General features: G+C 39.6%; 1 protein-coding gene across 1 annotated transcript; it reads right to left on the minus strand.

The window, feature by feature from the left end:
- Nucleotides 1–4,942: 4,942 nt before the first annotated feature.
- LOC127659091 (INO80 complex subunit D-like) lies at nt 4,943–27,971 on the minus strand. Its single transcript, XM_052148733.1, has 10 exons — nt 27,777–27,971; nt 26,019–26,265; nt 24,526–25,340; nt 19,033–19,135; nt 15,931–16,155; nt 15,704–15,813; nt 15,351–15,484; nt 14,624–14,844; nt 14,005–14,162; nt 4,943–13,870 (listed from the first exon to the last, which is right to left on the minus strand). Exons 2-10 carry the CDS (start codon nt 26,234–26,236, stop codon nt 12,939–12,941), a joined length of 2,916 nt encoding a protein of 971 aa, XP_052004693.1. The 5' UTR covers nt 26,237–26,265; nt 27,777–27,971; the 3' UTR covers nt 4,943–12,938.
- Between the last annotated feature and the right edge of the window lie 43,883 nt (nt 27,972–71,854).

The raw sequence follows: 71,854 nt of genomic DNA on the forward strand, positions 1-71,854 counted from the left end.
AAACACAGGAAGAGACAGTGCAGCGCCGACCAGTACACATTTGTAATGAATAGTGGAAAAAGATGACACTTTCTAAAAATGTCAAATGTAAACATAACATACTATGAATGTACAAATTATGTTCTATGGACATATCAGTTATTGAGGTAGCAGCCAGGTAAAGTGACAATGAATTAAAGTGCATCTTCGGACATTTGCAAAAGTTGGATGGTGTACAGGTGTGTGTTTGTCAGTGAGTCTGATGGCTTGGGAGAAGAAGCTGTTACACAGTCTACCAAGCACCTCAAACCGAGTGTAGAAGTCATTCAGCACATCTGGAAGGGAGGCACCTTTGTCACAGGCAACTGATGTTGTCCTGTAGTTGGTGATGGCCTGGATTCCCTGCCACATGCCCCGAGTGTCGCAGCTGTCCTGGAAGTGACTGTGAATTCTCTTGGTGTGTGCGTGCTTTGCCTCTCTGATGGCCCGGGACAGTTTAGACCTCACTGTTCTTAGGGCCGCCTTGTCACCTGCTCTGAAGGCGGAGTCTCGGTCCTCAGCAGCACATGCACCTCCACAGTTATCCACTGCTTCTGGTTAGGGCTTGTGGTGATGGTCTTGGAGAAAGTGACATCATCAATGCACTTGCTGATGTACCAGGTCACTGATGCTGTGTATTCCGCCAAGTTGGTAGAGTCACCATATGTTGCAGCCTCCCTGAACATGTGCCAGTCAGTACACTCAAAACAGTCCTGAAGAGCAGAGATGGCTCCTGCTAGCCAGGTTTTCACCTGCTTCTGAAGTGGTTTTATGTTTGGATTAACATAACAGAGATGTGGTCTGAGTAGCCGGGGTGGGGGCAGAGCCTGGGTTGTTTGTGTAAACAAGATCAAGCGTGTTCGACCCCTCTCGTTGCAAAGTCCACATACTGATGGAATTTAGGGAGCACTGTCTTGAGATTCGCATGGTTGAAATCTCCAGCGACAATTCCCACAGTAAATAAAAAGGTCTGCATCTAACAGTCACAAGCTCCTCCAGCGATGAGCAGTAGCTAGAGACTAGCATAGAGTTCTTGCACCATTCCGTGTTGATGTAAACACACAAGCCAACACCGCGAGTCTTACTGCACAGAGCTGCATTTCTGTCGGGACAAAACGAGGTGAGCCCGTCTAGCTGAATGGCGGCATCCGGAACACTGTCGCTGAGCCACGTCTCCATGAAAACAAAGACGCAGCAGTCTCTAAACTCACGCTGCGTATTCTGCTGGAGTCGGATGTAGTCCAGTTTATTGTCCAGGGAGTGAACATTTGAGAGCAGGATAGACAGGAGAGCTGGCCATCTAGGGTTTGTTTTTAGCCTAGCATGGACCCCCACCCTCTTGCGGCGCTTCCGCTTCCTCGCACACTGGCCACTGGCATCAATTGACGCCGAGGACTGGAGGCCTGGTCTCCGCAGCAAGCCGATGTCACATAGCTTCTCCTGCAGATTATCATGCAGCTTGGTTGTTGCATGAGTCTTATATTTTAGCAGTGTCTGGTGATGGTAAACACGAACACCGGTTGCTCCGATGTCCATGTGCCGTAAAAGTCAGGCTAAGTAACAAAAATAGCACCATTTTGGATCCGGAGTGGCGGCTGCGTGCTACCGCGCCGCCATCTTGGATATATGTGTTTGCTCAATTAGAGGAAATATATTCTTTTTGCAGGAATATACATACTGTCAAAGTGCCCAGGGACGCGATTGCTGCAGAAGGTGAGAAAGCCACTGAAATGCGTAGCAATTCGCATCTTTTGAGGTGAATGGACCGGCAGAGAAGTACAGCTTTCTGCTGAATCAACCGCTCGGCTCCAAAGAAAAAATCTGAATGAGTGGTTGCAAGCCAGCTCCTTTTATACCCATATGTCCGGGGGAGTGGCATGCAAATTCCACTCACCAATTCTCATTGGCCTTTTCTCAAAGAACTGAGGTGTTTGGGGCTCCCAAGTGCGACCACTAGTGTCACTACATCTACACAATGTAGTGTGATTGACAGATATGGAATGTCATATAGTCAAACAACTCTGTTCTTAAATGATATGGGTGTCAAGAAGTCTGTGTTTTATTAATAGACCAGTAAGAGAATGGTTAATCGGTAAGGCACAGTAGGCTTTTATCCTCAAGATGTGGTTAGAAGTGGCACTGTTTCGAGCTGTGGTCCCTCTGAGTTTCATAGAAAGCTCTTTCTCTCCTTGTCTGTAGAGAGCAGCGTGAACTGAATTTCATTTTAAAATTATACTGTAGTTGTCAGTGGGTGATTATATACTCTTGCAACCCTCTGTCAGTTACCATAGTGTGTGATATGATCTTCAGTGGTTTGTCTTCACAGTATACACTGCCTGTCTGTCAATATTTAGGTTCCAGACACTCTAAAGAGACCTCTCTCCCAGAGCATGTCCTCTATTATATCCCCAATGTTTGTAGAGGTAAGACTTCAATTTTGATTAACCAAATTATTTTCCAACTTTGTTTTCATGATGGAAAAGTTAAATCCTGAAGGGCACTTTTTCAATTAGATCACAAGGTGAACTTCTTTTTCTTCTGTCAGCTGAAGCAGAAGGTTGGTGTTTATAAGTCTGCGGTGTTAGAGGACCTAAAGGAGGCCATGCATCTGGCAGAAGAGTCATGTCCAGGCATCACTGACTTTATGGTGACGGGGGTGGTGCAGAGATTAAAGACACCAAACTTTACTAGCCATCAGGGATAGACTGGGACAAAACACAGCCCAGGACCTATACTGGACTAATACAAATCATTACCTGCTTTATTATCTAGTAGTTAATATATTGATTTTCATTTTGTTATGTTTAAAATGTCTGTTTTAATATGGCGAGCCAAACTGACTGTGAAGGATTTCAATTATAGATATCATCAATTCAGTATTCACTATTTCAAATGCAATTTTTTTCATAACAGCAATGGAATTTCAACTAGTGAAAGTGCTAATTAATAACCTTTATTTTACCAGGAAAGAAGACTCACTGAGATTAAAATCTCTTTTTCGGGAGTGTCCTGGCCAAGATAAGCAGCTTAGTTTACATTTTACATCAAAGTTACAACACACAAACATAATCAGATCTCATTACGCAAAAAAAATAAAAATAAAATAATAAAAAAAAAATACATCTGGTTAAAAACATTTACACACACTTAATTTACTCAGATGATTATCTAATAAATAGTTAAATTGACTACAAGATACTACATCTTTTAACTTCATCTCAGTCTGGAGAAGATTCCAATCCGATGCTACGGCATATTTAAAAGAGGTTTTACCCATCTTAGTTCTGGCAAAAGGCACACACAAATTGTAGGTCGACTTAGAACGTAATGGGTAATTACCAGGTGACTTCTGTTTAATAAGACAACAAAGATAAGGGGGTAAATAACCCAATATAGCTTTGTAAATCAATTGGTACCAGTGCTTTTTCCTTCTAATACTCAGCGACGACCAGCCAACCATTTTATATAGGTCACAATGGTGTGTCGAAAATCTGCAGTCAGTTATAAATCTCAAAGCACCATGGTACAGAGCATCCAGAGAAACAAGAAGGTAAGAGGGGGCGTGCTGATATACTACATCCCCATAATCAAAAACTGTTAAGAAGGTAGCAGACACTAGCTTCTTTCTCACGTTAAATGAGAAACATGATTTGTTTCTAAAATAGAATCCTAATTTTTTCTTAAGTTTTTGCCTCAGATATTTAATATGTGACCCAAAACATAGTGTGTTATCGATAATGATACCAAGGTATTTGTACTCCAATACTGATGTAATCAGATTACCCTGAAAAGTCAAAAAAGAGATTGAATTCTCAGTAGAGATTTTGGAATTCGAAAATAACATAATTTAGTTTTTTTTCTCATTTAAGACCAGCTTTAATGCACATCGATAATTCTTGACATCGATAATTACATCTAGTAAAAATGTTCATTCTTGATATTAAAATGACATCATCACTCACAGCAACACATTTTTTATAAAATGTATATATTTCTGTAAGTAAATTTCCACCAATAGAATTTCACAATATTCTGTCTTTCTATCACAAGCCATTTCGACATTTAATCATGTACTGAAGTTATAGATATCAACAATTCAATTTTCACTGGTTAAAATGCTAATTCTTGATATCAGGAATGAAATCTGTAATTCAATCCTGTACATAATTCAAAGTCAATTGAGTTTACCATTTTTGTTGACAGCTGGCCCAAAGAGAAAGTCCCTGTGCTCTCAAGGGCCAGTCCATCCCTGCTGTCTGAAACATGCACGTTTGTGTGTGTCTGATGTGTTTGCTCTTTCTCCTTGTCAGGTTTTCCTCCAGTCACTGAGTGGTTGCTCCAGGTCCACTCAGCTTCCATGAAGACTCTCTCTCTGTGTGTGAATCACAGCGCACTACATCCAGAACACACGGAGAACAGACACACACATACACAAAGTTGTGTGATGATTGAAAAGGATTTGTGCACAGTATTTGTGTGAATCTGAATTTTTTTGTGTGATGGGTTATAGATTACATCATTGTTTTACAGATTGAAGGACTTGCTTTTAGATGATGCTAGTTTGTGGACTGAATTACAAAGACAACAGCAAATGGCTTGACAGACTCAATTTTGTTGTTTTGACATATTTCCTATTGAAATGGGAATTCGGGTAGGACATTTCAAAGTGCATGTCTCTTTTTATAACAGCCAATTTTCACTCTAGAGAGCATTTAATTGCACACAAATTTGGGTACAATATAAATTTTGAATCTGCAAGACTTTAAATTGGGTGTATATATACTGAAAGGTAAGAGTACATTATCATATAAGATGGCTTCAAAGCTTCCAGACCTCCAATTTTAATTTCATGGGATCTTCAACGTGTAAATGAGATCTTTTTTACAGAGCAGTGATCAGGTGCAATAATGGAATCCATCCATCTATCCTCAAGCGCTTGTCCTATGCAGGGCCACGGGTAGTGCTGGAGCATATCTCAATTGTCTTGGGCCAATGGCAGGGAAACACCCTGGACAGTCCATCACAGGGCAATAACCGAACAAATGTAAAAAATGTCCTCTGCTCTTTTTGCCACTTTAAAAAGACCACAGTTTAACAACATTTTGAGTGTTTCCTTTTATTTGTTACGGTGTATTTATTCTTTTAAAATTTCATTTCATTCGTGTTTTTTTTAAGTGACATATGGACTCCCAAACCTAGTGAGATGCTTTGCTAAACATCATTTTTAGGGCATCATAGGTGGACTCCTGACTTGAAGGGTATTGTAGGCAGCATCTCATGTATTTTGAGATCAGGCTAACAGAATGCATTGCATGAGCTCAGGTATTCATTTGTTTTAGATAAAGGTATAAAAAAATATTCCATATAACAAGGACCCTTTCATCCTATATTTGTGTGTGAAATGCATTTCGTCTCTATCGAACATTGCTTCAATATCTTTGCAACACGCTAACACAGAACTCTAATTCAATCAACTTTGTCAATTCTCTCATGCGCTTCACGTGAGTGACCATCAAGAGGGATGTTGCCTATACTTAAAATCAGTTAAGTTCTATTTTGGTCAGGATGCTACCAAAACAGTTTGACAAGATTACAATCGAAGAACATTTAAAAAATCAGCAGTAAAATCTGACAACAGTGGTACCATAAATTGTGCTTCTTTAGCTCAAATCATGATAAAAATCACAATCTCCTTGTCTGGTTCAGCTTATGCACATGTGTGTTCTCGAGGTGACTGACTAAAACATGATTGGCTCTTGTTAGGCAGGACTTTCCTTTTCAACATTCGCCATATTGGGCATTAAAATCTCTCCCATTCTTTTTAATACCAGTGGTCTGTCTCGAGCTAAACAGTCACTGGCTATAATCATGGTGTCTACTCATTGATTTCCTTAGTTGGTTTAGCGCCCGTTTCACTAAAGGAATTATGCACTCCGGTGCAAAAACAGCCTCAAAGTCTGTGCTGAATGCAATTTGCATGGTGCAATGCCGATCTCACGGCCAATTCTGAGTACTATTTAGCGGAGGATGCAGCAGACATCACGATCTGCGGGGAATGTACAAGCAGCATAACTCCACTCTGAATCATCTCTTAAAAATGCCAACGGTGTGCTTGACTACACCGCAATATGTGGATATATGCCAGGTTATAATGCTCTTATCCATTATTTGATGAATAACTGCCAATATGATCAATAAAATATTTACACAATCTCAAAAAAAAAGAAAAGATTTTTACTGTCTGCTTTTCTCACAATGTACATTTTTGTGAGCCTAACATACACAGAAATATGTATTTGTGCGGAAAGGAACAATGATTTAAATACTAAAGAAGCAGCGCTATTTAATTTCTTATTGCGCATGTTTAAAATACTTTGTGATTGGTTAGTGAATAAGATCACACACAAAAGTGGCACAACGGTTTGCACTTTTCTGGAAACTCTTATTACTTATTGTCTTATTACTGCATATTAAGCTGTGATAGAAGAATTTTAAAAGAAAATTTCAAATTTTCAATCGGTTTCTCAACCCCATACTGTTAGAACACATGGCATCTTTGTTTGTCCTTTATAGACTGCTTTGGTCTGTATCTCTAATGACACTGAGACTTACAGCACCTTTGATAGCACCTGGAAGAGGTTATGTAACGGAGGCAGCACTGGGATTATAGGACCATAAACCTGTGCTGAAGTCCACATCCCACAATGTATCTGAACCCACAAGTGCTTCTATATTGCATTTTTTCAAATGTAACACAAATTCTTTCATTACAAATGATATAAATCACAGCATTGAGTGAAAAGTGGAATTCCAGATTTCCAATGTGATCTCAGACTTTTGGACTGCATGATAACGAATAACTGCATGCAAATTCACACAATTTTAATTCTTACATCCAAAAACAATTTTTCACTCTATATACAGATATTACATACAATGTTTATACACACATTACATATTTTTTTATACAGGAAAAATATACATAAAAATGTAAACTTCTGCATACAAAAAATACCTTCGACAAATAAAAGACCAATAACAAAAGGTGACTCGATTATCCTATTGGTTTTTAAAAACATTTCTACAGTACATTCAGTGAGTACAGGAATCAGTCAGCCATTTTAAATCAGAGTGCAAGCGATGTGCCATCTGGGATTTTCTCTGTGTAGTGGACCTGCTTTTGTACACACAGTAGTAACACAGTTTTAACATGGACTGTGGACACAATACAGCTTGTTAGATTAATGAAACACCTGTTTGCCACAACTGTTGAATATTGGCAGGGAGAGTAACCAAAGATGACTTGTTCACATGTATCAGGCTTTTGCAAAAGTGACTGAAAAAGTCATTTAGACCTGTGATAATGCATGACCAAGAACATTAACCATGTCTTTTCACTACAGTACTCTTTGAAATTCACTTCATTTGTGGACAGCTAGTTGAAGTTATAGAGGATGCCTCACTTTATTTGTGCAAAAACGAATGGCTCCCGCATGCCCATGATCAATATGGCACTTTCAGAGGGTGTCATTCATAAGTGAGACCAGCAGAGTGAAAGGGCCCATTAAATTGAATGCAACATTTTACATAAGAATGTTCAATTCAATGCAACGATTTGTGTAAGAATGATTTTACTAATTAGTTCATTCAATACGACGAATTATGCAATTCATTAAATAGTTTGAAAAAACAATTCTTATGTCAAATTTTCTCTGAATAGTTCATGCAACCATTCTTACAAGTGTCATTGCACTGAACTGAAAAGAATAAAAACAATGCAACATCTCACATAAGAATTGTTTTACAAACTATTCAATATAACAATTTATGTAAGAATGAATTGAATATTTCATAAAACCATTCTTAAGAGAATTGTTGCACAGTATTGAATAGTTCATAAAACAATGACCGCCTTGTGTACAACTTGTGTAAGAATATCAAAAGCTAGTGAGATCATTTCAGAAAACAAGGGCCATGATTGTGGTTTTCAAACTACCATCAGTCTTTGAGCATCCACTGACAGTCACACATGATCACACATGATTATTCCTCCAAATAAATTATTTTGATGGCTATTAAAACTACCAAACATTACGCCACAGAATGTTTCAGTTCCACCAGGTGTTGCAAATGACTAGTTTATTGTTAAATCTCATATTTAGCTTTTGGCCAATCAATTCAAACAATAAAACTCAACCTAGAGGTTTGTACTCTATAAATATATTTAACACTTAATAACAAATATGTGAACCATTCTTTCAGTGTATAAAATCGGACTGTCAAACCTTAAACAACAATTAAATCCAAAGGGAATTTTGGTCCCATGTGTCGTAAGGCGGACTGATGGTGGATAAAAACCTGCGTTGAAACCTGACACGTGCATGGAAGTCTGGAGAAAAAACCAGCAGGTTGCACAAATCATTCTCCATTTAAGATTGCACCAAAGGTCCCCACACCAAACACAGGGTTGTTTCAGCTGATGTCAACTCTCCCTTCACCCAATCTGCCATGTCTACGGCACTCTGAAACCACAGAGGGCTCTTGTATTATAATAACCAAGTGAGGCCACTTCATGCCAAACATGTTAAGCACCATGAAGAAAAACAAACATTTGAACCCATATATTTGGGCTGAATGAGGTCCATGTCAGTGTTTTTACAAGTTAACAAAGGACTGGGTTGACAACTTTCCAGTTAACTAAACAGTTAAAACACATTAAACTGTTTCAAAAGAAAGAGATTCAGCTGTTGGTAGCCCCAGAATGAGAGCCGAGGCTGCTGAGCCACACCTGAAGACCAGGGGGGAAGGCTCTGCTGATGAGATTATTGCTTTAATTAACCAAGTTGACCCACTGATGTGAGCAGCCCAGGTCAGGTCCACTGATCGAAGAACCCATGAAAGAATCAAACTGTTCAGTGCTATAAAAAATGTCCTGATTACATGCCGTAAAGTGGATTCTCTTGAGACCCAAGAACAAATTGACCTCAGAGGTGTTCAAGACCAGCCCTGTTGTTTGAGAGACAAATGAGTGAATGATGGGTGAAGCTGTGGAGAGCTTGGCTATATATAGCTATATAGAGACCATAAAGTATTGGCCTCTACTAGTCCGTAGAGCTGGTGAGGTCAGCTACAGTGCAGAGACAGAGCCTGGCATCGAAATATGTGAATGACTTAAGACACTGTGATTTACAAGCACCGCACCTCACACAAGCTGTCAGTCTCCAGAGAACAGCATCACTGTATTAACTAGTGGTTCAGGGTTCGTTAGCCAACTATGGTCGCAAGTTCCATCATTACCAACATAGTTACGATCAGGGGTTTCCCGAAACCAAGTTGCAACTAACATTCGCAAACAGCATCACAAAGTTGTGTGGCTGAATCGACAGCTCACCTCATGTGGTTAGAAGCATAGTTTCTGGTTACTTGCTGCATTTATTTTTTGATTGGTATCTGCGCAGAAGATTTTCTCGTCAGCATTCGTGACAGTATTTTTAAACTTTGAGAATTGCGGTCAACTCCTCCAACAAATGCAGAACAATAAATCAAAAATCGCCCTCAACGCCTTCTTTAAAATTATTTTTAATCAACACAACTTTGATCTATTCTTCTTTCCTTACATTCATTACAGAGTCAAGACTTTGACATCCATTCGATATCCGCATGAAATATTACTTCACAACCTATGTAACTTTATTACAACATTAACAACACTGTTGAACACATTACTGAATGTGGTTCAAACGGCAAACGTGCTGATTTTGCAGTTACTAGTGTTTCGGGAAACAGTCATGACTAGCTAGATAGTTTCTCTAACAATGCATCTCCAACAAACGTGCCCCAGTTGTTTTCTGTACAAACTACGTTGATTTATTGAAAATCTGGTTGTCACTACCTGAATTTTTCCAAGAGTGAATTTGGTTGTACAATGCAGTTGTCATTCCCATAAATAAATGAAAATTGTGTCCTGAAAATGTAAGCGAGTCTGATCAGCCATAGAATGCGATTGTCACCCTTGTTTATAACTGAACTCTGTGTTAACTGTATGAACATGATGTTATTTAGAACTCTAAATCTGGGCTGACAACTGTATTCTGCTTCTGTGTGAACTAGGGGTGTAACAGTTCAAATTCTCAAAGTTTGGTTTGTATCACAGTTTTAGTGTGGTTTGGTACTTGCCATGTTCAGGAATAAAAAATATATACTACTGCCAAATCCAAACTAAGAACACTTCATTTGGTTACAAAAACTACTAAATGTTTGCGCACTACAATTTTACTACAGTAACAAACTATTTTTAATAAAATGATTGTTACCGCAAATTAAACTATGCTTCATACATTCATGGTTCCTACAATATTACTATTGTAAATTATGTTAACTATATGGATACTACAGCATTTCTGCCAATAAACCATACTTCAGTCACTGTAACTACAATAGTACTATAGTAAAACCATGGTTAATTTCTAATTACTAAATTAACATTTTAACTGAATACCTGCAATATTATGCTACATGCATCAACAAAGTGCATTTACAAACTCAACTCAACATGTTCAACATTCAAAAGCTGAACCTCAATATGGAAGGAACACTCTTGCTATTAAAATGGATACGAGATGGGATGTTGCAATGTGACTTGCGTGATTTAAAGGTGTCATGAATTGGATTTTTATCCTTGAGGTGAACTTATAATATTTGTGTGATTTTTTTCATTAGAAGTAGTCATAATTTTGGAACAACTGGTCATGGTTTTTGTGCCTCTGATTCAAATGCTCCAATTTTGGAGACTTCAGAGTAAACACCCACTGCTGTGATTGGGTAACATCTTTGCATGTGGATAAGTGTAAACGCCCCCGCCATAACACATGTGAGGGGTTGTGCACAATGATAACCAGAAGAATTCATCCAAGCATGTTTGAGCCAGAGTCTGATCCCGAATTTGAAGAAAAGTAACCCCCTTCACAGACACCATGGATGCTATATGTAATCACTGTAATTGACTTGTCTATTTGTGTAATAGGTATTACTTTTATTTTTGTTTAAACCAAGACACTACGGTGTGCATCTTGTTATATAGTTGGGCCATTTTCCAATGGTGAAACATTTCCGTGTTTTACAAATGCTTTGTAACGCATGACAGTACCAAATAAAGAGTAAATACATGGTGCTAACTTTGAAAGGATACACTTACTGTGCAACATGTAAACATATACAGGATACATTCACCGGGGTTTGTCGCAATGTTGTTGGTCATATATTCAGTGTAGTGACAAACTCACATGATGTTCATTACAATGAGTCATGATTTCATTAAAAAGCAAAGCAATTGTCTAAATATATTGATATCAATACTCTATAGGTGCATCTGTCGCAATTGTGCCATCATGCCAACAGAACAAAAAATATATGCTGCTTAGAGATCCCTGTGCATTAAAACTAATAAACGAGCATCTAAAATCACTAGGATCAAATCAAATATTCAGTACATATCCAACAGTCTGTAACATATGATGCAAAACAATTAACGTGGATACTCACACTTGTTTGTTGCAACATCACTGTCAGGTCCAATATAGTTGGCACTGCATCATCTTTTAATTAAGTCTCTCTGAAAAGCCTGCTTCAAACTGTGTCTTGTTTGTGAAAGAATCATTGGTAAAATGAAGCGAGCAAACAAACACGTTCTTACCGACACAATCCGGGACTTCGTTAAATATAAACGTCTGCCACTCTTTCTTAATGTTTGGATCCTTGCATAACAAATGCAAGAAATCTAGTTTTGCACAACCTGGCACTGCAAAGTCTTGACATCTTCATGGCCATCGTGACACCTCCTGTTGCTCCAAAAATAATCTCACTGCTCTACTCTAACCGCAAGACCGGTGGGTGGGCCTAAGCAATATCGAAAATAAAGTAGGCTTTGATCTGTTTATGCTGATGTAAAACCTCACTATGACGTATTAGAGTGGAGGAAGTTGAGAACAAGCCATTTTGGCACCTTGGTTTCAATAAAGCCTTTTTTTGGACTAGCGAAGACGTTTTTCGGTTCTGAAATTTACAGTATGTTTTTATAGTGCTATGAACTCATGTCAAGATATCATGGTAAGTTTGATTTTCTAATTCATGACCCCTTTAATCATTTGCTGAAATTCAGAATCTTCATGAATGTAGTAGAGCAACATATCTTAGAGAATGAACACCTTAAGTGTTTTAGTTATTGTTTTATATCAGTTTGAAATGGCACTTAGTGCCTGCTTAAAACAAAAGGGAGTGTGTACTGTTTCGGGCTCACCTGCATTTCTCTGCGAGTGTTACTGCATGTGCTATTTATAGCAGAGTGATGCCGTAAATGGATATGATATTCAATGTATAACCATGAGTTTACGCCACTTGTTTTGAGCAATATCTGCAAACAGTGACTGCAGGTAACCTCAGGTCATACTTGTGATGACATGTAGTAAGTTTCGTGTCAATACGCTAATATGTTGCTTAGTTATAGCGTCAAAAAGTTGACCCATATGAGACACAGGCAGAGCGTATCCATCTACAGAGCCAAACAGGTGCATTAGCGAATTTTGAAAATAATCCACTATATTTTACGCTGTGTTTTCTTACCATACCAAACCATATGCTCTAGATGAGTTGTTTGACTTGAGATGAACTGCGTTGCACATGCTTACCAAACTATGGGTGGCGAACTGTTTGGTTCGTGTTTTTCTTTTTTCTTCAGAGAATCGTTACACCCCTAGTGTGAGCGTAGACTATTTAGCTGCAGTGTGAAGGTAGCTGCAGAGAATCTGGATAACCATGTCCAGAAGGACTCTGCTACTAGTCTAGTCAAAAGGCTGTTTGTGATGGAACATAAATGATGCATGATGTGGGATGGTCTTTCATTTGCTGGGTCTCTTGATCTTGACTCAGTTGCTCTGAGGGAAGGGGGGCGTGGCAGCAGTGGCACTAGTGACGGTAAAGCCTGTAGGTGGCGCTGTTGAGCTATGGCTGGGCTGCAGGTCTTTGGGGATCCCGCTGTGGGAAGCCAGTTGGTGGCCGAAGGCCGCGCTAAACTGCGGGAGCTGTAGTTTAGTTTGGGTGGAGGTGAGGAGGTCACGACAAGAGGGCGAGGATGAAGGTGACGTGAGGCCGGTCAGGCCTGGCTGGGGAAGAGCAGAGAGAGCAGAGGTCGGCTGCAGGATCGTGGAGTGCGAGTTGGACAGTGGGGTGGAGAGAGAGGTGGAGAGGAGGTGACTTTCAGCACTGAGGAGGTTCCCGAACTGTGGCGGGTCTGTGAGCGACAGGGGGAGGTTATTCCAAGAGGTGCGTGGAGGCCCTGGAGCACCTCTCCAAGGCATCTCCAGCAAAAGAGGTGGGTCAGTTTGATAAGAGGCACCATGTCGGGGAGATATGTGATCCCTGTAGGGCGATGGCAAGTGCTCACTGCTGTAATGACTAACTGGTGTGGAGGAGTCAGACTTGGGAGCCCGTGAAAATGTTTGTTCTGTTAATCCACTAGTGGGACAAGTAGGCCCTGTCGTGTTGCTCTGAGCGGGCTGAGAGGAAGGGGAGGTGGAAAAATTATGGTCTGGTGGGGCGTGGAGAAGGTTACCCTCCAGTTCTAAACTGGGAAAGGTCTCAGAAGCCATGCGGCCATTAAGAAGGTCTCCGATGCCTGTCGCCGTGACCTCCGATCCAGAAAATACGGCCATGGTGCGGTGGTCGACTCCGTCCGCAGGGGTCAGTTCACCTATTGAGGACAAACACACCAGGGAGTCTGGATATGAGCCCATCGCCTGCAGTGCTCTGACCAGTTCTTCTGCCTCCTCAGTGGTGGGGAGCAACTCTCCGTTCTTGCCTAGATCCAAAAAGAAAAGTCAGACTACATGCAAAAATACCAACTAGATTTTGACATTTTTTCATCTGAGTAATGGTTAAAGTGTGCTAGCACCCACACAAACACTCACAGTACATAATCTAAAGTGACCGTACCCTCAAAGAGGTCAAAATCTTGAAGATCATCAGGTAGTCTGGGCAGCACGTCAGAGAAATCTTCCTGATTCAGCTCAAGATCATTAGGAATGTCAGGCATTTCATTTGTGATGTCATCAGGAAGCTCATTTGCACTGAGCTCTGGAGTAGACAGACTCCTACGAGACCGATAGAAAGACATCGGACGTGGAAGAAAAGACTTTAGGCCAAAAGATACTCTGCGCACATATGGAAACACGCTGACCAATGCACTACAAGCAGCACTGTACATACTGTATGGATTGTCTTGCTTTACTGTGGTGGTAACAAACATCTGCATTCAAGGGGCGATAGAGTTACCTTCAAATGTGTTATTTAGGTAGCTAGCTAAAAACATGTCAACAGTATTACTAACTTTTTCTAACTTGCTCAGCATGATTCTTTTCAACTGTTGCTCCTCCATTTCAGTAGCTGACCTGAAAGAGAAAACTGACTACAGAAGACTCGCTATAGTGCCTCTTGCAGCAATGCTGAGAACCTGGTGCATATTTGTGCTGCATTATTAATTGTGCTCTGCACATTTTTAATAATAAGAAATTTGAAAAAAAAAAAAAAAATAGAGTGTCTATGGGATGGGCACCTGATGTGGGCATGGTGAGCGGGCAGTGTAAGGGAGGAGGACATTGGCAGGTTGCCCTGTGGAACAGCAGGAGGAATGGGCTTCTGCGGTCTGTGCGGGCCTCTTCTCCTCTTCTTCTTCTTGTGTTTCTTGGTCAGTGCGGGCGGTTTGGTCTTCTTACGAGGGCGACGCTGTTGCTGCTGCTGACTGCGTCTGTTACCGTCTCCTCGCAGGAAATTATCCTGCCACACATGCAATCACATAAATCTTAGGGGCTGTTCACACAGGACACGTTTGTGCTTTACACTGCACTGTTTGTTAATGGTCTATATAAACCTGTACTAGATTTTATAGAGTAGATTTGATTTGTATTTTCTCACTATAATTTGTACAGTAGTGTATTGTATTTATTGATATTTTCTATTCTGTAATGTATGTATACTGCTGTAAAGTCTAATTTTCTCACAGGGGATTAATAAATTATGATGCTATCTTGTCATATTGTACCATAGACGGACGTCTTTGACCACTGTGGTATGTCTTACACCATGAATGCTTAAAAGTTGTTTGACATGTGGCTCCAGACCCAATTGTTCTATTCCATTCTGCTGTGCTGCATAAAGTTGTTTTTGACCTCAAGACCCCATCCTGTGTGAATGCTCCTTAACAATGCTGTGCTGTCCACATGTGTGGAGATGTCGAAACCTCCCTTTTGATGACATCAAGATAAGCGGTGTGGGGGTCTCACCATTTTCTTTGCATGTTCGTCACAGAGTGGTGTCTGGTGAGTGATGTCAAACACAGGAACAGAGCACTGCTGTCCATCAGCGAAGCGTGCCGTACAACTGGAGAACAGCTGCTGAGAGCGATTCAGTAGGATATCTGCGCAGAAACGCTGTCAAGACCCAAAACAAACAACCTGAACACACTTACTTGTTACTTTGCAATGTGAACACAAAGCCTTTGTTTTCATTAAGTATATCCTCCAAAGTATCTGTGGCACTGTATAGGCCTGGGATCTCATGCCATTGTTTTTGTAACCCTGATCTTCAAACATCAGGCCATTAAAAACACATTTATACATGTAGTTCGAAAGGATACGTTGAAAACAGTGGCGTGAAAATGGCAAAGCTATGTTGCTGCAGCTTTGATCCTTGGTTGTTCCTGTACACATTGTCCTTTCATATTTTTGTGGTACTGCAGATCTTGAACTGGAAAAAAAATATCTTCACTTTTACAAACACATCAAAACAAACACAAACATCCTGTTACAAACACACACATCTAAACATGCACATTATCCCTCTAAACACGTTGACTGAACCTACCAGGCTGAGGTCTGTGAGCTCTTGCTGAGCTTCTGAATGAGCTGTGCAGTACAGTCGGGGTCTTTGCTTGCAGCATGGAGCAAAGCTTTTCGGAAGGCGTATCGGTATCTGCTGTGGCGGGTGGCTGCCCTGTCCTGTCTGCATAGGTGTCTATACCTCTCCTGCAGGTATGTACACAGCTGTGCCAGGCGTGCCCGTCTGGACAACTGTTTTTCATCTGAGTAGCTGGCACACACACAAAAAAATAAAGAAAGAAATCAGTCTGGGCATTATGACATGCTTGAATTGTCTCTAAAACAGCGGTTCTCAAACTGGGGGCCGCGGCCCCCTGGGGGGCCACTAGATGGCGCTAGGGGGGCCGCAAAGAAATTCTAGAATATGAAATTATTTTTAAAAATTATTTTACCTGTATGTAAGTTAGGATTGTCCTATGTGAAGTGTGATGTATTTTTTTTTTAATTAAATATTTTAAAAATATTATCAATTATACATATCATATTACGCTAAAACGTCACCAAACCGTTGAGGTAGCCTAGTGAACACAACAACATGAACACGCTGATAAATGCCAAGACTATTTAAAATGGACAAGTTTTTAGATAGAGGATGCAGTGTCTCGGCTGAGAAGGTCACAACAGAAGAGCCCAGCGTGAAAAAAACGAAACTGCATAAACTCGTACATAAAATATGGCTTTATGGAATATAGTGACGGCAGACCACAGTGCACACTGTGCTTGAAGATTTTATCCGTTGAAGCACTGAAACCATATAAACTCAACCGACATCTCACAACAATTCATCCGGAGCATGCAAATAAAAGTAAGGATTTTTTCAGAGAAAGAAAGAAGAATACGTCAAGCAAAAGGTACGACTGACTAACATCACGACAATACCTGAGAAAGCACAGCATGCATCGTATCTTGCAGCCCTGCGAATAGCCAAATGTAAAAAACCTCACACAGTCGGAGAGGAATTAATACTTCCAGCAGCAGTGGATATGTGCCGAGTGATGATCGGGGAGGAGGCCGCGAATAAGATTAAATCCATACCGCTGTCCAACGATACAGTAAGCAGGCGGATCAAAGACATTTCTTTTGATGTAAAATCTCAACTGACCGAAAGATTACGATCGTGTGAACAGTTCAGCACTTCAGCTTGATGAATGCACTGACGTTAGTAGTGCTGCGCAGGTATTAGTGTACGTTCGATATTTATGGGAAAGTAAAATTATGGAAGACTTTTTATTTTCAAAAGAACTCGAGGGGAGAGCTACAGGTGAGGAAATTTTCAAAATGTTGGACACTTTTATGGTAGAAGAAAATCTGAGCTGGGAAAAATGCGTGTCTGTTTGCACTGATGGTGTGGCAGCAATGACTGGGCGCAAGAGTGGAGTTGTCACCCGAATTCAAGCCATAAATCCAAAGATCACAGCCACTCACTGTATGCTTCATCGTCAAGCACTTGCATCGAAGTTAATGGCACCTGGCCTGCATGATGTGTTGGAAGTAGTAGTAGCGGCTGTCAACTTCGTGAAGTCAAGACCGTTAAAGTCACGTCTCTTCGCAAAACTATGCACAGAGATGGGAGCAGCTCATGATCGGCTACTGTTCCATTCAGAGGTGCGGTGGCTCTCGCGTGGAAAAGTTTTACAGCGAGTGTTTGAACTCAGACGTGAGCTTCATGATTTTTGAAAGAACATAAACCTGATCTAGAACTGTTTTTTCTGACCAACAGTGGATGGCAAAACTAGCCTACCTTGCAGACATTTTCAGTAGTCTCAATGGACTGAATCTGTCCATTCAGGGATGTTATTCCACAATACTGGAGGCAAGTGACAAAATAAATGCTTTCAGGAGAAAAATTGACCTGTGGGTACACAAACTACAAAGAGGCATCACTGACATGTTTCCAAATCTATCAGAATTTTTGGATACAAACTGCATGGCAGTGGACTTCATGCTCAACACCATTACCAGTCACCTCACCTCACTGAATGAACATTTCAGTCGCTACTTCACAGACATTGACATGGAGAAATATGACTGGGTTCGAGATCCCTTTTCTTGTGATGTGATGGCCAGTGGCCTCAGTGGAAAGGCTGAAGATGAACTTTTGGAACTGTCCAGTGATCGTACTCTCAGGATGAGATTTAATCAGCAGGGCCCAGAAGAATTTTGGCCCACAGTTGAAAAGGAGTACAAGGAGGTTGCTCTTCAGGCCATGAGAATATTGCTGCCTTTCCCAACAACATACCTTTGTGAGGCATCTTTCTCAGCCATGATGGCAATAAAGACAAAATACAGGGCACGGCTTAATGTGGAAGATGACTTGAGAGTTTGCCTGTCCCCAATAACACCCAGAATTGATAAGCTCTGCAAAGAAAGACAGTCTCACCCTTCCCACTGAGGTTGTGTGTACTTGAACAGTGGTTACTAAATTGATGTGTCTGCATGTGTCTTCTATATTGAAAAACTATTTCTTTAAGTAGAGCAGAATTTTTTTGTTTCTTGCAGAAAAAAAGATTGCTGAAAAAACAGATTGCTGTTCAAATTGCAAACCAAACTTGAGCCACTGTCATTTACTACATTAAAATTTAAGAAGTTTAATGCACTTTTTTACAATCAGTAAATTCATTTTTCAGTGTTCATCTTTTACTATGAACATCATAAATTACTGTTCAGTATTCAATACTTTTGTTGCACTTTTCAGACAATATTATTGTTAACTGTCAAAACTATTTTTTATAAAAAAAATTTATATTTTATGAAATGTAGAATTTAACTAATTTTGTATATTCAACATCAGAGACATAAAGCTACAAACAGAACTGTTGTTCCAGCATTGTACAAATTAATTTGTTTTTGGTAAAATCTAAAATTTGTAAGTAAAATTGTACGTTTGAGGATGTTTTCGTCATGAGTTTTCTTTTGGGGGGCCACAAAAGGATTCACCCTACACAAAGGGGCCTCCTCCTGAAAAAGTTTGAGAACCACTGCTCTAAAACCATTGAGTTGTCTACTCTAACAAACAAACTTAATTAAAAATGACATTTACACCTCAGATTACACTCAACTTCATAAGTAAATTGAATAAATTTCTTACCAGTAAAGAGGACTTCCTTCCTGTATTCTCCAGGCCTGAGGCAATAAAGGTACAATGTCCTCTGTATCTTCATCATCTGTACTGTCCTCAGACCAGTCTAGCCCTATCCAGACACATATCTATTTTCAGATATCCAAAAAAATGACTCCAGACAGTGTTGGGTAACACTGCATGCAACCTGCATTATGTACACAGATTATGTTTTTAAATGTGCACAATCAAATTCCAGTTAGTTTTAAAATACAGTTCTTTGATTCCATGTTTACAAATATTTATTAAAGGAGTGTAAATTGGCACTTAATCTAATACATTTAAAATCAGGACATACAATAAACAATTAAAAGCAATCAGATTAGATTACCTAAATGTGATAAGTATGTTACTGAACCCGGTTTTAAGATACATCTCCGATCACATGTGGTCAGACGAGACACAACTTTGTTTATAACTGGTCACTTAACTGCATCTTCTGTGACCACTTGGGTAGAGCGGAGGGGGGTGGGGCCGGGCTGGAATGACGAACACCAGGTCCCCAATCAGCCTGATGGGGCGTGCGAGGGATAAAGGCGGCCGGTGACAACAGTTCGAGACAGAGAGAGAATGACGAGCAGCTACCCTGTATGTGTTTGTCTTTTTATTTTATTAAATATTATTTATATTGTTAAGCTGGTTCTCGCCGCCTCCTTTCATTTAACCCCCTTACACTATGTTACTGTGTTACTGCATGACAATGAATTGCAAAAAAGTCATAAAAGACAAAGAATAAATGAATAAAACTGGCACACTGTTTCTCCCAGAAGCAGCAACATTTGAGCAGAACTATCCATTATTTTAGTGGATTACCTATATTAAAGGAGCTTCAGACGTTTGTTCTTCTCATCTGTTTTGATATAAGATACACTTTGCATCCAGGAAGTTTTCTTGCTTATGTATCCGCTTTTTTAATTTTCTAATCGGATGGTTATTTCCATTTTAAAGCCACAGTTTTCACTCTTGTTTTAGCTCAGCGGTTGATTGACAGGCGAGGTGTTGCGGTTCACTGCTTGCTGGGACACATTCAGGACGGATTAGCATTTTCACCTCAAATGAGATGTGGACACGTGTTTTTGACCTCCTGTATGATCCGATCACAAAACGTTTTAGACCACGTTTAGACCTGTATTTAGCGCTGACCACATGTGATCAGATCACCAAAAACGCATCTTAATACCAGGTGTAAACGGGGTCAATGATTACTCTTTTAGTCATGTAATCAGTACCAGATTACAATCTACCCTTCTAATGAGATCAGATTTAGGGTCTGTCCCAAAACTTAATGAACTTACTCTGAAGGCAGCATTTTAAGACATCATAGGTGCTCTCCTGACATGAAGGCTGTTCCTAAAGCTAGGTATCTTAATTTTGCTGCCTCATAAGATATCTCGTTTTGGCCAAATTCTAAGGTAGCATGGGATGTATCCTTCCCTGGGTAGGCAATCCCAGAAAGCACTGTGATGAGCTCATCCAAGATGGCGGAAGAAGTGAGATGAATTTAATTATAAATATACTTCTTATCCATTCAATAATGAAAAGTATCGATAAATAATAGTGTAATATGATTAAAAACTGACTTCTTTAATTTCCCAAAATGTGTATGTGCTGTGCGTATTTCTGCTCATTGGAGGATTGCATCAATTTCTTCATCTCACCTGTATTGAAATCAGTCGCGAGTCATGTGATCCGTGTGCTGTGCGTGAGGAGTGCTATTTGAATGATGCGCAGAGCCGCAACCTACCTAGAGCGTTACAAATTGCTCTCTTATGAGGCAGTAGACAGCACACTAAATTTTGGAACAAATTCGTAATCTACCCTACACTGACTCCAGAGTAGAGGACTATCAATGTGGGTTTTCTAATGGCCAATTCAAGTATAAAGTGTACAGAGGGAAATGGCAGATACAATGAAATGATTAATGCTAACAATTTAAATTTGCAATTTTCAATGATTATAATATTTTGAAAATAAAGTACAAATAACGAGAAGTCAAAGCATTATGAGATGAAGTGTGCATTAGTACAGGAGTTTTCAACATATGGGTGCCTGACAAGGGAGGCACAAGGAGCTAAAGGCTCACACTCAAGTGAAAAGAAAAATTATTGGAACTGCTGAGTCCATATCAAGATATTGTATGTGGTAACATCCTCTCAGTTACAGTACTGTATATAGAGGAGAACCCAATAAAAATGGCAAACGGTACTGCTCGAATCTGTCTGGTTCTTTCACCTGAATAAACAACATTTCCTACATAACCGCTGCAGTATCCGGATACTAATATCTCTGTGCTGATGTGCCAAAAGACCAAGGATTTCTTTATTGCAAAATCCTTTCCTAAAGTATGATTTAACTATATCCTCCACATTAGGGCCGGTCGATATGTAAAACGTATTTTAGCGATAATTGCCTTAAAAAATATTGCAATATCCGATTACCTTTGTCTACCCACCTGCTGAGTGTCAGGAAATGTTTTTGCTTTATTGATTATGTTTTAATAATTTTATTCATTTATTGAAACACATAAAACTTCAAAAGACATTTCTAAATTCAAATTGCACCTTAAACTAAACTAAAAAAAGCATTAAAATAATGATTTGATCAAAAAATCTTATTTAACCACCTCCTCAAATCCAAACATTTACCATCTCCAATTTCCAAAGGCCCCATTTGCCATCACGCAAGCATCCATCAATGACACCAGGTGGAAAATTATTAATAGCTGACAGATTAAGAACTAAAGACAATTACAGCCGTGGCAAAAGTATTGATAGTGACATACATTTAGTGTTTCACAAAGTTTTCTGCTTCAGTTGTTGTGGTGTTGATTCACATTGTTTCTAGATTATTGTGAAGAGTGATCAGATGCATAGTAAATAATTGCAAAAAGCTTCATTGGCCAAAAAGAAAATTAAACCCAAAAACCCAAATTTCATTGTTTTTTGGTCCTGGCACAAAATGACCAGCTAACATAATTTCACTAATCATACCAGCAGCACCTGGGAAAGTGTGAATGAGTACTAGTCAGGTGAAATCACTCTATCATTCTGATTGGATTATGAGAGCAGACTGTTTGCTATAAAAGGTGCTTCCAATCATTGTGTTCTTGTTAGCAATGGTTACCTTTAAAGAAAGACGTGCAGGCATCATCGCTTTGCATCAAAATGGCCTCACATGCAAAAAAATTCCTGCAAAGAATATTGCACCTAAAAGAACCATTTACCGGATCATCAAGAACTTCAAGGAGAGAGGTTCAACTGCAGTGAAGAAGGCTTCAGGACATCCCAGATTGTCCAGCAGGCACAGGACTGTCTCCTCCTGAGGAGTCAGCTACGGAATCATGTCACCACCAGTGCAGAGCTTGCTCAATATTGGCAGCAGGTTGGTGTGAGTGCATCTGCACACAGTGACTTTTGGACTTTGGCCTGGAGTCAAGAAGGGAAGGAAAAATTTCTCTCCAAGATAAACATCAAGAACAGACTGAAATTCTGCAGGAAGTACAAGGATTGGACTACAGAAGACTGGTGCAAAGTTATTTTCTCTGATGAAGCCCCCTTCCGACTGTTTGGAACATCTGGAAAATCGATAGTCCGGAGAAGAAAAGGTGAATGATAACATGAGTCCTGTGTCGTGCCAACAGTGAAACATCCTGAGACCATCCATGTGTGGGGTTGCTTTTCATCACAGGGAGTGGGCTCTCACAATCCTGCCCAAAAACACTGCCATGAATAAAGAATGGTATCAAAACGTCCTGCAAGAGCAACTTCTCCCAACGATCCAGGAGTAATTTGGTGATGATCCGTGCATTTTCCAGCATGATGGAGCACCATATCACAAGGCAAGAGTGAAAATGAAGAGACTCGGAGATCATTACATAAAATGTTTGGATCTGTGGCAAGGCAACTCCCCGGATCTTAATCCCATAGAGAACCTGTGGTCAATCCTCAAAAGGTGACTGGACAAGCAGAAGCCAACAAATTGTGATCAACTCCGAGCACTAATAAGTCAAGAATGGATCTCCATCAGTCAGGATTTGGCTCAGAAGCTGATATTCAGCATGCCAGAGTGAATTGCAGAGGTTATGAAGAACAAGGGTCAACACTGTAAATATTGACTCTTTGCATATATTGAGTGTTTTTGCCAATAAAAGCCTTTAAAACTTATGAAACGCTTATCATTGTTTTCCAGTATACCATAGAAACGTGAAAAAATTATCTACAAATACTGAAGCAGCAAACTTTGCAAAACACAACAGTTATGTCACTGTCAATACTTTTGGCCACAGCTGTACCAAATGTAAAAACAATGATGATCAATATGTTCTTATCGAATTTGTGTTTGTATTGAGTTTTGATAAAACAGTTAATGCTGCCAAAAGAAAAGAAAATAATACTCAACTTTAAGTTCAAAGTGAACGTGTCTTGTATTTAAGATTTATTCACTTTCGTCTTTGTTTCTTTAATACAAAGATATATATTACGGAACCTGCAGAGTTGGTTTACAATGCATGCCAACTGTGTGGAAATAAAGTTAACTAAAATCGCAGCACCTCCTGAGATAATCAGAGGTCATTTACAGCATTCACATAGACGACAATATTCTTGCAAACAGTTTTCTTGCAAACAGATGTATGAAAACAATATTCTTGCAAACAGATGTATGAAATAGAGGGAAAAAAAAGAATGAAAACTCTTTACATGCGCTTGTTCCACGAGACACAAGACCTGTTTCCATCCAAGTTGTGAATGTAATTTTTTCCAAAAATCTGAATATCGCAAAAACAATGTGCGGATAAAGCTGCGTTTCCATCCTTTGCATTCAAAAGAACAAAATCGCCACTTCCGGTAAAATTGTAGGAACTGTTTTATTAAATAATCACGGTTTAGGACGCGCAGACCAAACATTTTAACTCGCTTCATGACTGGAAATTACAGTGTGTCACACAGTTCTGGAAGCACTGTGTGTGAGTACCTCCATCATGACTTTGCGGTGTGGATCTAAGATATTCTTTAAAAGTATCAATAGTAAAAATGTATTCTCGGAATTCATTTACATTTGAAGTCAGAATTGAAGCCTGCCTTGTTGCTTTTGTACCCTGACGTAAGTAACATTAAGCCTTACTTCTTTATATCCTATCACAATAAACCTTCGGGGCTATTAACAAAAGATCCTGAGCTTCAGCCCTATCAGCCAGGGTCTAGATACACCACTGATTTACACAATGTTTAATTAAAATTAAAAATAAAATATCAGTGAAAAAAGAAAGAAAATGTGCATTATGTGCAGACAAGTTTTTTAAATAGATTAAAACAGAGTTACCACACTGTCTGATGAGTTACAGTAGTTTAAGTATGTTCAAAGCTACACTCCAATTCAAATATACTGTTTTTGCTATGTGATACTGTTCTGGGACTCATTTAACTTTCTAGAGCACTGTTCTGATTGAGTGTGGAGGTACCGTACCAAGATGTGGAAACAGGTCTCCATGCTCTCTCTGTCTTTGAGTGTAGAGCTGCACAAGGTGCTGAAGTCTGAGCAGGCAGACGGGGGGTGCTGTAAAGGCAGCGGGCCGCATGGCCACAGAGCAGCGCTGAGGGCAGTCCTTGGCATCAAGCGGACAAGGAGAGGCAGCAGAAAGAGGTCTCTGGATGAGTGCCTGGTTCTGAGCCCCCGCTGACGAGAGCAGCCCAGATAGCACTGAAGGGCTGCTCTGAGGAGGAGCTGGATTGCATAGCAGAGTCTGTACTGCACCATGCTGGGCATAGAGGGGGCCATCCGCATGTTGGAGGGGCTTGAAAAGCCTCGATGTGGGTTGAGGTGGAGGTAAAGGTGGCGGTGGAGGTGGTTGTGGCAGGTGTGGGGAGGTTGGAAGTGTGCAGGGTTCTGTGACGGCACTGAAGTGCTCGATGTCCGCCTGAAGGTGCTCAGGGTCCCGGGCAGTCACCCTCAGACCGATCACTGGCCTGCCGGGTGGCTTACTCGTACTGGAGCTCTTCTGCGACACGCTCTCCTCTCCATCAGTGTCCTCCTCATAGAAGGCAAAGGGGTCGAGGTGGTCAGAGATGCAAATGGGCAGGGGGGTGAGACGAGAGCAGGGCGGAGACGGGGGGAGTTCGTCTAGCCCGTTAGAGGCTCTAAGAGTCAGAGAGGGAACGGTGATGTTCAGAGCAACGGACTCTACGTGAGCACGGGCACGCACCTCATCGAGAGCGTCCTGCTTCTTCTTGCGCTCTTTCTTAGGTATGAAGCCCAGCACCTGAAGGTGGCTGTTACAGTATCTGCCAAATCAAAATGAACAATATTTTATTCAAATTGTGTATATCAACATATGGATGTATTTATATTGATGTATGGATATATTTCTATCCTACTTCACCTTTACCTGGAGCTTTTATTTTGACACTGAAAGTGTGAAATGAGTCTACTGATGCTCTTTTTGAAAGTTAATGACCAAATAAAAGGCACTTTCATCGCGATATTCATGATATTGCTTATTTTTATATCATCAGCAAAATCATTGCGATTGTATTGTGAATTTTCGATATCACTCAGCCCTAGTTGAGCATGAAATGATGGATGCAAAGGCAACCGCAGCCAACTGATTAACATTCTTAGCTGAGGTCACAGGATGTATATAAAATTCCAGAAATGGTTTTCCAGTACTTCGTTTCATTCATTCTCCTGTTCATGTAGAAAAGCACATGCTCTCCGAGTGATATCAGGCCAGGACTTACCGGACCACACATACACACTTGAGAGCTGCAACTATTAATTATTTTGATAGTCGACTAATCCGTGGGTTCAAACGACAATCCAGCAAAGAAAATATTTGTCGTCAACATTGTTGACTATTCGTTGTTACCCTAACCCACTCAACTAACAATTCACAAATAGTAGCACAAATGCAGTTTGCTCATCAGCTCATCCCCAGCTTCCTAGCAGTGTGCAGGTCTTACCTTCTCTCTTCTGCTTTGGGGATAGGGTTGGTGCATCGCTGACTGTTGTACTTGGCCACATATTCACACCGTTTAAATGGAGCAGTTTTGTCCTCCAGAACATGGCGAATGCAGAAAGCGTATCCATTCAATCTGCGCTGCTTGCAGAGCTTTGGGCTGTAGGAGCACAGCGGCTTATTATCCACCTCTGAGAAATGGATGTGTTTACCTTCATACATCACGTGATTCTGGTCCCTGAGAACATCAGCTGTTCAGAATGAGAAAAATCAGCATGGGTGAGTGTGAGTAACAAAATTACTCCACATAAATGACATGTAATATGAAATGCAGACACACTGAAACACTGTGGCCTAGACTGCTGCTGCCCCAAAAGGATCTGAACACTTGAACCACACACACAAATATGACATCTACAAAAAAATTATGTTTGGGAATTCTGAAAACTTTGCTTTTTGCATCACCAAGAACACTACACGTTTCACTAGTATCTGACAAGGTTACATCAACCTTGTGTCCTGGTTTAATATTTGAACTAAAATGGCAATTGTGAGACACAGCTAGTTGATGTGGTCATAGGTTAACTACAACATCTCAACACAAAGATTATACTGTGGAGACAAGAGGAACCAAAACAAACTGAGAGTTGAAAATCAAAGAAGTCATATCTATTGCATCCTCAGATTGCAAGCTAGAAAATAATTATCTTCTGTTCAATAGGATAATTATTACAAGACACTGTCAACAATAAAGAAATGTACATTATCAATTTAAATATCATAAACAAACACCAAGTTGGTACCACAGTACATTGTTGGCATCAGATTGTTATAACATGGTATTTAGATATATGCCATAGGACGGCATGATTAACAAATAATTAGCAAAACCTGGTATTTACATGGTACACAGGTTCTACCATGTAAAAACATGCGTCGTATTTACGTAACATTTAATTTAAATTATATACATATAATGATAATGGGAACATAATCTGTACCCACATCCTCTGTCTTTGACAACTTTTTTTAGCACCATATTTCAGATGCTAAGCACATCTTTTTTGATAAATGTTCACCAGTTGTGTTAAATCGCTATCAATCAAGAAAACATATGCTAAATAACTCCCAAAACACCGTATTTAGCAAGTAATTAATCTCCTTTGGCAATTGGATTGCACAAATACGTCGTTTATTAGTTGAAATTCGGCCGTTGTGCTTAACTTGAGTCTGCAGATATTAAAATGTCACATTATCTAGAGTTTTAACCCGTTAGCTGCGATGCTAAAAACAAACCCAGGAAACACAAACAGTAAGGTGCTGCTGCTCTCATTTTAACTGTAAAACGATCAAATACACAAGCATGAGGAAACAATAATAAGCTTGCGAAGATGCGGGTGTTGTGATTTGTTTTATAAAGACGTGAAGTTTGTGTTACTTAATCGCAGAAAATGTGGCTATAAACCATCAGGCCTGCGCACATAGCTGCAGCCGATTGTGAATGTATGTTCGTTTAAATTCCAAGCATTTGTAAATATCACTTGTAAATAATAATGGGAACTTCTAAAGCTATTGCAGAGCTTTTTTTTTTATTAAAGAATGGCGAAAGAAGATCAACAAGTATTCTCAATGCACATTTTAAACCAATGTAAACAATGGCCTAAAGAGACTGCTCAACATCGGCATTCGAGTGGTACGGCAGCGGGTTCAGTGCGCTCAGAACCCGCGGACGGCTCTAATAGAGCCCGTGGACTCCGCTTACCTGCATTGGGTTCAACCTCTACGGGGTTTCACTCCGGACAAACTGTAAACAGGTCCCAGATCTTCAACTGCACAGAATGTTCATCGGAATTGCTTAAGCTACGGAATTCTATTCCCTGCTGATGTCGTGAACCGTTCAATCGATCACTAATGTGTTTTTAATATTACGTTATCTTTTGCTCTCATTGAGCAGATCCGCGGGGCTTTCGAGTTCAGTGCCTGGCGGAGTCACAGCACCACCACCAGCACTGCGGGGACATGACAACCGTTCCACTACAAAACAACATATACAATACAACAATAAATAAGATATTGAAAAAATTAAGAAAAGTTTATTTTTTTGTGACAAAGAATAGACGATTTAAGGTTTTCTTAAAAAAAAACATGACATACAATATGTTAACACTTTTGATATTATTTGTCCATATAACAACAAAAATGCACAGATTCAATATCTTGTAAATGTATTTATTATTATTAATAATAACAATAATAGTTATTAATATGTGTAAATCAACTCCTATCATTCTATTTGATTGATTTGAATCTTATGTTACATCTTTAGCATTTACATTTTTTTATAACCTCTTGTAATTGTTTCACTCTGGCTGTTGTATTTATTTTCCTTTTTAAAGAAGGCAAAATCTGTAATTATGCAGTTTTTTCTTGACATTAATAACAAAACTCTATAACTCCAAAAATAATTGTTATAATAAGGGTTTTTTTTCCCAAACATTTATTCACATCTTTATGTTGTGAATAAAATTATGGACGAAAAAATACTGCACCAATACCAAGATGAACGACAACAAACCAAACAAAACAGGTCAACTACCAATTTACTGAAGTATCTACTGACAATGTACCATGCATGGTGAAGTTCTTCTTTACAGCTACAGTAGTGTAGGAATGTAGGAACTGTGAATCTGTTTGAAATACTGTAGTACACGTGTGGTGATGTGGTTTAACTGCAATTTAAGTGTAAGTGTGGTAACATAGTATTACTACAGTTTTGTCAGAGTTGCTGTTCAAGTGTGATAATATGGATTCATGTGTGGTAAAAACTGCACAGACCATCACTGGTACAACCCTCATATCATTGCATGATACCGTATATACCGGAAAATCTCCCACCCTCTGCAGATTCTCTTCACTGCACTCTGCACTGCACATAAATAAGTAATATTGTCATTATATTCATGATGTTAGTCAGAGGGGAACTGGCCCCCACAGTGAGTCTGGTTTCTCCCAAGGTTATTTTTCTCCATTAATCAACATCTTATGGAGTTTTGTGTTCCTTGCCATAGTCACCCTTCAGCTTGCTCACTGGGGTTCTAAATACAATTATTATTGAATCATTTATTTTTATACACAATTTACCTTCATATTTAATCAAACTAGACATTATAGACATTTGTCATGTTCACTGTTGTCTTTTGTTTTTGTGCTTTTATTAGTTTAGTTCCTGTTTGGTTTTTGTAGTCCTTTTGTAGTTTCATTTTATGATTGGTTTTCCCCTGATTAGTTCTCATTCCCTGATTGTTTCCCCAGGTGTTCCTCATTCCCTTGTTTGTTCCTTTGTGTATTTAAGCCCTTAGTTTTCTTGTTTGCTTTGTTAGTTCTTGCATGTTTTGGTATGCTCTGTGCCAGGTTTCCTGTGTTTTTCGTTTGTTCTAAGTTTTCTTTAGGTTTGTTAAATAAACAGCTGCACTTATATCCTCATTCTCTGCCTACTTCGTCACAGAAGAACTAACCACTTTATGGATATAGCAGCCGTCAGAATTCTCCTCAGGCAAGAGGACCCTCCAGTTGAGGATCACGTTCGTTATTTTTTTTAGAGCTGGCAAATTTAGTGGACTACCCAGAATTTTTCTTGGTGGTTTTCTTCAGAGCAGGTCTCAGTAGTTCACTAAAGGAGCTGTTGCCTCCGGCGGATTCTCACTGGACGCTCAGTTCGTGGAGGAGACTCTACGAGTTAGCGGCTTGCTGTTCACTGTGGGTGTAGAGGAGGAGGGCTTTACATCACCCACTGTGGTCACCCTCCCAGACTTCCATGGCTCGTCCTGCCACGGCCAACGAGCCCACACCTGCCATGGCAAACGAGACCACGGCCAACGAGCTGGAAGTCTCGTTCGTCCCAGAGCCAGCGTTACCTGCCTCGTCCATCCCAGAGCCAGCTTTGTCAGCGAGGAGGAGGAGGAGGAGGAGGAGGAGGAGGAGGAGGAGGAGGAGGAGGAGGAGGAGGAGGAGGGGCTTCTGCTCCCCAGTCTCTGCCTGCCACGGTCAGCGAGCCAGAGCCCACGCCTGTAGCCTCCAAGGGCTCCGCCTCCAGGGCCTCCCACGGCTCTGCCTTCCATGGCTCCGTCTCCCAGGACTTCCACCACTCCGCCCACACAGCCTTCCATGAATCTGCCTTCCACTGCTCCGCCTTCCATGGCTCCATCTCTCGGGCCTCCCAGGGTTCGCCTTCTACAGCACTGTCTTCCATGGCTCTCTTTCCCGGGCCTTCCACGGCTACGCCCCCAGAGCCTTCCACAGCTCCGCCTTCCATGGCTCTCTTTCCCGGGACTTCCACGGCTCCGCCCCCAGAGCCTTCCACAGCTCCGCCTTCCATGGCTCAGTCTCCCGGGCCTTACACGGCTCTGCCCCCTGAGCCTTCCACAGCTCCACCTTCCATGTCTCCGTCTCCCGGGCCTTCCACCACTCCGCCCACACAGCCTTCCATGAATCTGCCTTCCACGGCTCCGCCCCCTGAGCTTTCCACAGCTCTGCTTTCCACGGCTCCGCCCACAGAGCCTTCCATGGCTCCGTCTTCCGGGCCTCCCAGGGCTCCGCCTCCCACAGCTCCTGACCCAGTTCCCATCCTGTGGCCACCCTCCCAGGCCCCCCGACCCTGTCCTGTGGCCTCCTCCCAGGCCCCCCGACCCTGTCCTGTGGCCACCTCCCAGGCCCAGTCCCCGTCTTGTGGACTGCCCTGTCTGCTCCTTGTGCCCCTGTGGACCGCCTGTGTGCCCCCTTGGACTGCCTGTCTGCCCCTTGGACTAATATATATATATATATATATATATATATATATATATATATATATATATATATATATATATATATATGCTTTTTGGAGCATCTGGAATCCGCTCAAAGCGGGGGCTCTGTCATGTTCACTGTTGTCTTTTGTTTTTGTGCTTTTTATTAGTTTAGTTCCTGTTTGGTTTTTGTAGTCCTTTTGTAGTTTCATTTTATGATTGGTTTTCCCCTGATTAGTTCTCATTCCCTGATCGTTTCCCCAGGTGTTCCTCATTCCCTTGTTTGTTCCTTTTGTGTATTTAAGCCCTTAGTTTTCTTGTTTTGCTTTGTTAGTTCTTGCATGTTAAGGTATGCTCTGTGCCAGGTTTCTGGTGTTTTTTTTTTTGTTCTGAGTTTTATGTTTGTTAAATAAACAGCTGCACTTAGATCCTCATTCTCTGCCTGCTTCGTCACAACATTACAGTTTTATCTTCTGTTAATGCATGATTTTCTGTAAATCTGCTTTGAAACGATGTGTGCTGTGAAAGGTGCTATAAAAATTACTTGACATGATGAGACTTGAATTTTAATCTCGCAGCTCTTCAACTGTTGTACTTCATGCTTTCATTTTAAGGATGCACATGACTTCCTGATGTTTTGCCTGTGCCACCTGAAAAAAGAGGGTGAGATTGTGCAGAACCCCTGGCCCAAATACATCTGCCCTGTAGCCAACATGGTGTTCCAGCTTAACCACCTGCGTTAAGTAATGGCACACCTGCACACATTTTACACACACATGAAGAAATTGTACTATGATATGGAGTAGTTTCAAATGGATTTTGATTTGCATGATATTTGTATTATATATGTATTCAAAATGTAATATGTATACACACACACACACACCCCCACACACACACCAACTCATTCTTTTTAATACCATTTTCAATATTCTATTATACCGAAGCAATGGTGAAGTCATCAAAGCTATAACAATGGAACACAAGTATGGGAGTTAGTTTGCATTGAGCAAAAAATTTTAAACATAAAAATCTTGATGAAACAGATGAAAAGTTTTATTTGTGTGTGTGTAACCGTGTTCAATATTACTGTTAAATTCATGCTAAGATTGGGACATCTCACCATTGGTGGTGGTGCCAGCATAGTTTACATAACGGGGTGGTGCTACATGATCCACTGCAGAGCCTCAAATGTCTCACTATTGGTAAGTTTCTCTGATGATTGCTCTGTTATAAAATGAATTGTTCATCTGCAGACACAGTTTCGATTAATAAGTCACATAAGTGTTTCTGATTCATCTGTTATCATTCTGATCCTGTCAGTCAAAGTGTAATATTTGCAGAGATAAAACAGACTGAATGTGTGTAATTAACTTGCTTGGGAACTGAAAGTCTGTTTATTTCACTTTAAAATTGACTGAGCAACATTGAGCCACTGTTTTTTTTTTTACTAGCCTTTGGTTGTTTGTCTTAGGTATACGTTTTTATGAAGTTGTATACATGTTCTGTGTTAGAAATACTCAATTTAATCGAGATAGAGCTAACAAGCACATATGCTCACTGCTGTGCTACATGACTGCATCATCAGTCAAAGGGTTGTATTTTCCTCCTTTTCTATATTCCTTTTATATAAATATTACATATAAAATGAGGGTCATTCACTGTGTTTTGATAACTTGTATTAGAATGTTCGCTGTCCTTTTCTGCATAACGTGGTGCCGTTTTGCGATCCGTTCTTCATAACGCGCCATGATTGGCCCCAAAGTGCGTCGGCCCACCGGGAACATGCCAGATTGCCAGTCCAGCCCTGAGCAAGGGCCTCAGACCACAGCTCCTCAGAAAAACTGAGATCCAGTTCTTTCTCCCATGTTATCTTCAAACAGGAGAGAGATGATGTTCTAGATGAAAGCAACATACCATTAGTAGAAGACATAAAGCTATCGCCTATAGGGGCTGACAATAGATTCTCAAGCACAGATTTTTCTGGTAATTGGGGAAACTGGAGAAATTAGTTTTGGCTAAATTACGATACCTGCATAAACCCGTAGTATGTAAATTAGATTTGGAAATAAGATTGTTAATCATAGCAAAATATGGATGTAATTCACACCTGAGGAGACCCTCCCCTGGACCTATCAATGAGGAATGTGACAGATAGAGAATGAATGTGAGGAGACTTAATGATCAAAATCAAGTTTTTAGTTAAAAGAAGTAATCTGACAATACATTTTCTGCACATAAAGACTTTACTTAATTTTAGACCTACACCACCATTTAAAAGACGTCTCTTCTGCTCACCAAGACTGCATTTATTTGATCCAAAATACAGTAAAAACAGTGATATTGTGAACTCCTTTTACAATTTAAAAGAACAGTTTTCTATTTGAATATATTGTAAAATTCAATTTGTGATCAAAGCTGAATTTTCAGCATAATTACTGGAGTCTTCAGTGTCACATGATCCTTCAGAAATCATTATAATATGCTGATGTTCTAATCTGGGCATATTTAAAGAACATTTTACTAATTTAACCTGAACACATATTTGCAAGCACAAGCTTTGTTGATGATAATGAGGCAGCATAAACACTAGTTAAAACATAACTTAAACAACATATATATTTTTTTTATCATATTACATATCATATTTATATCATACAGCATACAATTTCAATGCCTGCTGTAGCCAAAACAACATTTAAATGTAACTAAAACATGTTTAAGGAGAAAAGTAGAGATACAAAAACTGATCCCTGTGGCACTCCATACTTAACTTTTGTTTAATTTGACAATTCCTTTTTAACACATACAAAGTGGTAGCGGTCTGTTAAATAGGATCTAAACCATGATAATGCTAGTCCACTAATGCAAACATAATTCTCCAGCCTTTTCAAGAGAATGTTGTGATCTGTCATGTCAAAGGCAGTACTAAGATCTAAAAGCACTAGCAGAGAAATGCAGCCACGATCAGATGATAAGAGCAAGTCATTTGTAACTTTTATAAGTGCAGTCTCTGTACGGTCAGTCCAGACTGAAATTCTTCATATATTCCATTTCTCTGTAGAAATGAACAGTTGGGAGGACACTACCTTTTTTAGTAATTAGTCTGTAACTAGCCAATTCTCTAGGATCAAGCTGAGGCTTCTTAATAATTGGTTTGATAACTGCCATTTTAAAGTTTCTTGGTACATGTCCTAAGGATAGCAAGTAGTTAAAAATATTAAGAAGAGGTTCTGAGATGACTGGGAATACCTCTTTTAAGAGCTTAGTTGGTATTAGATCTAACATAAATGTTGTGGCTTTTCAGTTTTTTATAAGTTTTGTTAGCTCTTCAGCGAAGGATTGAAGTTGCTTGTGAGGAAAATTATGAGACACTGTTTTCTGAGGTGCTGTGACAGTTCTTTGCACAGTTCCAATTTTATTTTTGAGTATTTTAATTGTATCTGTAAATAGATAGAATTTCACCAAGATGGCCTAGAGAACTGGAAATTTCTCAGAGCCATAAAAATAAGAGCTGAAAAAATGTCTCACTAATGTCTGGCCTGGCCCAGCTAAACGAGGTGAGCCACATCTGGCCAATAAAACAAACAAAAGAAACTTGTCCAGATAACACATACTTGAAAACACTCATGTTAATAAATTGTTCACATGACTGGAGGAGTGATCTTCTAGATAGTTCACCCACTGCGTCAACGGCAGAAGTGATGGGCAATAAAAGGCAGAGAACACGCTCCCTGGAAAACCCAGGAAAAGACACTCTCCTTTTGACCGTCAATATAAACCAATTAGCTACACTCAAACTAGACTCATAAGATCAAGAGACATCATGATCATTATTCTGCAAACAGCAGCTAGAAAGGATCTATGAACCTTGACACAATTCTAATACCAAGACCTCTTATCTCAGTCCATGAACATTCCACACAGTCAAAGTACTTGTGAGTTGACCCTCTAAATGCACAGAATTTACTTGTTTGTAGAAAAATGTGCACAATACCTAGCTTTGCTTGATAATTCTGAAAATTATGTTATCTGTGATCACTTTTATAACTGAAAAATGAATGATTATAGCCTGATGTACTTTTTAAAATGTGTAGTGATTTGTAATCACTTGTAACTGACAAATCCTTATTATAATCCTTAATCTTGATTTATCCATCTTGTAAAACCAATGAATTAACCATTATCCGCATGTCGAATATTCATGAAAGTATGTCATATTTAGTATGTAAATGCTTGCTTGTTTACATAGAGAATGTTGATGTTAATGAATGTCATGTCTCTTGCACCGTTTTCAAGATGTAAAATGTATGATTAAAACATGTACTTTCTCGAGCGGGAATTTTTAAGAATCCATTACACAAAGGATTGTAAATAAACTTTGGGAAGGAAGGATTTGACCATGTGACTCTGAAAAGTCACTTCTTATTGGCTCAGGATACCTTTGGGGTGCGGCCAATTTCAGCTCAACACTTTCCTACAAGTAGGAGTTCTCCCTCTTCTTCGACTCTCTTCTCCGTTCTTCAATTTCTCTGCAGCTCTGTACTCTTGCCCTCGTGGCCTACAGCCTCACCCCGGTGCCACTCACGTTCTGTGCAATGTAGGAGCCCAGTAAGGCTTGGAATACAGCTCAGAGGAAGCCCTTCTCTGTGCTATGACACACACACACATGATAGTCCTCCCTGTGGAAGGCCTCGCTTCAAAGCCCTCATCATCCATTGACGCTAACAGCCAACAAACTTTCCCCGATCTTCCCAGAGATCTGAAACATCGACGGAACCACCCGAACCTTCTACAAGAGCCAAAGAACCAAGCAATGCAACGACACACAAGTACATCTCCATACTTTTGCTGAAAGAGCTGGTGTATTATTTAAATACTTTGGTCTCAAAGACAGTCTTAAAGTCTCAAAGATTTACTCTTAAAATCCTTAAGGCATTGTCTACAGACTCCAGATCATTCCCATACAAGTCACCTTGTTCACTTTGCTCACCAATCTGTTTCATGTTTGTATGTGCTAGATTCGTTTTAATGTTTAGATTTGCAATAAAGTCTTGTTTGTATTCAAAGATAATTTGACTGTGGTATAGTTTGATAAATAATCTCCTCACTTGATTTTTTCAAAGATCCGGCCCTAAAGCTATACCTAAAATATTTGTGTTATTATTTTCAATACGCCATGAGAATAATATCACTCCAAAAAGTGAATTAATCATAATTCCCTTATTAAAGCTATTGTGAGTGGATACAACGAAAAGTTATATTACGATTTTGATGGTGGAGAATTTTATTCAGACCAATAACCTAATTATTTGTCATTTATTTTTCTTATAATGATTGTCAAACACAGCTAAATCCATGATAAATTTCCCTACGTAATGATGAAGGTACAGGGCACTTTAATCCGTACTGTCTGCATCTACATTAACCAAATTTCTCTACATATAGTGATGTAGAATGTGGACAGTAACACATATTGTTAGGAATGCAAGGAACATAAAACTCCACAAGGAGCAAACAGGCAGTCCAAGGGGGCACAAAGGGGGGCAAGGAGAGCAGATGAACATGGCAAGATCAGGGAGCAGATCAGGCGGACAGCCATGATAATGCTAGTCCACTAATGCAAACATAATTCTCCAGCCTTTTCAAGAGAATGTTGTGATCTGTCATGTCAAAGGCAGTACTAAGATCTAAAAGCACTAGCAGAGAAATGCAGCCACGATCAGATGATAAGAGCAAGTCATTTGTAACTTTTATAAGTGCAGTCTCTGTACGGTCAGTCCAGACTGAAATTCTTCATATATTCCATTTCTCTGTAGAAATGAACAGTTGGGAGGACACTACCTTTTTTAGTAATTAGTCTGTAACTAGCCAATTCTCTAGGATCAAGCTGAGGCTTCTTAATAATTGGTTTGATAACTGCCATTTTAAAGTTTCTTGGTACATGTCCTAAGGATAGCAAGTAGTTAAAAATATTAAGAAGAGGTTCTGAGATGACTGGGAATACCTCTTTTAAGAGCTTAGTTGGTATTAGATCTAACATAAATGTTGTGGCTTTTCAGTTTTTTATAAGTTTTGTTAGCTCTTCAGCGAAGGATTGAAGTTGCTTGTGAGGAAAATTATGAGACACTGTTTTCTGAGGTGCTGTGACAGTTCTTTGCACAGTTCCAATTTTATTTTTGAGTATTTTAATTGTATCTGTAAATAGATAGAATTTCACCAAGATGGCCTAGAGAACTGGAAATTTCTCAGAGCCATAAAAATAAGAGCTGAAAAAATGTCTCACTAATGTCTGGCCTGGCCCAGCTAAACGAGGTGAGCCACATCTGGCCAATAAAACAAACAAAAGAAACTTGTCCAGATAACACATACTTGAAAACACTCATGTTAATAAATTGTTCACATGACTGGAGGAGTGATCTTCTAGATAGTTCACCCACTGCGTCAACGGCAGAAGTGATGGGCAATAAAAGGCAGAGAACACGCTCCCTGGAAAACCCAGGAAAAGACACTCTCCTTTTGACCGTCAATATAAACCAATTAGCTACACTCAAACTAGACTCATAAGATCAAGAGACATCATGATCATTATTCTGCAAACAGCAGCTAGAAAGGATCTATGAACCTTGACACAATTCTAATACCAAGACCTCTTATCTCAGTCCATGAACATTCCACACAGTCAAAGTACTTGTGAGTTGACCCTCTAAATGCACAGAATTTACTTGTTTGTAGAAAAATGTGCACAATACCTAGCTTTGCTTGATAATTCTGAAAATTATGTTATCTGTGATCACTTTTATAACTGAAAAATGAATGATTATAGCCTGATGTACTTTTTAAAATGTGTAGTGATTTGTAATCACTTGTAACTGACAAATCCTTATTATAATCCTTAATCTTGATTTATCCATCTTGTAAAACCAATGAATTAACCATTATCCGCATGTCGAATATTCATGAAAGTATGTCATATTTAGTATGTAAATGCTTGCTTGTTTACATAGAGAATGTTGATGTTAATGAATGTCATGTCTCTTGCACCGTTTTCAAGATGTAAAATGTATGATTAAAACATGTACTTTCTCGAGCGGGAATTTTTAAGAATCCATTACACAAAGGATTGTAAATAAACTTTGGGAAGGAAGGATTTGACCATGTGACTCTGAAAAGTCACTTCTTATTGGCTCAGGATACCTTTGGGGTGCGGCCAATTTCAGCTCAACACTTTCCTACAAGTAGGAGTTCTCCCTCTTCTTCGACTCTCTTCTCCGTTCTTCAATTTCTCTGCAGCTCTGTACTCTTGCCCTCGTGGCCTACAGCCTCACCCCGGTGCCACTCACGTTCTGTGCAATGTAGGAGCCCAGTAAGGCTTGGAATACAGCTCAGAGGAAGCCCTTCTCTGTGCTATGACACACACACACATGATAGTCCTCCCTGTGGAAGGCCTCGCTTCAAAGCCCTCATCATCCATTGACGCTAACAGCCAACAAACTTTCCCCGATCTTCCCAGAGATCTGAAACATCGACGGAACCACCCGAACCTTCTACAAGAGCCAAAGAACCAAGCAATGCAACGACACACAAGTACATCTCCATACTTTTGCTGAAAGAGCTGGTGTATTATTTAAATACTTTGGTCTCAAAGACAGTCTTAAAGTCTCAAAGATTTACTCTTAAAATCCTTAAGGCATTGTCTACAGACTCCAGATCATTCCCATACAAGTCACCTTGTTCACTTTGCTCACCAATCTGTTTCATGTTTGTATGTGCTAGATTCGTTTTAATGTTTAGATTTGCAATAAAGTCTTGTTTGTATTCAAAGATAATTTGACTGTGGTATAGTTTGATAAATAATCTCCTCACTTGATTTTTTCAAAGATCCGGCCCTAAAGCTATACCTAAAATATTTGTGTTATTATTTTCAATACGCCATGAGAATAATATCACTCCAAAAAGTGAATTAATCATAATTCCCTTATTAAAGCTATTGTGAGTGGATACAACGAAAAGTTATATTACGATTTTGATGGTGGAGAATTTTATTCAGACCAATAACCTAATTATTTGTCATTTATTTTTCTTATAATGATTGTCAAACACAGCTAAATCCATGATAAATTTCCCTACGTAATGATGAAGGTACAGGGCACTTTAATCCGTACTGTCTGCATCTACATTAACCAAATTTCTCTACATATAGTGATGTAGAATGTGGACAGTAACACATATTGTTAGGAATGCAAGGAACATAAAACTCCACAAGGAGCAAACAGGCAGTCCAAGGGGGCACAAAGGGGGGCAAGGAGAGCAGATGAACATGGCAAGATCAGGGAGCAGATCAGGCGGACAGCCATGAGGCCAGGGCAGATCCTGGGTACGGCCAGGAGACCAAGGAGACCAGAGCTGATCAGGCATATGGCCAGGAGACCAAGGTGACCAGAGCAGATCAGGTGGACAGCCAGGGTCAGGAGGCCTGGGAGGTGGACAGGGATTGGATCAGGAGGCCTGGGAGGCGGTCATAGGACAGGGACTGGGTCAGGAGGCCTGGGAGGTGGCCACAGGACAGGGACCGGGTCAGGAGGCCTGGGAGGTGACCACAGGACAGGGACCGGGTCAGGAGGCCTGGGAGGTGGAGCCGCTATAGGAGGAGTCACTAGTAACGTGGACGTAACTGTTGAAGGAGGAGTCTCTAGGGGAGCAGGCGGAGTCGCATGAGGAATAGTCTGGCGGTTATGAGTTTTGCATCTTGTGTACTGCTGTCAAACTCTCCTTTCTGTTCTTCCTTTTTAGATTTGAATAATACATTTATAGAGGTTATTAATGTTTAGAATTGTGCAAATGCTTGAACTGGCAGTATTTCACAATGCAGGTGAACTGTGCTATGAGCCTTGTCATCCCTGTGCGTGCACACAGATCAGTGCATTGCCAGTTCATTCTAAAGCACACACAGACCATATTTATCTGTCTTTAATCGCAGCCTTAGGCAGTTAAATAATCACAAATGATCAGATCTCCATTTTATTCCTATTATTTCTTTACTGATTTTGAAAATGGAAAAAAACGGACAATGGATAAAACATTTTTAACACAGGAAACAGAGAGCACAAGGGTTGGGTAAAATAATAATAATAACAACAATAATAATAAGTACTAAAATGCAATAAAATATACTACAAGAAAGTGCAATAACTAGGGGAAAGGAAAAAAGGGGAGGAAAAAAAATTTATATTTCAAATTATGGTCATACAGTATTTCTCAAAGCACATCCTGTTAGGCTGGGCAAATGGTTAGAGGTTCATAAGAGGTTCCCATATTCTACAGAAAACCTCCCCCTTGTTTTTTGAATTGTGTGTTTGCTGTTCCAGCAGTAATGTCTCATTCTTTATGCCAATCCTCTTTACCGATATAGGGTCAAGGGTCTTGTCCAGTTCTGAACGGAAGAGGTACCGTGTTGGTGTAATGTCCAACAGAGTTTCCGAAACCTTGGCTGTAAAATCTTGTACCGCCTTCCAGAAATGCTTCGGTTTTCTGCATTCCCAGATGTTAATAATTGACCCTGTATTTATATTACAATGGCGACATCTAGAAGATGAGTTAGGATACAAACAGAGCGGGATAAGGTATATCCTGTGCATAAAATTGTAGTTCTGTTCGACTATTTTATTACAAGATTGTGAGGTAAAAACATTCTGACATATAGTATCCCACTGGTCCTCACTGAAGTCACATCCCAAATCCCTCTGCCATACATTCTTAAGCGAGGCCATGGAAGAATTATGATGGTCTAACAGAGCACAATAGATCACAGAGATTTTCCCTTTCAGTGATGTAGAGCTCTCCAGAATCTCCTCTATCCTTGAATGTTCCAGAGATAGTCGTCCTGCCCTTTCCAGAGTAATTATTAAGTGACAAATTTGCAGGCATTTATAAATGTCCTGTTTTGGAATTTTGAACTCTAATCCTAAATCTGAGAATGATTTAAGGGAACCTTCAGTAAACAAGTGTTGAATCTGGTGTATACCATATTCTTTGCACTTTATGAACAGACTTTCCAATTGAGGGTGGCAGGTCTGGATTGGAGGATAGAGCCTTGACATTTGTGCTTTTTTCATTTACTTGAAAACACATTAATGGCTAAAGTCTGATAACACTGTATTCAGCACAAACTGGACTACATTAATAGTAAGCAACATGTGTGTACAGGTTTGTATTTTTGAGAAAATAACGTTTATGCATGGTTTAAAAAAAAAAAAATGTAAGTCATTGAAATAAGGCCATATAACAGATACTAAACATTTGTCCACAAGCCTTTTTAAAACTGGATCTTGTAGCCTAGAATTTTTGCTACAAAATGATGTGAACACCATCCTGATCACTCATTCATACAAAACAATATAGTACTTTTGTAATACAATTTTAGTGTTAGAAAGGTCATATGCGAAGAGGCATGGATGATCATGAATATTGATGTCATTCACACCTGAGGAGATAAAGAACCCTCCCCTGGGGTTCTTTATTTTTTTTAATTAAAAAAGTAATCTGACTTTACATTGTCTTCACATAAAGACTTTACTTAATTTTAGTTCTGCACTACCGTTTAAAAGACGTCTCTTCTGCTCACCAAGGCTGCAGTTATTAGATCCAAAATACAGTCAAAACAGTGATATTGTGAACTATTTTTACAATTTAAAAGAACAGTTTTCTATTTGAATATATTGTAAAATGCAATTTGTGATCAAAGCTGAATTTTCAGCATGATTACTGCAGTCTTGAGTGTCACATGATCCTTCAGAAATCATTATAATATGCTGAATTTCTAATATGGGCATATTTAAAGTGCATTTTCCTAATTTACACCTGAACGCATATTTGCAAGCACAAGCTTTGTTGATGATAATGAGGCAGCATATACACTAGTTAAAATATAATCTTAACATTCATATTATTTTTATATCATATTATATATCATATTTATATCATACAGCATACAATTTAAATAACTGCTTTAGCGAAAACAGCATTTACATGTAACTAAAACTTGCTTATTAGGACATATTTCAAATGTCAATACTCTGAATCCTGGCTGGCAAGTCTGGAAACAGTCCCACTAGTAAAATAGCTACATGTTTATATAAAATGGCATGTCAACTAATCAAAACTAAATGACTTACTCTTCCGAAATTGTATCCTCGGCTGGATCAAGTCTCTCTTCAAAATACAAAAGTTCATCGGAGTCCCGCTCTTCTTCTGAGGAAAATGTTAAGCCTTCCTTAATATTCTGGAGTTTCCTCACCTGTGTATCGTTACAAACACGCAGAAAAATGAATGAATTGTGTTTAAATCAAACCTCACTGTCGGGGGTGTTTCGCATTTGCATTGATCATCTCAGCACATTAGCGTATGAATGGCGCGCTCTACTGGTGGGTGTGATCACATTATCTATAATTAGATGAACCGGTAAAAAATGTACATTGCTTTGTTTCATACAGATTACATTGCAGGAGAATATTTGTTTTAACTTTGAATTGTTTTATTTAAAAGTAGACATTTTAAGCTTTCTTTAGACATATGTTTCATGTTTGTGTGATAAGTATTCGTGGAGTTTCAGTTCATTTTTGTCACGTTTTTCAGAAATATGCTTCTGAACACAGAGACTGCTGAAAGCTCACCCTTTTTATTTTCTTAATGTTACAAAAGCACAAGGTTTTGTTATTGTGAGTGTACACAAATAAAAGAAGACACTTTATAGTCTCTAATGATGTCTTACACTTATCTGTATACCCAAAATGACAGAGTATTTTAAGTTGTTTCCGCTGTAATGACGAAAATATCCAGCAGGATGCGCCGGCGCGTCCGTCGACCCCAGAGGGTTAATCAGAGAAAGAATTGTTTGTGGCAAAAGATATGACACAGTAAGAGCCAGATTACTTAGAGAGGCAGACCTCACATTAGCAAAACCTGTTGACATTTGTCGAGCTAGCAAAATTACGTCTAACCAAGTAAAAGTGCTAAACGAAGTAGACATGCACAAGCATGAATTAAATATTAAGCAAAAAAATCAACCAATGCCAAAAGAGGTGCAGCATGACTCGGGTGATGATACAAAATGCAGCAGATGTGGTTATAAACATGAGCAGAGAAAATGTCCTGCCTAAGGACAAATGTGCAGACTGTGGCAGAGAAAATGTCCTGCCTAAGGACAAATGTGCAGACTGTGGCAGTAAAAAGAACCATTTCGCAAACATTTGCAGAAATGAGCAAAACCAGCAAAAAAAAAAGATGCATGCGCTTGAACAAACAGATGAAGGTGACAAAATATGTTCTTGGGCATGGTAGAAGTTTAGAGAAACAAAGTGAGAAGTATACAAGCTGTCACAACAGAGATAGAAAAAGATAAGGAGAAAGGAGGCAAGCAAGTCATATTGAAGCTGGACACTGGTGCAGAATGTAATACTCTCTCGTTAAAGTCTTTCAATTCAGGGGATTCTCGGAGCTGCTAATGGAGTAGGATGCGAAGTTGGAGGCTCCTGCTGTTTTTGATTAAAAATGTAATTTACTTGACTTACTTTAATCTGATTTTGTTTTCATATTTAACCTTGAATTACGTGCGAGAGAGCTCCAACAGAATAAAGTGGGGGACTTGACCATTTCAGTCTTTCCAGACCACACTGCCAAGCCCGGGCTTGGGCCGCATTCAACGAGGTCAGGCATCAACTTCGGGGCATTGAGGGCGCTCGATATGGAATACTTCACCCAGCACGGCTTCGCATTACATACAATGGTGTTCAGAAGGACTTCGTTTCGGCAGAGGAAGCAGGGGATTATGTCAAATTTTTGACATCTGGGTGAGCTTGTTACTACGTACTCGTGGTTCATATTATGAACACGGCGACAAGCCAAATCATTTACTTGCACATCAGCTACGGCGACAGGCCACGTCTCGTCTGATACCCAGTATTAAAAACACTAATAATGTTATCACTACAGATCGCATGGAAATTAATGCTACTTTTAAATAATTTTATTCTTCACTTTATAAATCTGAATTTCCTACAGACAATACTAAATTAGAAGAATTTCTTCAGAACATTTGAAACCCTGTTATTGATTCTAATACTGTCGAACAATTGGACTCCCCACTCTCTCTTGAAGAAATTTTAAATTCAATTAAAACCATGCAATCTAATAAAGCCCCTGGTCCGGACCGGTTTCCAATTGAATTTTTTAAAATGTTTATTGGAAAATTGGCACCATTGCTTTTATCTGTGTTCAATGAATCCTTGGAACGTGGTTCTTTGCCATCAACTCTGACACAAGCCACTATAGCCCTCCTTCTTAAGGAGGGTAAAGATCCGACTTCCTGTGGTTCATATAGACCACTTTCTCTGCTTAATGCAGATGCAAAAGTGTTGGCCAAAGTAATTGCATCTCGTTTAGAGAACGTGCTCCCTTACATTATATCTGAAGAGCAGAGTGGTTTTATAAAGTGATGTCAGTTGTTTTTTAATACCTGTACACTTTTTAATATAATTTATTCAAAGCATTCGGCTGAACTTCCTGAGATTGTAATTCCTTTAGATGCTGAAAAAGCATTTGACAGGGTTGAGTGGGAGTACTTGTTTGCAGTTTTGAGGAAATTTGGATTTGGGGATACATTTATTTCTTGGATTCGTCTCCTTTATTCATCACCTAAAGCTAATGTTCATACTAATGACACCTTTTCTGATTATTTTGCTCTCGGACGTGGATGTCGCCAAGGCTGTCCCCTATCGCCTTTGCTCTTTGCGGTTGCTATCGAGCCTCTGTCTTCTGTATTAAGATCATCCCATTTATTTAAAGGAATAGTTCAATATGGTGTTGAATACAAATTGTCGCTATATGGAGATGACTTGTTACTGTATGTAACCGATCCTATTGCTTCTATACCTGCTGTTTTGGGTGTTCTGGAGATCTTCAGTTCCATCTCGGGTTATAAATTACATTTGGAGAAAAGCGACTGTGGGGGAGTCACCGAGGGTTCGTAAAACTTTATTGCAGGGATGTAGACTTAGTGGGGGACTTGCATTACCCAATTTTCAATCTTATTCATGGGCTGCGCACATCCATAAACTCTGTTACTGGGTTGAGTCTCCTGGCTCTTCTTGGTGTAAATTGGAATTATCATCTTGTACGGAATCCTCTATACCTGCTTTACTTTATTCTTCATTACCTACTAAACTTTATTTATATACTAATAATTAAGTTGTCCTTAACACACTTAAGATCTGGTATCAATTTAGACGGCGCTTTAAATTTATAGATGCATCCTCTTTGGGTCCTTTATGCAATAACCACTTATTTCCTCCATCGTGTTTGGACTCATCATTTTCAGTGTGGTATGACAAGGGCATTAAACAATTCAAAAATGTGTATGTTGATGGTGTCTTTGATAGTTTTGCCAATCTGTCATCTACTTATGATCTGCCTGCTACACATCTGTTTCGCTATTTTCAAATTTGAAATTTTGTTTCTAGATGTTTCCCTAATTTCCCCTCTGCACCTCCAGAACAGCCTTGGGAGAGCTTGCTCTCATATAATCCTCATCAGAGAGGAATGATTTCAAATATATATTACGTTATTCTGGCTTTAAGCAGTCAGTCGAGTACCAAAATTAAGAATGCATGGGAAATGGAATTAGGAGTACAAATAAGTGAAGAGTTTTAGGAACGTGCTATAGATAGGATAGGGTTTGTTCAGTTTATTTGTACTTTTTTATTTTATTATAGTATATAACAAAAATGTGAATTGTATTGTGTCATTGTGACAGGAAGTATGCCTTTTTTTCTCTCAAAAAAATATGTAAAAAAAAATAAAAAAAAACACTTTTAATTCGTTGGGCACAACATAGAAGCTGAATAAATCCACCTGCAAGTTGCTTACGTACTCTGAACATCAGATGTCGCCATTGGGACAGAAACAGTTAACCTGTGAGTACAAAGGTCAAAAATACAAAATTCAGTTCCAGATCATAGAAAGAGATGCTCCTGCAATACTAGGAACAGATACTTGTCAAGCTTTGGGAATGATAAAAAGAATACATGAAGTGTCTGTTGATGATAACTTTCTGAAAATGTATGAAGATCTGTTCACTGGTCTAAGATGCATGCCTGTATACCATCGCAGTCAAGTGGATCCTTCAGTAAAGCCTGTTGTACATGCTCCACGAAAACTTCCTGTTGCACTAAAAGAAAGAATAATAGAAGAACTGCACAGGATGGAGGACTCAAATGTTATTTCGAGACAAACAGAGCCAACTGATTGGGTGAGTAGCATGGGGACAATTGTCAAGCCAGATAAAATTTGCATTTCGTCGTCAACTTTGACACCTAAAATAATGTCTCAAGTCATTTTTTGACAAAAATATTTTTTATGCCTAAATCCTCTGCTCATGATACTTGCTTCAGTTTTTGTGTTTTCTGTAAAACCTGAAAAAATTACGTGGGACTTTATTTTAGGAAGGTGATGATATGTCTCGACCCACAGGATTTGAACAAGGCAATTAAATGTGAGCACAACCCACTGTTCAAAATAGAAGAAGTCTTGTCAAACATGCCAAATGTCAAAGTATTCTCTGTGCTTGATGCCAACCAAGGGTTCTGGCAGATAAAATTAGATGAGGAAAGTTCCAAATTGTGTACATTCAACACACCCATAGGAAGATACAGATTCCAACTGTTGCCTTTCGGAATATTGTCAGCATCTGAAGTATTCCAAAGAGGTGTAGCACAAATGATTGAAGATCTGGATGGTGTGATAAACATTGGGGATGATTTGCTGTTATGGGGTGAAACAATAAAAGAGCATGACGCAAGACTGTTAAAACGCCTTGAAAGGGCAAGAGATTACAACCTCAAGCTGAACAAAAAGTAATGTCAGATCAGAACTTTGCAGATCAAGTATATCGGTCATGTTCTGACAGCAGAAGGACTGAAACCAGATGAAGAGAAGTTGAGAGCTGTAGATCAATTACCTCCACCAGAAGACAAACAAGCTCTTCAAATATTTCTGGGTATGTTGCATTATCTTGCCAAGTTCATTCCAGCTTGTCAGAAGTAAGTGCTCCACTCAGACAGCTGCTGGAGAATGATGCTGAATGGATCTGGGGAAGTGAGCAAGAAACAAGTTTTCAGAAACTCAAAACACTAACTACGAATGCACCAACACTGAAATTCTATGATGTCAACAAACCGTTAACATTGTCAGTAGATGCCAGCTCTGATGGAATGGTTGCAGTTTTGCTACAAGATCACAGAGCACTCACAGACTGTCAACGTAGATATGCGCAAATTGAGAAGGAACTACTTGCTATCGTATATGGATGCGAAAAGTTCACGTAAAGAGTGATCAAAACCACTTGAGAGCTTTTAAAAAAAATGCTACACCAAACACCATTGAGACTACAAAGGATGTTGCTCAGACTCCAAAGGTACAATCTGAACGCCATATACAAGCCGGGCAAAGAGATGCATACAGGAGATGCATTGAGTCGTGCTTACTTTGATGAACACATCGAAGACCTGCTTGAAGAGGAGTTGGAGGTAAACTGCGTCACACCTCAGCTACCTGTATCTGAAAAGAAACTTCAAGACTTCAGAAAAGGAACAGCTGATGATCCTGAAATGCATATGTTGAAAGACTACATCATGAAAGGATGGCCTGCTAAGTAAGGCTCAGTTAACAAAGATGTTCAGAAATATTGTACATTTAAAGAAGATATCAGTTACACATCAGGACTGATGTTCAAAGCTGAAAAACTCATAATTCCAAACATAATGAGAAATGAAATGCTGGACCGAATTCATGAGTCACATCTTGGCATGGTGAAATGCATGGAAAGTGCAAGAGACATCATTTATTGGCCAGGAATGTCAGCTCAAATTGATAAAATGGTATCTCAATGTGCCATATGCAACACTCATCAAAACAGTCACTCAAGAGACCCACTAATACTTGCCAGGAAGACCATGGGCAAAGGTGGGTACTGATTTGTTTCACCACAATGGTTCAGAATATTTACTGTGTGTAGACTACTACTACAAATTTCCAGAAATCGCAAAGCTGAGTGACACTGCGGGCAGTGAAGTTATAACTGTGTTGAAATCACTGTTTGCCAGACTTGGTATACCGGATGGTCCACCATATGCCAGTCACGAATTCAAATGTTTTGCAGAAAACTGGGAATTCGAGCACAAAATGTCAAGTCCAGGATATGCTCAGTCTCATGGACAAGCAGAAAGAACAGTCCAGACCATCAAGAAAATGCTCACAAAGTCACAAAGTGAGAATGGTGATCGTCTCGGGTTACATTTATCAAAAGCTGCACTTAATGCTACGCTAATTCAGCGCTTTGGGAACGAGAATACCCACGCCGCTGCACTGTGGGTGTCTGGACCCCTTACGCTTGTGTTGTTGACTCAAGGACGTAAGAGCCCGGAGTGGCATGAACATCCAAACTATAAAATCTTATGAATGTATGCAGAGAGGACCAGCCTGCCGCATCACAAAAATGCTGTAGAGGGACACCCCCAGCTAAAGCTTTAGAAGAAGCGACCCCTTTGGTAAAATGAGCCCTGATGCCTGCTGGCAAAGCTTGACCTAACACCTCCTAGGCCAGGGCAATGTCAGACACAGACTCTAGAGGTTCAAAGGGGGTCTCAACCAGACCCTCAAGGACTATAGCTAGTCCTATGAAGGGATCCTGGTCCTAACGGGAGGCTTCAGTTGCCTAGCTCCATGACCAAAGCGCGTAGGCAAAGGATGTTTCCCCAGTGGCACTTCGTCGATCAAGGCGTGGCAAGCCGATAGGGCGGCCACATAAACCCTGAGAGTGGCGGGGCATGTGCCTGCTGGTAATCTTTCCTGTAGAGAGTGCAGAACTGAAGCAATCTGGCAGTTAAACAGATCTGCATTACGTGCAGTACACCACCTTTCAAAGACACCCCATTTATTGGTATAAGTTCTTCTAGTAGAAGGAATCCTAGCACTAAGAATGGTCTCAATAACTTTAGGTGAAAACCCAGTGTACCTCAGTTGGTACCCTTCATGGGCCAAACATGAAGGTTCCACAACTCAGGCCAGGGATGAAATATTGTCCCCTGCGCTTGAGACAGGAGGTCCCTCCTTAACAGTATCGTCCAAGGCGGACCGGAGGAGAGCTATTATCTCTGAGAACCAACCATCTGTTCGGCCAATGCAGCGCCATCAGTAGGAGGCAAGACCCTTGTTGACAAACTCTTGCTAGAACAGAGAAACCAGACTGAATGCATACAGGCGCATTTTGGGCCATGTATGTGCCATTGCGTCCAGACCCAGGGGAGCAGGATGACTCAGAGAGAAGTAGATGGGACATTGCACTGTCTGTTAGGAGGCGAAGAGGTCTACTTCTGCTTCGTAAAATCTTAGCTAGATTTGTTTCACTACCTCAGGGTGGAGTTTCCATTCTGTATTTTTTTTCTGGACAATAAATCCGCTCCCACATTCAGGCATCCAGGAATATATACTGCTCTGAGTGACAGGAGCTTACCCTGGGCCCAAAGGAGAATGCCAGTGCCAGTCTGATTAACTGGCGTGACCGTAGACCTCCTTGATGGTTTATGTAAGAGACTGCTACTATGTTGTCCACTTGCACCAGGACATGGCAGCCTCTCAAATGCTGGAGGAAGTATTTCAGGGACAGAAATACAGCAATCAACTTCAACACAGTTGATGTCCCAATCGAGCTGATGGGCCTCCCATTCCCTTTGAACTGGATGACCACTTAAGACCGCTCCCCAGCCCGACAGGGAGGCGTACGTTGTTAGCAATCTGCGATGGCAAGACGAACCTAGAGTGGGACCCAAAGTGAGGAGCCGGGGTCTGAACCCTTATCTGCCTTCGGGGATTGGCCCTTGGGTGAAATCCCCCGGCTTTCAGCCACAACTGAAATGGTCTCATATGCAGATGGCCCATAGGAATCACCGAGGACGCAGACGCCATGAGACCATAGTAAAACAAATTTGGCTTAGAATGACTTTGCTCAGGGTATACTGAATGGTCTCGATTCTATGAGTCTACTTTCATTGAGATCATCAAAGAAGGGGAGAGACTGACTTTGAGTTCCATCTCCCCGGCCACCAGACAGAAATATATCCTCTAATTTTTATAGTTTGTGGGTCTCTTGTTCATGCGGCCAGTCTAACTGTAGTCTGGCCACCGCACGAGTAGCTACCTCGAGCAATTCCTCAACCACTTTATTATTACGCGATGAATGCTCAGAGATCCGTGGTCCCCCATTTCGTCGTGGGGCTCAAGTATGGATGTGGCTGAGGAGCGAGTGATAGGGACGAACCCGTCTCTCGCTCCTCAGCCAGATCCATACGTGAGCCCCACAACGAAATGGTGGGGGCTGGCTCTTGGAAATAAGTGAGTGCACTGAATATGTGAGCAGCTCACAATGCTCACACCTGCCTCGCTCTAATGCAAGAGCAGCATGCTCTTCCCCCAAACAAACAATACAAAACTGGTGTGTGTCTGATTCAGCCATATGGCATAAACAGGGAAACACACACCGTTTGCTTTATCACTAATTTTTTCTTTGTCTTTCACACTTAAGTGATAAAAGAACAAGAGTTTACATCAACACATGAACACACGTCAAAATGGTTCACCTGAAAGTCAGAGCAAGACCATTATCACCACAAGATTTGGAAGAGAAATTAAAATGCCATCAAGATTTAAAGACTATTAAATGTGCTAGAATACTTATTGATTTACAGGCCTCAAAGTAAATTATATAATTAAGTAAAAGATCTAAGGTTTGGTGAATACATTGTTGACTGTTGAGACAAATGTTAAAGTCCTGAATTGAACATTTGTATTTAAACTTGGGATACACATTCACCTCCATATACTTGAATACAGTCTGGGCCCAGGTGAAGTGTGAGATGCTCTTGAGGTTTCCGGAAATCGAAGAGTTCAGTAAAGAGGCATTGGACATCAGCCTGATACCCTTCCAAATTTGTTGATGAGGCCTAACTCTACTGGAATTGAATTTTCTGGATTGGTCAAGTGCAGGATTATATCATCAGCATATAATGAGCTTTCCCAATATCAATCCCAGAAATCTCTCTATTGGTCAGTATGGCCTCTGCGAGAGGTTCGATCATGAAATTAAATAAGAATGGGGACAATGTGCACCTCTGTCGACCCTGTCAAACACTTTTTCTGCATCCAGTGATAGTACTAACGCTGGCAGACTGCATAAAGTCAAGTAGTCAATTACATTTAATAACCTCCAAACATTGTTGGAAGAGTTTCGTGCCTTTACAAAGCCGGACTGATCGGGATTAATAAACTGGGGCAGTAAATATTCTAAGATAATGTAAAAATCAACTGGGAGTAATGAAATTGGAAGGAATGAAGTACATTCTGCAGCATCTTTATCTTCCTAATGTATCAATGATACTATGGCTGTCTTCATTGATTTATTCTCATTCATCTGTAAACATGGGCATAAACAGGGGCTCAATTTGAGGCCAGAAGGCCTTATAAAATTCTACAGAATGTCTGTAGCATGCCCCCCGAATAAGGATGAGACTTTTACTGATGGTTTTATGATTTTAATTCCTTCATGAACCTTAATCCGTTCACCATATTACCAACGTAAAATGTAAGCTGAAATGCATACAAAACATGTAACTGATCAGCAAACATTGTTCACATTTACATTTGTGCAAAACTAACATATTAACAGACAAAATGCTAATATCTCCACTGATTTAACATACCTTTTGCCTCTTCAGAGGGGCTGCAAGTATAAATTTGACGTTTAACCACGGCTCCGTGTCGAAGTTATTGCCGTATTTGGGATAACAAGCTATATGCTATAAAACTGTGCTATCCAGGGCGCGCGAGCTTCCAAAAGAAAACAAAAGCGTGCAGCTTAAGACCGGAAGTCAACCATTTCAATAAAAAATTTCAAAATAAAAGACAATCACCTTTTCTGTAACAAAATATACTTATGGTTATTTACAATGTCCATCCATGAGTTTTTATAGAGGGGAGTGACATAATTGCTTGCAGCACCTCCTCAGGAGTGAATGAATACTTCAACTGTTCATTAACTTCTTCCGAGTTTGAAGTTCAAACTCGGAAGAAGTTCTATACCTTCTCTAGAAACAAAGAGTTCTATACCTTCTCTAGAAACATACGGATATCTTTTTTTCTTTTAATTTAGATATTAAAATTTTATTGTTTAACAAAACAGGATTGAAGAAACAGGACATACACACACAGAATCAAATTATAACAAATTATATGCCCTTCCCCCTGAACACATCCAGTGGTCCAACACAAAATTAAAGTATAAAATAAAAGGAAACACTTAAGAATATATAAAAAAATTAAATCATACATTTAAAACGACAAATCTCCCTCCACTGCCCCTCCCCGAGAACCTTCTAAAAAGGCTATATAGTTTTATTAAATAAATCCATATTACCTAGCCTTCTATATGACATTCCTTCAAATGCTGCTACCCTGCCCATCTCTGTATGCTACTCTTGAAACGAGGGTGCTCCAGCCGAATTCCATCCGATAAAAATTATCTGTCTGATGATCATAATAATGGCTAGGACCCAATTTTTTTTAAGTATTTATCCCCTAAATTAATTATTGCCCCATTGCCTAAAAGGCAGATTCTGGGGCAAAATGAAATATGAGTGCCCAATATGTCACACATAAAACTCTGAACCCTCAACCAAAATTCTTGGATCTTAACACACCACCAAAACATGGGTTGTGTCCTCATCTTCTGACTGGCATTGCCAGGAGGTGGGTGTGTCTTTAAGACCAAGCCTGTACAATCTAGAGGGGGTCCAATAGAATCTATGTAAAATCTTAAATTGCATAAGATGCACCCTTGCTTCTCTAGATGTAGACTTGACTTTTTTTAGAACCCTAGCCCACACTCCCTCCTCCAATACCAAGTTTAAATCTTTCTCCCATAGTCTCTTGAGGGAAGCTGAAGCTCCGTACCCAGACTCTGAATTAGCAGGGAGTAATACACCTCATGACCTACTCCAAGAGCAGTACAGGTGAAACTCGAAAAATTAGAATATCGTGCAAAAGTTCATTAATTTCAGTAATTCAACTTAAAAGGTGAAACTAATATATTATATAGACTCGTTACAAGCAAAGTAAGATATTTCAAGCCTTTATTTGATATAATTTTGATGATTATGGCTTACAGCTTATGAAAACCCCAAATTCAGAATCTCAGAAAATTAGAATATTGTGAAAAGGTTCAGTATTGTAGGCTCAAAGTGTCACACTCTAATCAGCTAAACACCTGCAAAGGGTTCCTGAGCCTTTAAATTGTCTCTCAGTCTGGTTCAGTTGAATTCACAATCATGGGGAAGACTGCTGACCTGACAGTTGTGCAGAAAACCATCATTGACACCCTCCACAAGGAGGGAAAGCCTCAAAAGGTAATTGCAAAAGAAGTTGGATGTTCTCAAAGTGCTGTATCAAAGCACATTAATAGAAAGTTAAGTGGAAGGGAAAAGTGTGGAAGAAAAAGGTGCACAAGCAGCAGGGATGACCGTAGCCTGGAGAGGATTGTCAGGAAAAGGCCATTCAAATGTGTGGGGAGCTTCACAAGGAGTGGACTGAGGCTGGAGTTACTGCATCAAGAGCCACCACACACAGACGGGTCCTGGACATGGGCTTCAAATGTCGTATTCCTCTTGTCAAGCCGCTCCTGAACAACAAACAACGTCAGAAGCGTCTTACCTGGGCTAAAGAAAAAAGAACTAGTCTGTTGCTCAGTGGTCCAAAGTCCTCTTTTCTGATGAGAGCAAATTTTGCATCTCATTTGGAAACCAAGGTCCCAGAGTCTGGAGGAAGAATGGAGAGGCACACAATCCAAGATGCTTGAAGTCCAGTGTGAAGTTTCCACAGTCTGTGTTGGTTTGAGGAGCCATGTCATCGGCTGGTGTTGGTCCACTGTGCTTTATTAAGTCCAGAGTCAACGCAGCCGTCTACCGGGACATTTTAGAGCACTTCATGCTTCCTTCAGCAGACAAGCTTTATGGAGATGCTGACTTCATTTTCCAGCAGGACTTGGCACCTGCCCACACTGCCAAAAGTACCAAAACCTGGTTCAGTGACCATGGTATTACTGTGCTTGATTGGCCAGCAAACTCACCTGACCTGAACCCCATAGAGAATCTATGGGGCATTGCCAAGAGAAAGATGAGAGACATGAGACCAAACAATGCAGAAGAGCTGAAGGCCGCTATTGAAGCATCTTGGTCTTCCATAACACCTCAGCAGTGCCACAGGCTGATAGCATCCATGCCATGCCGCATTGAGGCAGTAATTAATGTAAAAGGGGCCCAAACCAAGTACTGAGTACATATGCATGATTATACTCAGAGGGCCGACATTTCTGTATTTAAAATCCTTTTGTTTTATTGATTTCATGTAATATTCTAATTTTCTGAGATTCTGAATTTGGGGTTTTCATAAGCTGTAAGCCATAATCATCAAAATTATATCAAATAAAGGCTTGGAATATCTTACTTTACTTGTAATGAGTCTATATAATATATTAGTTTCACCTTTTAAGTTGAATTACTGAAATTAATGAACTTTTGCATGATATTCTAATTTTTCGAGTTTCACCTGTAATCACCACTCTCCGCTTTAGGTGTGTTTGTATGCTACTCCCAGTACAAAGCAGGTGGCACAGCTGTAAATACCTAATAAATAGAGACATGGGAATCCCAAAATGTTGAACCATATTTTCAAACGATCTCAACAATCCACTCTCATATTTACATTTACATTTATGCATTTGGCAGACGCTTTTATCCAAAGCGACTTACAGTGCACTTATTGGTCTTATATCATATAGGTTACCGAGTGCATTAACCTCCCTCACAATCCACTCTGTCCAGCAGAAAGGTGACTTATTACAGTTTTTCTCAAATGCTAAAACACATTTCACAAACGTTTCCTCCATGTTCCCCGATGTCTAAACACAACACCCTTTTCTAAATCTACATAAACACAACCACACCTTCTCACTTCAAAACGCAAACTTTCACACCAAAAGAGCAGCTCAAAGCTTTCAAAAATGTAAACACTATACATATCATTACACACTACAGCAAAACAATTGAAAACACAATGCTCAATTTGAGAGAAGGTTCTTTGTTTCATAACTGCCAAGGCATATTTTTAGAAACTTTACAGTAATGGATCTTCTTAGATCTCTGCAGAGGATTAGGCATTTAGATTTGTGAGTTTCATATGAAGAGTATAAATCTATAGTATATTCTGCATGTACACTACTGTAACACCTCAATGCAAAAACAGAATCTATTGCACACAACATTACTCTTGAAAACATGATCAGGGTGTGAAGTTTTTTTTATTTATTTTATTCACACCACACACCACAATCACTGTGCAGCATCATGTTGCTGAGCTGCATCGGGCCACATCACCTCATCCACATCGCAGGCTATATTGTCTCTTGCCAGGCACCGCGGGAAAAACGCCCTGGAATGGCGAATCCATCCTTGGAAGGCCTCCACTGGGATGTCAACACAGGCCAGCTCCATTGCCCTTAGGAGGTTCTCTCTAGTGTATGGTTGTCTGTCATAAACCTTCCATCTCCACGATGAGAAGAACTCCTCTATAGGGTTCAGGAAAGGGGAGTAGGGTGGCAGACAGACGTTTAAAAAGTGGTTACTGTTGGTGGTGAACCACTCTCTGATTTGGTATGTTCTGTAGAAGCGTACATTGTCCCAAATTATCACATAAATGTGATGTGTGGGCCCAGGATGGTGTTGTTGGCGGTCCAGGAGGATGTCTTTTAGCTCCTCTAGGAAGGTGAGGAGACGTTGGGTGTTGTAAGACCCAAGGACAGCATGCCGGTGGACAAACCCCTCCAAACCCATGGCCGCACAAAGAGTAATATTACCCCCCCCGTTGGCCAGGAACCTCAGTGATGGCTCTTTGGCCAATGATGTTACGGCCTCTTTGCCTTCGTTTCTGCAGGTTGAAGCCAGCCTCATCCAGGAAGAGGTACTCATGAGGTCTGGCCATCGCATCCAACTGTAATATCCTCTGTGAAAATGTGAAAGTGCACAGGTGTTCAGATCAACAGTCAATCAGGTAGCACAGTATTGTCCAGAAGTAATGTAGGCCACTGAGCAACACAGTATGTCCACTAACTGTACTGTGAACATGGATGTATACTTACTTGCACATACTCGTAACGTAGGTCTTTGTGTCGCGCAGAGTTGCACTAAAAGGGAACCCTATAGACCTGTTTCATCTGCATCTTTTGGCACCGGAGAACTTGGTCTATTGTGGCCAAGCTGACATCATCAATGCTCTCAAAGTTGACATTATCGGCAATGACTTTGTCTCTGATCTCCCGGAGTCTGATGAGGTTGTTCTCACGAATGAGGGTTTCTTGTGCCGCTGTAAATATGGCAACCCTCCCACCTCTATGTGGCATTCTTTCAACTCTAAAGAAAGAAACATGTGTTGTCAATTGACATGTTTTACAATACAGTAACAACGGATTTGAAACCAATAGACTACTTTCACAGGCTTGTAAAATTGTACTGTGACAAAGAAAGCAATAGAGTACAATACCTGTTGTGTTGTCTGAATGCCCTGATAATGGTGGCCACGGTGAACCTACTCAGGTTTGGACGGACTCTTAGTCCTGCTTCAGCCATTGTCATGCCATGGACAATGACATGGTCAATGACTGTTGCTCGCATCTCGTCCGTAATGATGGTGCGAGGTTGTCTTGCTCTCCCTCCTGGACCTTCTCCTCTCCCTTGTTGGCCACCTCCTCTTCCTCGTTGGCCTGCTCCTCTTCTTCCATGGCCAGCTCTTCTCCCTCCTCTGACTCGAATTCCTCTTCCCCTGACTCTGCCTTCATCCATTGTGTTTGTTTGGAATCTTCAACAAAATGTGCACTCTGAACTTGCTTTTATACATGTGGTCACAGCATTAGCAACAAGTGTCTTCAATTTTGAGTCGTTGTGTGTAATGAATGATGCCAGGTGTGTTCATTGTGTTCAAATATTGCTGACTGTGGCAAGCATTTTGCATCACATGAGCTTTCATTTGAGAATATGAGCAGAGTTCTTTTGCAACTTGTGTTTTAGCAAGGAAAAATGTGTTAAGATTTATGAGAACGGAGGATTGTGTTTTGTGAATTGTGTCTTCATGTGAAATGTGTTTATGATATTGGAAAATGATGGCTAGATTTAGTAAATGTGTTTAGACAACTGGTCATTTGGTTTAGAGGATTGGCTTTTGTGTTTTAGCATTTGAGAAAAACTGTAATACATAATTTTGGGTTCAGTCATATGATCGAAGCAACATTTAAATAAATGCCCGATTTAACACTGCAAATGCGAGATTACGGGGTGTAACTTAACTTCTCTGGTTAGTTTGATACTTCGCAATGGCAAAATAGGGTCAAGAACTTCCTGTTCAATACAAAACCAGGGAGGGGCTCTCTCAGGTGGAAGCGACCAATGAGCCAAATGTCTAAAACCGAATGCATAATAATAAAACAAAATCTTGGGTAGGCCTAGCCCACCTTTGTCAATTAACCTGTATAATTTACTGAAATGTTATCTGGGATGTTTACCATTCCGAATGAAGGACGCAGATTGCTTGAAATAAGAGAGGGGGACATCTACAGGGAGAGATTGTAGTTGATTTCTGGAATACAATTAATTTTAATAACATTAACCTCCCAGTCATAGATAAATGTAATGAAGCCCATCTACCCACAACACACAAACCCTTTTATTAAAGGTTCAAAATTAATTAACTAACTAAATCTCAAATTTGCTGGGAATAAAATACCCAAATACTTAATGCCCTGTTTGGGCCACCGGAAGGTGACTAGCTGAAAAGCTGTTACTGGGCTGTACAATGTCAGAGCCAAAACTTAGTATTTAGACCAATTGACTCTGTATCCTGAGAATTTAGAAAAGGAATTAATAATTCTGTGGAGGTAAGGCATAGATATAGTAGGGTTGGAGACAAATAATAAAATATAATCTGCATAAAGCAAAAGCTTTACCTCCTGCCACCACCCCTGGAAAATCATCCTCCTTTCTTATTGCGGCTGCTAAGAGTTCCAGGGCAAGACAGAACAATAAGGGGTACAGAAGGCAACCCTGCCGAGTGCCCCTATCCAGAGTAAAATAATATGAAATTAATCCTTTCATTTGAAATGCCACTACCGGGTGTCTATATAGTAACTTAACCATTCAATAAAAGTATTCCCAAACCTGTACGTTTCTAAAATCTTAAAAAGATGATCCCATTCTACCATATCAAATGCCTTTTCGGCGTCAATTGAGATGGCAGCGACTGGGATCTGATCATTCATCTCTTCCCACATGAAACGCCTAATGTTATCAGAAGAGTTACAGCCCCGAATAAAAACCACCTGATCTGTATGTATAATAGATGTCATAACTTTACTCAATCGGTTAGCCAAAATGTTGACAATATTTTAACCTCTTTGTCCTTTAACAGACTGATACAGGCTTGTGTCATAGTTGGCGGAAGCTTTCCATTCTTTAATGATTTTGTATAAACTTCTAGCAAAAGTGGATCCAGTTCTGTAGCATAAGATGTAAAAAAATTCAGCAGTAAAGCCATTTGGCCCCAGAGTCTTGCTGGTAGGTAAGGCCTTAATTAACTTGGTAAGCTCCTTCAACGTTATCTCAGAATCAAGATAATTTTTTTTCTCTGAAGTTTCTAATATCCTCTTAAGTAAACGAAGATGTGGAACTATAAAGATTACTTTAATATACACTGTGGCAGGGCGGATTATCAGGCTAATTAAGTTATGATAAAGGCCGATGGCAGACGGTGATGCGACGAGAGAGAGATCGTTTACGGACATGTCCATCATGTGTGTGTTGTTGTCATCTTTTGTTTAAGTTTATTATTAAAATATTATTTATATCGACAAGCCAGTTCTCACCTCCTCCTTTCCATTGTACAGCATTACATACACTTACACTTTTAATATCCCCTTCCAGTGCTTTGGATTTTTTGGTGAATGAGGCATACTGTATGATCTGACCCTAAAGAACCGCCTTAAGTGCCTCACAAGCCACGCCCACAGACGATACTGAGGACCAGTTGGTCTCCATATAGACATTGATTTCAGCCTTTTACAATTGTTGGAATTCAGGATTTTGCAAAAGGGATACATTAAAGCGCTAACTATATGATTTCTTTTTTCTGTATCTGGCAACACTTAAAGACACCAGGGTGTGATCCAAGACTAAAATGTTTCCAATTGAGCTATTAACAAAAGATTAAATGAGGGACTTGGATAAAAAAAAAATCTATTTTAGAGTCAATCTTATGGACTGATGGAAAAAAATATATAGTCCCTCCCAGATGGGTCCAAAATCTCCACATATCTGTAAGAACAAGATTTTTACACATTGATTCTAATCAATGTTCTATTGATTTGAATAATTATTGTAGGAACAGTATGTGTGTTAGGAATTAAATTAAACTGTCCGCATTCTATCATTATTATCTAGGGAAGTTTATAATGGAATTAGTCTGTTTGACAACCATTATAAGAAAGATAAATGACAAATAATTATGTTATTTGTCTGAATAAAATTCTCTACCATTAACATCTCGTTGTATCCGCTCACATTTTCTATTGTATGGAATTCGCTTTAATAAGGGAATTATGATTAATTCACTTATTGGAGTAATAGTATTCTCATGGCTTATTGAAAATAATATCACACGTATTTTAGGTATAAAAGTTTGAAGTGAGATCTTTTAAAACCATGTGATGAGATTATTTATCAAAATATACCTCAAGCAAATTATCTTTGAATACAAACAAACTTTAATGCTATTCAAAACATAAAAAACGAAACTAACATATACAAAATGAAACAGGTTGGTGAGTAAAGTGACAGAATGTGAAATTAATTATCAATACAGAGAAAATGAACATTATGGAGTTTGTCGACAATGCCTTAAGAACCATTTATCCTAGTCTGGAGGTGTACTTGTGTCGTTGTGTTTCCTTGCATGGCTTGGTTCTTTTTGTCTTTGTAGAATGTTTGTTCCATCGATGTCTTGGACCTCTGTTAGATCGGGATATCTGTTGTGTCGATGGATGATGCGGTGAACTTTGGAGCGTATTGATCCAGACTAAAAGTAATCGATCGCCAGGCATCATGGAGGAGACCGGCTCATTCAAGCCAGCATGGAAAATGTTTTTGAGGGCGATCTCATTAAAGTCCACCATGTGACACAATCCGCAAAAGTCCACAAAATAAGAGCAGGTGAAGACGATGATGAAGTGAGAACGTGAATCCAAAACAAACATAAATGACTTGACTTGACAACTCACTCAATGTTACACCTAAACAATACTTGACGAGAAACAATTCTTCTTCTTCTGTTGTTTGTATGGTGGTTAGCAACCAACTAGAAGGTGCATTTCTACTGGACTGGAGTATGGAGCACAACAGTTGAGGAAAAAAAAAAAAAACTACAGTTAAATCCTATTTACCAATCATTCAACAATCTAAATAATTCCCTATGAATTCTAATCTGTTTCTTCTCCTAATATATCCTTGAGAGAATAATTATTTACTCCTCTTTCTTTTAGTGCTTGGAATAATTGTAATCTTTCTCTATTGTATGCTGTACATTCTAGCAATACATGTTTCACTGTTTCTGGGTGTCCACACTTTTCACATTCACCCGTTTTGTGTTTCCCTATTGTATACAAACTTTGATTAAGTGCTGTATGACCAATTCGCAATCTAGTCATTGTCACGTCCTTTTTCCTGTTATTAATTTTTCTTCTTTCCACCCCTATATTTCTTTGTATACTATACCAGGTTTTCCGCGGGGCATTAAAAAGCATAAAAAGTCATTAAATGGATTTTGCAAAAATTAAGGCCTAAATAGCATTAAAAAGCATTACATGTTATTCCTACAGGCATTAAAAATGTTAAATAGTTTTGAAAAAATAATATTACCAATTTACTTTAAATATAGCCTTCACAATTAAAACTTTGATTTGCTGTTGCAAAATATGTACATTGGTGTGATAAACACGTGGATCCAGTTTGGTAATTGCCTCCGGCCGGTGCAAAATTGACGTAACGCCGGATGTTTGGACAGCAGCGGGCTGGGACCTGGAGGAGTTAGAACAGAGAATGTAAATTTAGTAAAGTTGCAAAGAAATGGGTCAGTGCAAATTCCAGCAAAAGTGGCTAGAAGACAAAGAATTTAGGACATGGTTGCTTACATGTTTGGTTGTCAACATGGAGCCGTTAAATCTAATATGCAGTCCGATGGACACAAATCGGCTGTAAAAGGCAGATAGCAATTAACTATCTTCAGCAACTACAACTACCACCACGACTGCTGCTGTAGTGACCACCGCTTCCTGCGGAGCCGCTACTGAAGGAAAATCAATCGAACTTTGAGCAGCGTTTGGTTCGAATGTGACGCTGCAGGCAGAGGTGCAGCACCACTCATACGCATCAAATGAAGCTGTTTCTGAGTTGTTCCAGGGAATGTTTCCTGATTCGCAAATAGCCAAATCTTTCACATGTGGAAAGGACAAAACCAGCTACATTTTAAAATGTGAACTTGCCCCATACTTCAAAATAAACTGATTTCTGCGATTAACAATGCAGAACAAATGTGAACTTCTGGCTTCTGTAGCCTCAGCCAGGACCATATACAGGATCTACCTTGATGAAGAGAGGAGCAAGAGAGAGGGTGCCATGCGTGGACTTAAGAGAAAAGCTTTGGAAGATGAGCTGGAAGAACTGAAAAAGAAAAGGGAGGTGTTGATGGAGATATGCGCCAACCTTCAGAATGATGTCGATCAACTAGCTGAGCAGGCCAAAAACAAATCTAACACACTCATGGCTCAAATAATTACAAAATCTAATACTATGAGGAGATACAAGGACAAATGCAATGAATTGAAAAATGTTGAGTCAGATTTGGAACTAAAAGTGGGCAAACTAAGGCACATGGATTAATTCTCTTATTTACTTATTTCTGTTTTTCCTTCACTCTCCAGACTGATAGAATTTGTGGTTATAGCTGAAGGAGGTTACGTGTATTCGATGGCGGTACAATATCCACAAACAGCAACATAATGGCTTTTTTTCCAGTCATGGACTGATTTTTCAGTATGCCTATAGCATTCAATACCTAGTTGATTGGTACTATGTTAAATTAAATTTGACATATCTGCAAAAACATTTTTATATTTTAAGCTGTCTCCTGAGCCATTTCTAATTCAGTTCAGAGTGATACAGTTTATTTAAATTATGTAGATTGTCTCAAATATCCAATATTATCATCATTGCATCATTGTGAATAGTTACAATTGGGACATGGTCTTTTTAAAAATATATTGTTTGTATATATATATATATATATATATATATATATATATATATATATATATGTGTGTGTGTGTGTGTGTATATATATGTATACGTGGTTAGTCATGGGTCATGTATGGCATTAAACATTTTAAAAATGGCATTAAAAAGCATTCAATTAGATTTGATGATACCTGCAGAAACCCTGTATACATATGCCTTCCTATTATTTCATTATCCCACATTCTCTGCCAATTCTTTTTTACTTCTGTTAAAATCAGTCCCTTAGTTTCTGCTTTACTAATCTTTACCCTGAAATTAATATCTGCCTCCTCATTCCCATTTACTCCAACATGTGCTGGAACCCACAAAAAAACTAACCCTAACTCCCAATTGCTTAATATTATATAAACTCTGTCTATAGAATTCCAAATAAAATATCTGGTCTTGCTGAAGATACTCCACTCGCTAAACTTACTAGTGCCGATTGTGAATCTGTACAGATCACATAACTTTCAGGCTGTTTATCTTCCACCCACTGTAATGCCAGCGACAAAGCTATCATTTCTGTTGTAAATACAGATATATGATCAGTCACTCTTTTTGCTATTTTAACTTTGTGCTGAGGAATATATACTGCTGCTGCTGTTCTTCCTGATTTTGGGTCTTTTGATCCATCTGTGTATATTTGGGTCATGTTATTATATGCTTGATTAATGTATTGATGAACAACATATTTTGTTCCTTATTATGTACCTCTTTATATGAATATAGGTCTGTTTCTGGCATCGGGTATAGCCATGTGGGTATAGTTGGAATTATCACAGAAGGAGCTACTTCTATCTCATTCAGCCCCATTTCCTGCTCCTCCTTATTGACTATCCAACCAAAACTTATTCATCTTCCATATTCGTATTCCCAACAGTTTTCCAATACTTTTTTAACTGGATGACTTTCTTCTTGCCCTTTTACATTGATCCACTATCTCATTCTTAGCTTTCTCCTACAAATGTCTAGAGGCATTTCCCCCATCTCCACTTGAATTGATGACACTGGAGATGTTCTAAATGCTCCGCAACTTATCCATAGAGCTTGAGTCTGAATTACTTAAATCTTTTTAAGCCATGTTGCGGATGCAGAACTGTATACCAAACTCCCATAATCTATTGCAGATCTAATCAATGCATTGTAAATTCGTCTTAGTGATTGTCTACTAGCTCCACACTCAGCACCAGCCAAGCACCTCATTCCATTTATTCCTTTTTTGCTCTTGTCTACTAATTTTTTAATATGTGCACCAAATGTCAATTTTGAGTCCATCCACATACCTAAAATCTTATTACGGCTACTTCTTCCAGCTCTTGTCCATACATTTTAATACTCACTCTAGGGTTTTTCCTCTTTTTTTGTGAAACAAATGACCTGCGTTTTCGCTACTGAGAACCGAAAACCCCACGTATTTGCCCAACTCTCAAACTTGTTTACTGCCCTCTGCAGGCCCTTCACTACATATGTCGCATTTCTTCCCCTCTTCCATAATGCACCATCATCTGCATACAATGATCTACCTACTCCCATGTCTATTTGTGAATCTATATCATTTATCATTATATTAAACCATATTGGACTGCGCTACCTTGGGGAGTTCCATTTTCTATAGAATATACTTGTGAATATGAAGTACCAACTCTTACTTGAATGGTCCTATAAAATAAAACATCTTTGATCCAATCATACATCTTTCCTGAAAGTTTCATTAACAAACCTTCCTTCCACAACATATCGTATGCCTTTTCTATCGAAAAATACCTCTTTATTCGCTTGAGCCTTTCATATTGCCATGTCCAAACAAATGACAGAATCCATTGTATTCCTCCCCTTCCTGAAACCACTCTGGTATTGGGAAAATAACCCTTTTTCCTCAATAAAATACATCAATCTTTCCCTGGCTTAACAATCGGCACTATAATCCCATGTTTCCACACAGACAGTAATTTCCCTGTTTCCCATATTTTATTAAACAAACCCAGTATTGTCTTTAATGATGTTTCCGGTACATTTTTAATCATCTCAACACAAATTTCATAATTTCCTGGAGAAGTCTGTCTAACCCCCGTGAGCACTCTCTTCATTTCACATAATCTAAACTCTGCCTCTATTATACTACCTTCATACCTTCTTTTTTCCAAAATTTTAGGATTTTCTCTTACACATTGTTCCCTATATTTTCTAATTTCTTCAGAAATTTTGTCATTACTATGCACCTTCATAAATGTTTCTGCTAATACTTCTGCTTTTTCAATATCTGTAACTGTTAATGTATCCATATTTATTAATACTGGTATACTACTATATCTCTGAATCCCACTCATCTTCCTAATCATCCCCCATATATCATTAATTTCAATGTCTTCTCCAATGCTTTCACAAAATTCCCTCCAATATTTCCTCTTTGCTATTCTTATTACACGCATTACTACTGCTTGTGCCCTCTTATAGCTTATTAAGTCAATATAGTGAAAGCTTCTTCTTACTTTCCTAAGAGCTTTAATTCTTTCTAACACTACCTCACTTTATTCCTCATTCTACCAAGGAACCACTTTTTTCCTTTTTCCTACTTTCTTTTTACCAATTACTTCTGCTGCTCTCCATATCACTTCACTTACGTTTGTATTAAATTCATCTACATCCTCCATTTTATCCAAAAACCCTTCCATGTTGTCTTTACAAATCTCCTTATACTGATCCCAATTAGCCTTTTTAAACTTCCATCTCTCCATTCTCTCTAACTTCCCTTTTTGAATATCAATCCCTATTTCACAGAAAATAACAAAATTATCACTTCATATATTGCTTCGAGTCAATAATTTCCATGTACTCTTCATTGCTAAATTATCTGATACCAACATCAAATCTATCGCAGAAACCTTTCCACGACCTATATCTATTCTTGTGCAGGACCCATCATTGATACAAACTAACCCTCTCAAATCTACCAACCCATTTTGATCTGTTTCCACTCCTGACATTCTGCACATTCAAGACTTTTTGTCTGACATCCTCCATACCCTGCGCTATGCACTCTCCCACAGTTACATCATTTGGGACTTACATCTTGCCATATTCGTGTTGTCCTCCACATCTTGCACATCTTTGTTTACCTCTACACACTGCTGCCACATGGCCATATCTTTGAAATTTATAACATCTCATCTCAATCATCACAGAAAGACTATCCTTCCTTTCTTTATCTTTGACATACTGAAGTCTCCTTACCTCCTTTACTTCTCCTCCGGAAATGTTATTTTTAATCCTTTCTGTTGTCACATCAATTGGAATTCCAGATATAACCCCTCTTACCCATTTTTTATCTTCTGGAATTGAACATATCACTTTATTACCCATCATCTTCAAACCCAACGCAATATTCTGTTGCCTATTAACTTTGCAGAATAAAAGCAATTTACCATGCCTCAATGTTTTTGCACTTTCAATCTGCCTTATCTCATCTTTAATCGCTTTAGTTAACTTTAACGGATTTATTACAGAAACAGATTCAGATGCGAATTTCAACATTACCTTGTATTCTTCCTTCCTTCTCCTTATCTGATGATTTCCCCTATCGCTATCAGAATCCGAAACCTGACCCCAATTCCGATTTTCCACTTATTCCAATCATTACTTCCACTCTCTCCATTTTCTGCTCCAAAAACTTCTTTCCTCCTTTTACGGCTCACTTCTGGAATCTACCTCACATCTACCATACTCCACTCTCTGTCCAGCCGTTGCCAACCCCGCTGCAGGAAAAAAAAGACAAGTTGACGAGCTCTCGACAAGAGACAATGGCAAACATGAGGGCTTAAATACATGGAGAAGGGTAACATCACTGACGTGCGGTCTGGGTAGGCAAACTAGGCACTGCCTACCCTGCCAAAATTCAAAAATTAAATGTTTATTAAATAATAAACTTGTATTTGTATTTTTACTTTTTATTCTTGTGATTTATATATGCAATATGTGTGTTATTCCAATTGTTTAGACGTTATGATGACAAATGTAGCAGTTACGCATAATCAACTAAAAACAAATGGTAGAATAAGCAGTGCTTTTACGGCCCATTCATTGCAGACGACAAGCGAAAAACCCATGTTGCTCATGCGCACTTCGATCCTGTATTCTTTAACATGTACGGCAAAAAGCACAAATCTGCTGTGCCTTTTGACGTAAATATGTTATGCCCGTAATCATCTCCGTTACGTATCAGACATGGACCAATTAAAATCGAGATATTCCTGGACATTTGCGTAGCTAACGTCATTACACCACAGCTAGCGTACATGCCTAATCCCCACCAAATTCAAAATCAAAATGACAGCACCGGCCATAATCACGGAATTAAGAAATTTTTCCAAGCTCGATTTTAATTCCAAATAGGAGTTAATTGCAAGAGGGAGGTCTACGCCAGCCTTAGATGGACTAGCACAGCAAAAGGGCCCAAAAATTATCCGATAATTTCAAACTGATTTGTATGTAAGAAAAGATTGGCTATGTGGCTGTTCTAACAATCAGCTGCTGTACTGCTATCCCTGCCTGCTTTTTTCAACCAGTCAGACTGTTTGGACTTCAGCGGGATATTGTGATTTGAACAACCTGCCCGCAGCTTTAACCAAGCATGAAAAGTCGTCAGCTCACATCCAGTGTGAAATTACACTGAAAACGTTTGGAAAATCTCGGATCGACTTTGCACTAGACGAGCAAAGGAAGCTGAATATCACAATGAAAAGGTAAAGGGAAACCGAGAGGTTTTGAAGGATCTGATAAATGCGTAACGTACACTGTTTATGCGCTTGTGTGTGTGTGTGTGTGTGTGTGCGTGAGAGAGAGAGAGAGTACACGATATACATCCTGATTTGTACATTTCTTGATATGCCGCGTTTGTGCGTAACGTTCACTGTTATTACGTATTATTAGCTTAAACAATAAATCAGGTAATCTGGCTTTCATAACTCAGTGCCTAGCCTCTTTAAGACATCACTGCACATCACTGGGTAACATGACAAGACTAAACTAATAACAAGATAACAAGACTACAAAAACATGAACCAATGAAAAGACAAGACTTATAACAAGACAATAAACCAATGAAATTAAGACAGAGGAACATGAAGGGAAACATGACAGGAAACCACATGACATGAAACAGGAATTCAACTTTTTTTAAAAAAAGACATGAAAACAAAACATAAACACTAACACATTAACTGTGACAGAGACGTTTGCTCCTGATGCTCCACAGGAGTGCTGTTCCATGATCTAGTCATTGATAAGAGAGACTGTGGGACCTAAAATTGGTCAATAGAAAGTGATGGGTGAAGGGACTGGATTGTGAAGTAGCACTCTTGAATTAGGCCAAGTAATGGCGCTTTTCCACTACACAGTACCAGTTCGCCTCGGCTCATCTCGACTCGACTTTGTTTGGTTTTCCACTGTGTAAAAGTTGTACCTGTACCTGCTTTCGGGTACTTTTTTTCGTACCACCTCCGGCGAGGTTCTGAGCGGGCTGAGGCGATACTAAAATGTGACGTAAAAACAATGCCGACTGCTGATTGGTCAGAGAGAATCGTCACTATTCACTGCGTCATCATTGCGCGCGCCAGACGGAGTATCCAGAATAACTCCGCCATTTTTAAATAGTTTGCACAGATATAGCCTACAAAACTATTATTATGGCACAGCGGAGCGCCATTTACAGATGGCACTCGATGATGCAGCACATGCCCGAGAACTCGAGCGGCTTTAAGGAGAGAGGAGATTGCTGCAATGTCGTCCTTCAACCAGGCCTTTCTGGGAACCCTGAGCCAGCTTGTCCAGGCACTGAACCGGCGGGATGCTGTTCCACCGCCCCTGGACTGAAACCCCTTTGTTTATTTTAATTAAATGTTTGCACTACATGTAACATATGTATATAGTTGGATGTGTGAATTTATATTAATATTATATTTTTTCTATTTGTATGCGTGTTTAAATAAAACCTTTTTGAAACTTATTACAAACAGTGTCTTTTTTGATGGTTTGCTTTTTTACAAGGGTTTGAACAAGTATTTTCAGATTGTATACTGTGATAACCTTTAATGAAAAACAGCAGAGACAACATATTTAATGATAATGTATTTATTTAGCAATTAAAATAACGCATCAGACCCTCTCGTACATCTCTGCCCTCCTCCTCAACACCCTGTGCCACTGCCACCACAGGCTCTGCTGCTGCAGGTGCATCCCAGTCATTGTCATAGTCCTCTCCGTGACTCTCACAAAGGTTATGCAAAGCACAGCAAGTAAGAATCATAGATTTCACAATTGTAACATCACAGTCATTTCTTTTCATGAGGCAACGCCACCTTCCCTTCAGTCTACCAAAAGCGTTTTCAACCACTACCCGTGCTCGACATATTTTCTTGTTGTAGATCTGCTGTTCTACTGTCAGCCGTCCAGTGTCAGTGAATCGGTAGCTCGGTTGAAAGCCCAAACAGACGGTCTGCCGCAGCGACTTTGCAAAGCTAAACAGATCTGAAACACATAAACCATGCACATTTTAGTACGTAATACTGGTAGCTATAAAGTTGATTAAATACTTTGCATATAGTATAGTATTTACACATATGCAAATGTTAGCTATGTTAGCATAACTTAACCTCTTGCGTCGGCTGTGAACAACCGGATTCGTCTCGTAGTCTGAACTCTGTAGTAATTCCCAAACTCTCCTGGTTTTTTCAGCAGTGTTTCGTTTTGCTGCTCTCAGCCTCTCATGAAACAGCGTTTGTCTTCTTGCTGTGAGAAACAGCCACATCCCGAGGATCAAAAACAGCATACACTCGATTTCCTCCATTGTCCTGTGTGTGTGTGGGTAGCGGATGTGTGTCGCGTATAAGATTACGTCACGGCAGTTTCCTGCGGTGTCGCTATGACGACCGGGTATTATTTGTGGCGGTACTGTCTGCAATGGAAAACGGAGCGAAAAGTGAGCCGAGTCAAGGCAAGCCGAGGCGAGCTGGTACTGGTAATGGAAAAGCACCATTAGTGGGACTTTGTAGGAAGTCCCAGTTGAGGGAATATATGGAATATTTTTTATTGAATCATTCAGTTAATAAATTTTTGATCATTGAATTAATATGTATGCAATATCTAAAATGACAATGTGTAATCAATGTACTATGACTAACTGCACTATGAATGCTATTCAATATGTTTCATATATCATTAATTTATATATTTCATTATAATTTACTTAATTTACTAATAATTTACTAATGCAGCTTGGCTTCACTAGGGAGAATTAAAGCCAGAATTAGAGACAGGAACTGCCTGGTGTCAAAAAACGGTAGATGATATATGTGCGTTAATTAGTGCTAGAAATGAGATGAAACGTGTATGTGGGTGGACATACAACTCTCCATTTTATAAGAATGTGTGTAACTAATGACTTTAATATGGGCAATAATTGAATATACTAATCAAATTAATGTAAAAAGTAATGATAGTTAGTCAATATAAAATATGTAACCATATGAAGTGATTACTGTGTTTTATACATATAAAATGAAATAGTCATGCTTTTGCCATCATTGAAGCTAGTTGGGTTCAAGTGTGACCATCTAGAATGGCAAAGATGAAACTAGGGAGGTGTAAGATGATTTTATTGGATGAAGAGATCATCACTTGAAGAGATGAGGAACAGAAACTGTATAAAAAATGCCTGATTCTGAAGAGTAATTTTAGATGCTCCATGAAACACCTCAGCTTTGTTACTCTGTAATAAAAGTCTATTTTTGGAATCAGAATTTTGTGCCTCTGTTTTGGGGAATCTGCCATGACACGCAGCGCCCACTGTTCACATGTCCGATCCTCGCATGGCGTCACGTGACTCCAACATACGGATATCTGATTCAGAGGGATTTTCTGATGTGTACAGCTGTGTAAATGTCGAGGAAAGAGGACTTTTGATTGCATGTCATATTTTATTGTAATGTGTATACAATTTATTGTATGATCGACACGCTCTTTTTTTGATAGGCTAAAAAGACTGCTCAGTTTGTTGCCGTATTCACGATAATGCTTCCTGGTGAAAAACAAATGTTTTTTGACATGTTCAATTTGAAGTAAATTAAGATGGTTACAACATTTAGCTTCCTCATATTTACCTCTGTGGATGATTGTTTGTGAAGTTGTTCTAGATATGTAAGCTCACTTTTCAGTTGTTCGGTTTGTTCAGTAACAGACTTTTTCCTTGCTGATGTTTATGAGATCAGTTGTCCTCTAATCACGGCCTTGATTGTATCCCATATCACCACAGGAGTAACAGGGGAAGCTGCATTATCCTGCCTATATTGTTCCAGTCATCGTCTAATATTATTACAGGATGAAGTATCTGTAAAAAGTGATGCGTTGAATCTCCAGTACTTGGTTTGGTGCATCTGTTGATGAAGGGATAGCTGAAGATAGACTGGTGCATGGTCTGATATAAGAATAGTGTACTACAATAAATTACAGAGGAGAGATGAACCTGGGGTAGGAGGAAATAGTCCTGCCTATAGTATGTTTTGTGTCTTGTTGAGTAAAGGTATAATCATTCACTGTAGGGTTCTCTCCAGACATCAAAAAGACCTGCATCATTAGAGGCAGGGCCGGCCCTGACCGATTTGGTGCCCTAGGCAAGATTTTAGCAGGTGCCTCTTGAATCGCAGTCAATTCCACCACTGATCATTGTGTTCATACACACACAGAAACTGATTTTTTTTTTTTATGTCTTAGAGATTTTCTTTATTTTAGAAACAAACTCCCCCCACAAAATAAAAACAGTATTAAAGAAACAAGTGACATAAAACAAATTATAAATACAATATGAATAAGATTATTGCATGAAAAGTTAAGTATAGTACAGAAACCTCAATATGCATAATGTAGCATTGCAGCCTTACTAGCCTTGCCTTTCTTGCAGCAAAGTCATCTATGACATCATCATAAGACCACATGATTTATACTTATGATGGAAAGTCCACTGAGTAGTAGATATAGAGGCAGTGGTGGCTCAGTGGTTGAGGTTCATGGTTACTGACCAGAAGGCTGGGGGTTCAAGCCCCAGCACCACCAAGATGCCTCTGTTGGGCCCTTGAGCAAGGCCCTTAACTCAGGTTGCTCCGGGGGGATTGTCCCTGTAATAAGTGCACTGTAATTCGCTTTGGATAGGCGTCTGCCAAATGCATAAATGTAAATGTAAATGTAGTAGATCTCAGGTAGGTTTTAATCAGTTTGAGCTTAGAGAAGCTCCTTTCAGCAGCAGCCACTGTCACAGGAAGAGTGGCAGTGATTCTCAGAGCTACCCACATATTGGGGTAAATTTCTGTCAGGTTCTTCTCATGCAAAAGTGTCCAGAGTTCCATGTTTGTTATGTTTTTTGATGGCAAATGTGGAAAGTTTTGCATTTCCACAGCAAGTTCCCTGCCATCAATATCTTGCTGTCCGTCATGGCTTAGAGCAGTGCTCAGGGTTTAACAGTGCTCTAGCAACTCTTCTTT

Source organism: Xyrauchen texanus, chromosome 18 (genome assembly GCF_025860055.1).
Source record: "Xyrauchen texanus isolate HMW12.3.18 chromosome 18, RBS_HiC_50CHRs, whole genome shotgun sequence".
Classification (NCBI taxonomy): Eukaryota; Metazoa; Chordata; class Actinopteri; order Cypriniformes; family Catostomidae; genus Xyrauchen; species Xyrauchen texanus.

What these genes read in the sequence shown, in the direction of transcription:
- LOC127659091 (XM_052148733.1), bottom strand. Translation starts at nt 26,236, where the DNA reads ATGTATGAAGGTAAACACATCCATTTCTCAGAGGTGGATAATAAGCCG. An exon ending in GAAGGAAGTCCTCTTTACTG is followed by an intron (nt 16,156 to 19,032) that starts GTAAGAAATTTA and finishes TGTGTGTGCCAG; the next exon opens with CTACTCAGATGAAAAACAGT. An exon ending in AGCTCACAGACCTCAGCCTG is followed by an intron (nt 15,814 to 15,930) that starts GTAGGTTCAGTC and finishes TTTTTTTTCCAG; the next exon opens with TTCAAGATCTGCAGTACCAC.